The following is a 67,852-nucleotide window of genomic DNA, read 5'->3' on the forward strand; positions in this document are numbered from 1 at the left end:
CTTTCTGTAGAAGCTTCCTTCTACTACAGATCGTGCTTCGCCACTGAGATATTTCTGCAGGTAGAACAATCTGTCTGCTGGGTCTATGCATCGACGTTCTATCAGTGCCTTGAAACTTGTTCTCCACTCTAAGAACTTCAGTGGGTCTCCACAGAAGACTGAGGGCTCAGGTGTAGGCAGTCTTGTAAGAACCATTGTGTCATGCAGAGCTTGTACTAATGATGCTTCTTTATTTGTACTGGTTGCTTGATCATTGTTATTCTCACACGTTTGTTCTTTTTTAATTTCTCTACGTGGTGCTGGAGGACTACATGATATTGGAGGACAACTGGCCTCATCACATGCTGCTTGGCCTTGGCTGTCACCCCCATTTGAGTCAGCATCAGAGTATGCCTTAAGTTTAGCCGCTATCACATCAAGATCTCTCTGATTTTCTAGTTTCTTAAGTTCTTGCTTTTGTGCAGCAATTGCTTCTTCCATCTTCATTTCAGCTCTTTTTGCAGCCAGCTGCGCAGCACACTCTGCTCTCTTGACTGTTAAGCTTTGACTTTCTGCTGAATGTGAAGAATGATTTGAGTGGTGGCTACGAACAGTAGATTTAGTTCTTGAAGACCCAAATACTGATTGGGCATAATCTCTGTCCAGCATCACATGAAGCCTTGCACTTTCTGCTTTGGCATCAAAGTCCTCTTGCCCTACTTCACTCATGCGTACCTTCATAAGTCCCATCAAATCTCCTGTTACTGCTGTGCAGGAATCCATCTTCCTTCTAATCTCAGTAGAAGGTGCTGATTGAGATCGTACATTTTCATATACATCTTTCACTTGTTTCTCTAGTCCTTCAACAGCATCCATCATGTCACTCAAATCTCCATCAGAGCACTCTTGTTTAAGATTGGTGCGTGCAGCTTTTACCTGCTCTTTCCATTTTTCATACATTGTGAAGAATTTACTCTCCTTCTGAGAGATCTCTTGTTGCTTCAACTCCAGCATTTTTGGGGTTAACTTTCTCTCGCGTGAAGATTTCCTGGGGTTGTCTGTCTGGAAGGTTGTGGAGGTAGGCTCAACCATTGTTAATTTCACTATCTCTATTTCAGCAAAGACATCACCTATAAGTGATTCTAATCTCTCTTTTTCAGCTTCCTCAGTTTGAGATTTTAACTGTATTCTCAAACTACTTAAGTCTTCTTGAAGAGACTCAATTTTTTCACTTAATTTGGCACTTGGTGATTTTTCCTCACTAACAGACATTTCACAGGTTTTTGAAAAGGCACTGCATACCTCAATTTGCATGTGCAGATATAACCCTTTAGAACTATGTAGTTATCAGTACAATCAACTGCTATTTCTATTTACCCAATCTCGTTAAACTCAGTATTTAAACTCTCAGATAAACCATTAACAAAACAAACGTTAGACTATTAAAACCTTCATAACAATTACACTGATAAATCAGGAACCGCAATTAGTCTATAAAGAAATGAAATTACTCTCTCAATAATTAACCTAGTGTTTTTAACAAGTTTCTTGTAACGGTTTTTGTTTGTTTTATATAAGGAAATATGAGTTACTCTCTCTTTAAGAACCAGCAGTTTTGTCCGGTCCTTCTTTTCAAGGTATCCAAAGTTCCATAAGAACTTCAGGGTAGCACAGTCAAACCTGGCGCCGTCTGTAGAGCATGCCCTCTTTGTGTTGACAGTGTGGGACGAGAAACACACACATTGCACGCTGCACCCGGTAGGGGATATTTGCGGAGCTGTAGTCCGCACAATTGTTGCCCTCTGTTGGCGAAATCGCGGCACTCTCCACCCGGTGTCAGGATCGACTCTCCCACCGTCTTCCTTGGATTAGCACGCCTCTTCCTTAGCCTCTTGTCCGGTCATACACTGCCCCGGCGATGCTTCTCTCTCTCTTCTTCACGGACACGCGCGCTGCTCTTTACAGTAGACTCTTGGCCACACGGCGTACGTTTTCACTATAAATGCACTGGTCCAATGAATAAGGCCACGTCTCATACTGATGTCTCCAGTTGTTTTTATTCGTATCTCTTATCCTCTCAAGACACCGTGAAAACTATAAAAATAACACAAAACACAACAAGTCAAAAAATATCTCTCTCTATCCTCCACAGTCTCAAGTTTCTCTCATTACACAGGCCCAAGCATGGCAATAAAAGGCACACTAAATGTTTTTATAAAGAATTCCCACAAATGCCCCACAAATATGACAGCCGAAACCACAAAACAAGGCAAAACAGTTACCGTGTGCGCCTCTTGAACCATGCAAATTACTTTCTGGCTGTATGTCTTCTTTGTAGCCACGTTGTCGTTCTCCGTTTACATCTCTTCTCACCCATAATGCAGCACACCTCCCCAAACACTGACCTATGACCTTAACTTTCAAAATAAAAGATGAAATCTGTCTCCGAGACAGTTACAAGTTTTATATGAAGTTGATTTTGCTAATAAAACAAACTCATTTTTTTATTTGTGGTGTTTCTGAAATCTTTCAACTTCTTCTAAATTGCAGTTTTTACCACGACACTGTCTCTGTGCAAAGTTTCAAATAAAACAACATCCCATGTTTGTTATCATCAATCAGAACACAAACCATAATGACACAGAAATAGAAACCACTGAGACAAACAAGTCATTTTATACACTGAATGACTTTTGTATTTATGTCTGCTGTATAAATCTAAATACATTTAGTTTCATTATAAATGTTTTAAATGTAAATGCACCAAACTATTTAGTCTGGATAAAACTACAAGAGCTAATCAGTATTTTAGTGATTTTTTGATATATTTCTTCATTGTACATTCAGAAGTGACTCTATATTGGAAATGAACGAGAGCATCATAAGACTGAAATGAAGTTATATAATCAGTAACTGATGAGACTTTATATTGTAAATATAAGAATATCATAATTATGAATGAAAAAGAGAACATTTAATGTTGCAGAATACATTAAACACAAAACAATAAACATAATAAAGGTTTGTAAAGAACTAAATACTAAGTTATATTTTCTGTATTTGCTTTTATTTTCTGTACACATGTCAAAGTTTAAAGCAGGAATCAAACAATCTGAGCTGAAGAAGTAACTGTTAAGGTAAATATAAATGTGTATATATGTATTTATATATTTAGCACAACTGTATCTAACTTGTGCACGAAGAGAGAGAACGTAAAAACAAACACAACACAACGTCATAAGTGACATTTGTGAAGACTGATTAAAGTGATGAATGAGATGAATTGATGAGATGTGATGGTGAGAAAAGGTGAGCAGGAAACAGTCAGTCAGCATGTGTGCAGTTGGTGGACGGTCCCTTGTTTCTGAGGATCATCAGCAGAGAGAGTCCACAGCAGTACACCAGACTCTTCACTATCAGCACTGTGTACCGCACACAGAGCAGCAGCACCTGGTACTGAGACGGGACAAAAGCTGCTGGAGGTGTTGGAGCTGATGTAGCTGTCGGAGTTGGTTTAGCTGTCGGAGCTGGTGTTGGTGGAAAAAGAGAAACCTCTGAAACAGAAAAGGAGACACATGTCAGCGCTCTGCTCCTCTGCTCTCTCTGACAGCGTCTCCAGATGAAGCTGAATCACTGCTGAACACAGTCACCAAGCCTTCATTACCTTGTTCTGTTTGGGCCTTCACTGTGCCCCCCTCATGCTTGACGTAGCAGCTGTATTTATATGTGCTGTCCTCTTGCTGATGGAGCAGCAGGATGGAGGCGCTGCGTCCCGGCTCTCCGAGCTCCAGCTGCTCTCCCTCAGCAGAGGTCAGCTCCTCCAGCAGGCCGTTCTTCTTCTGTCTTTTCCAGGAGAACTGGACCAGAGGAGGAGACATGGCTGAGGCCAGACACAGCAGGGAGCTCTTCCCCTCGAGGTGGGCTCTGGATGCTGCTGGGTACACGCTCACCACGGGCTTCACTACCTGCTCATCTGAAGTTTGACAGCAGCAACAAGCAGCACAGACACACATTCACACAGTCAACAGCAGCTTACAGCACTGTACTGCATTCAGTCTGATCCTGGAAACTACATGATCACTGAACTACTCATCAATACACCACAAACATCATCTACTGGACACTGGATCAATAATCATATCAGACTAAAGCATCATGGAAGCTCATCATATGTCATGTAGAAAGATTCAAACACAATGTACCACTCTTTATCGAATTTACCACTACATTAATTACTAATATAATAACATTTGTAAAAGTGAACATATATTATAACATAACAGCCTCATAAATACATTTGGTCATGATTATAGCGCTTTATATAAAATACATTTACAACCATACAACCGACTCACTCAAAAGAGTCGGTGTTTCCATCACTAACATGACTCAATAGATTAAAGTTCATGAATATTTTACAAACTGCTCTGAGACTGGAGTGTGTTGACCGACTACTGAGGGATAAAAAGTGTGTGATGTGCTTAGAAAGCAAAGACACCACGAGTAGAGAAAAGTGGGAATCAGTGGAAACAGGTGAGGTCTAAATCAAAGCAGGAAGCAGAAAGGTAAAGACTAAGAGGGATGTACTGTAGAAGAGGAGAGAGGACAGACACACACAGAGAGATCAGGAGAGGTGACTGAGAAAGGAGGAGTAACAGGCAGGAATCTGTAGTCACTCATCAATTTAGTGTGAATGATGAAATCAGTTAAAACATGCTCTCAAACATCTGCTGCTTATCTTGGCAGGTAAGACATGACGGTGTACCTGCAGACGTCCGGAGAAGAGATTCTGGACCACCATCCAGCATCTCAGGAGGGGGAAGCAGTGCGCCATCAACACTGTGTACGGTGGGGACGGTGCGCTGCTGACCTCGACTCAGGACGTTGTGGATCGGTGGAGGGAATACTTCGAAGACATCAATCCCACCGACACGCCTTCCGGTAAGGAAGCAGGGCCTGGGGGCTCGGGTGTGGGCTCTCCTATCTCTGGGGTGGAGGTCGCAGAGGTGGTCAAAAAGCTCCTCAGTGGGAGGGCCCCGGGGGTGGAGGAGATCCGCCCCGAGTTCCTCAAAGCCCTGGATGTTGTGGGGCTGTCATGGTTGACACAACTCTGCAGCATCGCGTGGACATCGGGGGCAGTGCCTCTGGATTGGCAGACTGGGGTGGTGGTCCCTCTTTTTAAGAAGGGGGACCGGAGGGTGTGTTCCAACTACAGGTGAATCACACTCCTTGGCCTCCCTGGTAAGGTCTATTCGGAGGTGCTGGAGAGGAGGGTCCGTCGGATAGTCAAACCTCGGATTCAGGAGAAGCAGTGTGGTTGTCGTCCAGGCCGTGGAACTGTGGACCAGCTCTATACCCTCTGCAGGATCTTTGAGGGTGCATGGGAGTTTGCCCAACCAGTCCACGTGTTTTGTGGACTTGGAGAAGGCATTCGACCGTGTCCCTCGGGGAGTCCTGTGGGGGGTTCTCCGGGAATACGGGGTAATGGACCCCCTGATAAGGGTCGTCCGTTCCCTGTATGACCGGTGTCAGAGCTTGGTCCGCATTGCCGGTAATAAGTCGGACTTGTTTCCCGCGAGGGTTGGACTTCGCCAGGGCTGCCTTTTGTCACCGATCCTGTTCATAATTTTTATGGACAGGATTTCTAGGCGCAGCCAGGGCGTTGAGGGGGTCAACTCCCTGGCCTCCCCTCAGGATTGGGTCACTGCTTTTTGCGGATGATGTGGTCCTGTGGGCTTCATCAGACCGTGACCTCCAACTCTCGCTGGATCGGTTCGCAGCCGAGTGTGAAGCGGCCGGGATGAGAATCAGCACCTCCAAATCCAAGTCCATGGTCCTCAACCGGAAAAGGGTGGAGTGCACTCTCCGGGTCGGGGACGAGATCCTGCCCCAAGTGGAGGAGTTCAAGTACCTCGGGGTCTTGTTCACGAGTGAGGGAAGGACGGAGCTTGAGATCGACAGGCGGATCGGTGCGGCGTCTGCAGTAATGTGGACTCTGCACAGATCGATCCTCGTTCACCTATGGTCATGAGCTTTGGGTAGTGACCGAAAGAACAAGATCGTGGGTACAAGCGGCCGAAATTAGCTTTCTCCGTAGAGTGGCTGGGCTCTCCCTTAGAGATAAGGTGAGAAGCTCAGTTATCCAGAGGGAGCTTGGAGTGGACCCGCTGCTCCTCGGCGTCGAGACGGGCCAGATGAGGTGGCTCGGGCATCTAATTAGGATGCCTCCTGGACGCCTCCCTGTGAGGTGTTCAAGGCACATCCCACAGGTAGGAGACCCCAGGGAAGACCCAGGACACGGTGGAGAGACTATGTCTCTCGGCTGGCCTAGGAACGCCTCGGGATCCCCCGGGAAGAGCTGGATGAAGTGGCTGGGGGAGGGAAGTCGGGGCTTCCCTGCTGAGGCTGCTGCTCCCATGACCCGACCCCGAATAAGCGAAAGAGGACGGTACGGTAAGTGGATATCGCCTTCAAAGATGGTACCCCATTCATTCCTATACTGTCAGCCACATAATATTTAGAGTACACAAGAGAGAAATAAACATGAGGGCTTAACAACAGCCGTTATTGAATCAAGACTATTTTTACAAAACATTTTTCACCTGGAAATCTACAACTTTAAATGAAAGGTCACTATTTCTTTCAATGTGTTCTCCAACTTGATGACGTTTATATATAAAATCTCACAAATACATTGCTTTTCTTAGGAAAAACAAAAATCACACCATCAATATTTTCAACTGTTGTCAATGTAACATTTCAGCTTTTCTACAAACGGGTGGCATGTTAATACTGTCAAAGGTTAAACTTGGTAACCATAACCGCTGATTTGGGATACAACATGAAAACGCAAACACACGTTGCATCATAAATTATCACAAATCATTCTCTCCAGTGTGAATGCGTTGGTGTGTTTTTAGGGAGCTGTTGTGAGTGAAAGTTTTCCCACATTGCTCACACCAGTAAGGCTTCTCTCCAGTGTGAATGCGTTGGTGTGTTTTTAGGGAGCTGTTGTGAGTGAAAGTTTTCCCACATTGCTCACACCAGTAAGGCTTCTCTCCAGTGTGAATGCGTTGGTGTGTTTTTAGATGACTGTTACAAGTGAACATTTTCCCACATTGCTCACAGCTATACGGCTTCTCTCCAGTGTGAACGCGTTGGTGAATTTTTAGATTACTGTCTTGAGTGAAAGTTTTCCCACATTGCTCACAGCTATACGGCTTCTCTCCAGTGTGAATGCGTTGGTGTTTTTTTAGATTACTGTCATGAGTGAAAGTTTTCCAACATTGCTCACAGCTGTACGGCTTCTCTCCAGTGTGAATGCGTTGGTGTGTTTTTAGGGAGTTGTTGTGAGTGAAAGTTTTCCCACATTGCTCACACCAGTAAAAGTTCTCTCCAGTGTGAATGCGTTGGTGTTTTTTTAGGGAGCTGTTGTCAGTGAAAGTTTGCCCACATTGCTCACAGCTGTAAGGCTTCTCTCCAGTGTGAATGCGTTGGTGTGTTTTTAGATTACTGTTACAAGTGAACATTTTCCCACATTGCTCACAGCTGTACGGCCTCTCTCCAGTGTGAATGCGTTGATGTCTTTTTAGGGAGTTGTTGTGAGTGAAACTTTTCCCACATTGCTCACACCAGTAAGGCTTCTCTCCAGTGTGAATGCGTTGGTGTGTTTTTAGGGTGCTGTTGTCAGTGAAAGATTTCCCACATTGCTCACACCAGTAAGGCTTCTCTCCAGTGTGAATGCGTTGGTGTGTTTTTAGGGAGCTGTTGTCTTTGAAACTTTTCCCACATTGCTCACAGCTGTACAGCTTCTCTCCAGTGTGAATGCGTTGGTGTGTTTTTAGACTATGGTTACAAGTGAAAGTTTTACCACACTGCTCACAGCTGTAAGGCTTCTCTCTAGTGTGAATTTTCTGAGGAATTGGTAAATATCTTGATGTGGTGATGGCTTCGTCAGAGGGCTGACAGCAGTGATATTTCATTTCCTTTCTTCCTGTGTGTTTCTATGACAACAGACAAATACACAGAGAAAGAGAGAGAAAGAGTAAGTTAGATGACAAGTCATTAAAAAAAACAGAGTTGCACTTTGAGAAATCAAGGATCAAGTATTTTTTAAACTTGACCCTGACTACATCAGGACATCTAGTCCTCTCCTGACCTTTGTGAAGCCATTAATAGAGCACTGACAAAAAAAGAAAATGAAAAAACAAGCAATACAATAAGAAAAACGCAAAGAGATCGATATGGACTGTTAGTCGGGAAAAACAAGACATGAAGATGATTAAGGTCTTACTCAGAGATGTGCCACTATAATATCATGGTAATCAGTACTATCATGATAATCGATAAATTCCCTGAAACTCTTCTTTTAGTGTAAAAATATAGTTTAATGATTTTCCAGTTTAACCACAATCACCTCATCCCCTGAGCAATATTTTGTTGCAGCTTGGTTAGACTCTGCAAAAATCAAATCCACAGTTTCAACTCTAAACGACAGCAGGTTGTTCAGTTTAACACTGGAAAATATCTGGAAATCACTTTAAATTAAGCAAAAGGGCCCTGAGAAGATGGTATCCTCACATTTCAACACCCTCCTAATCCTGGTCAACTTGCACAGGTGGGGAATGGGGAGGACCCCATGTGTCAGTTGTGTGGAGTGAAAGGAACACATCCTATCAGGGCATAAAACCTTTTACCCAGAGGAGATATATACGTGGTGCCATGACAAGGTGTTAACATTGCTCACTGACATCTTGGAGAAGGAAAGAAGAAACAAAGGCTGAACAAGGTACCGGTGGTGATACAGTCTACAACCCTAAGACCAGAAATCATCATGTGGTCTCAGGAGGGAAATATGTGGAGCATAAGAACTGAACGCTGCTTCTCCATGTTTAGTTTTGACTCTGGGACAGAAAGCAGACCTGTCCCAGATGACCTGAGAGGTCTCTGGATGTTTCATAACACAGAAGCAGAGCTCCCCTGCTAATCCGAGTCAAACCTCAGTTTTATGCAAGTTGATTGTCTAAACAGTATGCAAGTTATGTAATAGCATTTGTCATGTAAATACAAGACAAATGGTACATGTATGATAAGCCTGTGTAATCATCAGTTAAGAAGATATTTAGTTCCAAATATTGTCACAATTTCTACTTCTTGTAACACTACTGCCCTCTAGTGATAAAATCAACTGTGTGATTATGTTTTAAAATTCATAATGTGTTTAACTTTTGCTCCGTTAACCCTGTAGACGTATTTTAATAATAAATAAAATAAGTAGTTGTATTGCAAAAAATAAACTTTTCTATAAAGATATTTTTCCCATTGAATGGTCTTTTATTTTTAGTAAATATGTATTTAAAATAAATGATAATAAAAAATAACTGAATTATTTCTAAATAAAATAAAAAAAGCGCAGTCCTTCAACTGAGGCTAAACCTGCAGCTCAAGTCACAACATAAATGAATTATTTTTTGTGAGAAAAAAAACAAAATGCAAATAAATGCAATCACTTAACCTGTGGCTCAAGATATCAGAACATAAATAATTGAAAAAAGTAAAAACACTTCTAAGATAAATATAAATAAATAAATGCAGCAGGAGCTTAAAACTGAATCAACAATTTTTGGAGACTTGCTCACTATAGGATGTATTTCCTCCTCGCGCTGCTACTGTCCGTTACCTTCTTCCTCCAAGACGCGGCCGTCTGTCTTTTTACGGTAGCCGTAGTATAAATACAGCCGACTTGGTCCTTTTAGACGGGGGGAAAGTTCGGGGCGCTCGCCTCCTTCAGCCATCATACAGCCTGCAGAGCTACCTGCTTGTAACAGCAACCAGAGTATGGGAGGGGTTGTACTTCACGCTGCAGCTGCACACGACCAGGGACCTCCACTCTCTCTCTGACCAGACGTCACATTAAAAAAAAAAACCTGATCATACCGCAGGAACGGTATGACGGAAATTTTTAGTGGTTTTGAAACCGTGACTTTTTCATACCGTGGTATACCTTGAAACCGGTAACCGGCCCATGCCTACGTGTGATCGTATTGGCGATGAGTGTTCAGTATACAGATATCTTAAAGTGGCATTGACAATAAGGGATTGGTTAATTAAAATAGGCCTGGGGCCTGTTTCAGGAAGCAAGTTTAACAAGCCGAGTTAAAACCTTAACTCTAGGTTGACTAACTCTGAGCTGTCAAACTCAGAGTTTTCAGTTTCAGAACAGCTGATAACAGTTAGTTCAATCAACTCTGAGTGAAGTTTGTGCATGAGGAGATAATAAGCCTTCATCACTGAAACAGATAATATGATTCACCATGACAACAGGAGAAACAAAGAGCTCAGTCCTCCTACTTCTCCATATCCGTGTGTGTGCGCGGTACATTTAATATTCATGCAGACCCCAACAGGTACAAAACATAGACCTACTTGGCAGCAACTGAAGATGAAATATGAAAATATAGCTCAAACAAATAAGGTATAATTTACAAGCAGCTGTGTTGTTGTTTAGCCTGCCCTACCTTCTTCCACGCAAAAAAAGTCAATTTTTCAGCCATCCCAACACTGCCAGTATTTAATATTGTCGGTTGCCTTGGAAACATGCTCAGCGTCATATGTTATATATAAAACCCAAAGTGCAACACAAAGAATTTGTTCTGAACTAAGAGCAAGTCCATGATCACGTGTCATACAGACAATACGAAGGCTGAATATTTTGTTCAGATAATCATCAGAGAATGATAAAACATCCCAGCGGGGTCAATTCACCCTCTGATGGAGATTTCTGCTTAGTATTTGAGCTTCAATATTAACTGAATCTTTAAGAAAAGGACACACCATGTCTGACCTCTCCTTCAGTCTGCAGGCGTAAGTTAAAAAAGAAGAGAAACTCATGTTTAGTTGAAGAAAACCTGCCAATGAGCAGGTTAGTGTCACTGAGTATGTTGCCAGGGTAACTGACTCAGAGTTAATCTGAACTGGCTTTGTGTTTCCTTCAACTCTGAGTCAACTAACTAAACCTGCTTTCTGAAACAGGACCCTGGTAATAGGAGTCACACTGTTGATGTTAATTTTGGTCACATATTGTGTGCTCCCACTGGTTCAGATGATAGTAAAACAAAAAAGATGCTGCCACAGTTATTAGACAATTTCCTGCAACCACCTGATATTGAAGCAAATCCACATATTGAGATAGAAAATGTTGATGAAATGGCAAATCATAGCTTAAAGACAATAAAATGTAAACAAAGACTGTATGACTTGATAATATAATAAGAAAACGTTTTTAAAAAACTTTGAAGAAAAGGACATTTGTAAAAAGCCATGTTGACAAGACAGCAAACAATATTTTGATAGCTTACAATATAATTTTAATATGAATTAAAGTTAATAAAGGCCTTCAGCCACATTTTATTTTAGTATAAATTGGAATAAAAAAATGATGACTCAAAATAAACAATAGTCACTGGATCATAGCCAATAGCCTATACTGTGACTTTAGTAATGGTCATTAAAGAAAAGGTTTGGAGCCAATGGCATAAAAACATCTGGACTTACAGAGGACCGCTTGGAAATAACTGTAAAATCCCCAAACATGTGAAAGCGAAGGATATGAAGAAAACTGAGCTCTACCCCTGATAAAGCTCATACAGATGAACTATAAGAATGAGTTTTACCAACAGACATTCAGTGTGTCTGTTCCATGAACAGCTCTCGGTTTGCTTGTATCACATTTTTGATGCACAGTCCACTGAACTCTGCATGACTCAGTGTCTTATGTTACTGTATGGATGTGTTTTTATGTGAATGTTTCACATTAAGTGGAATAAAGCTATTATAACATAATCTTTTTTTATGTTCTTTTTTAATCAATTGAAAATACATGTCATGGAGAACCATAAATTTCAAGTGGTGTAGTTAAAGGTTTTTTTCTGCAACACCGCCACCTAGTGGCACTAACAAATCCAAACTAAAATGGAGGTGATGCTCTATAATAACTTTGTTGTCGACTTTCTGACTCTCCTCCACTTCTGTTTAAATATATTTACTTAAAGCAGTCTTATTATCGTCGGTTTTACTGCAGAATAATGAATAATGAAAGAATAATAAATAAAGAGGGAGATGGTTTTTAGTTGTTTCCTGTGTTTGGTGTCACTAGCAGACATCCCAACTCTGCCGTCTGCGTGTGTGTTTGTGTTATTATAAATGCAGCGCGTGTGAGAGCAAAGCGTCCTTATAGCTCTGTGTTGCTGCTTATTAGACCGACATCGATCACATCCCTCCCCCGGACCGACACCAAGTGTAACAACCCCCACAACCCCGGAACGAACCTCCCTGAAATGACTTTTTGCAGGTTGGGACTAGTTCCACTACAGAGCCAAACTTGTAAGAAACAGAGGGAAACACTGAACACTTTCTGTAGTTTTTACAGCTGAGAAACTGACCTGTTTATCGGTGGTAGCAGACAGTGAGTCCGGGTTCTGGTTCTCCTCCATGCTGCTCTTGTAGTAGTTGTAATTTGTGAAAGCAGCGGCGGCGGTGGCGACTGCTGCTGCTGCTGGTGCTGCTGTTTCTGCTTCTGCTACTTCTTCTTCTTCTTCTTCTTCTTCTTCTTCTTCTTCTTCTTCCTCGTTCTTGTTTATCGTGGTTGGTCATCCAGCTTTTGGTGCATTACCGCCACCATCTGTTCTGGAGTGTGAAACAGAAACTCTTCTTACAATCTACATTATTCTGGGAAGAGATATAGGCTTCCCCTGTGCAGGCACAATCAATACAAACATTCCTTTGTTCATGTGTCAATCAAGCTCCTTAACAGCCAGAAATAAATGAATGTGATGGTTTTGTATTTGTATTGTGACTGCTCCAGGTTTTATTTCCTTTTCTTGGGGTTTCATGATTCTGGGTTCGGCTCTATCAGTGTGGCTGCTGCTCTTTTATAGTCAGCGAGCTGGTTTAACTTTGTACACATTTATACTCTTTATGCACATTTGGGGCCATGAAAACAAAACTATGAAGAGACTAGTAGTAGTAGAAGCAATGTGTTGTTGCAGCCACCAGATGGCAGCAGTGTGAAGGTTTTATCACGGCTGTCTATAGAGAGAGTATGGACAACTCCACCACAGTGCCATGTTGTCACCATGGACATGGGGTGAATCATATACACTGTGTCCTATTCACCAGTAAAATGCAGAGAGAGGTTGGATCTCAATATGATCATAGGCGGAGGTGAGAAGTAATGAAGTATTTGTACTTGGTTACTGTACTTAAGTAGATATTTCAGGTATCTGTACTTTACCTGAGTATTTTTTTCCTATGACTTTTGACTTTCCCTCCCTACATTTGAACACAGATATCTGTACTTTCTACTCCTTACATTGTTAAACAGGCTCGTTACTTGTTTATAAAAAAAAGACATGACGTGTAAATAAATGATAGAAAACATGATAGTTTTCTTTTGGTGTGTTTGCACCGTGTCCCCCGGTAAGATGCCCCCCTGGGTGACTGCTCATATCTTAAATGTGCTATTGGAAGAAAAGTCCAACAATGTACTACAGCAGCACACAGCAGATAGAGGTAATGTAATATTAAGTGGAGAATGAGATGTAAACTATAGGTTTAAAGTGTCATTAAACGCCTGAACATCATTAACAATATATCATATAATGTGTAAAATATATTATAAAATGTATTGCTGCAGGTTGTTACTGATAGCATTTTCTCTTATTGTTGCAATATTAAAATTATAGTTGAATAATATTATTAAAATAATTAACACCAGACTATTTTTTCACTCAGCGGAAAACCACACAGCAGCAGCAGCAGCCTTATGTGTCCGCTGCAGGGGCTGATGGGAGGTTTGAGGACCTGTTAGAAACCACATGGCCCTCGTCTGATCTCACAGCTCGTCCTTGTTTGGCCTCAGCTGCATCAGAGCGCCACTTCTCCCCAGGTTCACCAGAGGAAACACCACTTCACAAAATGCTTTTCCTCCCAGCTGCTGCTCTGTGCTGTCTGTGTTCAGGTGAGTGTTTCCAGCCAATCAGGAGCCCACAAACTCAACCTTTAACAAACACTGTCACACTGACCTTCATCTGTGTGTCTGTTTCTCTACAGCGCTGGTTGCCATGGCAGCACAGCTGATTCAGGATGATTTAACATTGACCAGGAGAGCTGGTGAAACAGTCTCCTTCAGCTGTCGAGGAACGGAGCAGTGTAGGACTGACTGGGTCTTTTGGTACCAAAAAAAAGAAACATTCACAGTGCTTCTTGAGATGAATAGGAAAGAATCAAAAAACTGTCAAATGGATAAACGTTACAATCATCCACAGAAAAATGATTTCACATCCGAAAGAAAAGGAAACGGCTGTGAGTTGGTGATCCAGACAGTTCAACTCTCACATTCAGCCACCTACTACTGTAACTGTGTGAAAGGTTCCCACAGTGAGAAATGATCCCTGCAGCCTGTACAAAAACCTCCAGATGTCAAACAGTGCTTGTGACAGGAAGAGAGCAGTAAACCACAGCCCAGGTCAAATCAATAATTGAATCCTCTGGGGACCGTGAACGTCTGAACAACATTTAAATACAATCCATCCGTCCTTTGATCCAGAATCAGATCCAATCCATCTGCACTTAAGTGGAGGACCGACCAGCTGACTGACATTAGTATCCATATAGTCACACTGCTAATGTGGCTAAAATCAAATAAAAGAAGAGACAGTCATGTTGATGTGAACATTAGACAAACACATCATGGAGATGAAATATGATTCTGCTTAAAAATGTGGATTATTTCACCTCAGCTGACACTCAACAGCAGACAGGTTTTTGTACAACGCTTTTTCACTGTGTAGGCAACGTCCGGAGCTTTCTCTCTGGAACTAAACTGTTTGTAGGTAAGTCTAAACTTTCATTTTCCTTCAGTTGTTTTATTGAACAAGTAGAAAATGTGTTTGTAGTTTTAGTTTCTGCTGCTTCAGGCTTTACATGTTAGTTTTGTCATATTTAGTAGAGAATTCTTCATGCAGCCATTCTTACATCAAACTAATCAATAACTCCTGAAAAGAGCTTCAAATCTCACTGCACACCACAAGTTATTCTTTATTTATGCATCACATCAAAGTTTGTTTCCAGCCAAAAAGTCTGATATCAGTAATGTTACAAATAAACAGGATTTAATCATCTCAGTGATTCAGCAGCAGCTGCTGTTTGTTAAAAAACAAGATGATATATGATGTGAAACATCATTTAATAAATGTTCCTAAATGTCATTTTAGAAGCAAATAAATAAATATATTGTGTGTTAAATATACACTATATATTTGTAAATGATCAAATGTATCTCATGATAATTGTGTTTTTATGATGATAAATATGTTTTTTAGTAGAAAATATATTAATGCATGAAGGTAAAATAGATGAATGTTATTACAATAATAATAATTAAAATTAAAGTATATAATTGTAAATCTTAATACACATTTAATATAAATGTAATTAGTAAATGAAATCAATGTGATGTCAATTATATATTATTAAGAATATTTCAGAAAGTATATAGTAGAAAATCTCTTACATAAGAAAACTTATTGTAATTTAATATATATAAAATGAATGTATAATTTCATAATTTCATTAGAACACTTAGAAATATATTATTCTTATATTTATTTGATAAATCTGAACATGTGTTAATTATATTTTATATAAAAGCAGAAATATTTAAAATATTGATGAATTGTGTGACTGATTAGATTAAAGTATATGATGGTAAATATACTTCATATAAAACATTATAATCATTTACAAATATAATATATATTATATGTGAATATAATATATTTTAAACAAGTAATAAAACTATACTTTCAATTTTACAAAGACAAATGTCATATTATATTATGTTGCATTATATTATATTTGACATATTTCTACATGTTGAGGTGATTGGGTTTTATGAATTAAGTATATGGTTGTAAATATATTTTAAATAAAACACTATAATCATGCAAATGTATTTTCTATGAGGCTGTTATGTCATGATATATGTTCAGTTTTACAAATGTTATTATATTAGTAATTAATGTAGTGGTAAATATTGATAAAGAGTGGTACATTGTGTTTGAATCTTTCTACATGACATATGATGAGCTTCCATGATGCTTTAGTCTGATATGATTATTGATCCAGTGTCCAGTAGATGATGTTTGTGGTGTATTGATGAGTAGTTTAGTGATCATGTAGTTTCCAGGATCAGACTGAATGCAGTGCAGTGCTGTAAGCTGCTGTTGACTGTGTGAATGTGTGTCTGTGCTGCTTGTTGCTGCTGTCAAACTTCAGTTGAGCAGGTAGTGAAGCCCGTGGTGAGCGTGTACCGAGCAGCATCCAGAGCCCACCTGGAGGGGAAGAGCTCCCTGCTGTGTCTGGCCTCAGCCATGTCTCCTCCTCTGGTCCAGTTCTCCTGGAAAAGACAGAAGAAGAACGGCCCGCTGGAGGAGCTGACCTCTGCTGAGGGAGAGCAGCTGGAGCTCAGAGAGCCGGGACGCAGCGCCTCCATCCTGCTGCTCCATCAGCAAGAGGACAGCACATATAAATACAGCTGCTACGTCAAGCATGAGGGGGGCACAGTGGTGGCCCAAACAGAACAAGGTAATGAAGGCTTGGTGACTGTGTTCAGCAATGATTCAGCTTCATCTGGAGACTCTGTCAGAGAGAGCAGAGGAGCAGAGCGCTGACATTTGACTCCTTTTCTGTTTCAGAGGTTCCAGCTCCAGCAGCTTTTGTCCCGTCTCAGTACCAGGTGCTGCTGCTCTGTGTGCTGTACACAGTGCTGATAGTGAAGAGTCTGGTGTACTGCTGTGGACTCTCTCTGCTGATGATCCTCAGAAACAAGGGACCGTCCACCAACCGCACACATGCTGACTGAGTAACTGTCCTCCAGCTTTAACTTCTCACTGACAACTGTTAAATCCTGAAGATAAAGTTGACAACTGATCCATCCTGAGGAATGTGAGGATCTCATTAGCTTTTTCTTTCAAACTAGTGACAATAAGTATTAATTGTGGAGACAAACTGCTGACCAAGAGAAATGTAAGAATAAAAAAGACATATCGTTGCGTTTGGGTGAAGTAAATCATTTTCACGACATTCCGTCAGATGCATATTTGGTAACCTGCATATAACTTCTTGAGCATACACATCTCTGTTATGTAGATAAACTGCATAACATTGCACTAACATTCCCGTCCTTTGATGCTTATTTCTAGAAACAATCTCATCTCCCTTTCTGCCTTCGACATGTAAAAAATTATGTAAACAACACAAGCATAAGCGTCGACAACATATTGTACATCTGAATTTATCTTCCACCATTTTAATAGGGGTTTATCAAAACTTCATTAACTAGCCTTAGTCTATATAGACACAACCTACTAACCAAAATAAACAAAACATTTAAAAATAAAAGACATATTGTTGGATTTGGGTGAATTAAATTGTCATCAGGAACACTCCTTCAGATGCATATTTGTTAACGTATAAACAGCTTCTTGAGCATATACATCTCTGTTATGTAGATAAACTCTGCCTAAACTTCTCAAACCCTCTTCTGCACTAACATTCCTGTCCTGTAATGCTTTTCTTTGGACATTATTTAGCAACAATCCCATCTCCCTTTCTGCCTTCGACATGTAAAAGATTATATAAACAACACAGGCATAAGCGTCGACAACATATTGTACATCTGGATTTACCTTCCAACATTTTAATAGGGGTTTATCAAAACTTCATTAACTTGCTTTTTTAAATATTATGTGTGTTTTTACAGCTATATATTTATATGCAGCCTCAAAAGTAACTTGACCAATCCCTGCACATCAAAACAAACTTTCAACAATATCATAGCTGCTGTTCTCATCTGACTGTCATCATGAACCAAACAGTTTATATTATTTTCCTTTTTTTCCTGCAGTGTGATCAGCATTTTTAGATATTTTGTTAAGATTTCTTGTTGTATAGAAATAAATAAAATTGGTGAAAATAAACACTGTCATGTCTTACAAGAGTATTTTGTCATTTTCTTGTTTTTGTTTCTGTCACTTTTCCTTCATTCCAGTTTTCAGTCTGATCTATATGTTATGTTTGTTAGCTCAGCTGCTCTCAGTTTGCTTAAAAGTAATAAACAGGATGATTGACAAACTGTTGCTGAGAGTGTCCATTTGTTTTTTCACCATGATTTACTGTAAAATATATATCACAAAGCAATAGGTGCTGCTTCTGAGTCCTGTCTTGGATCCTCCTTTTGTCAGCAGCTATAAGTGGACAGTACATAATGACACACTAATGCAACCTGGCTCCAAACAACACAAACAGTCAGACGACACAATGAAGTTTCAACTTCTACCCAAAGTGTAGAATCAAGCTAACACCAAAGCAGAAGATGCTGTTATTTTTTCTCCTAGACAGATCTTTATTTGTCATTGTACAAAGATACAATGAAAATCTGTTTAGTAGCTCTTCAGTATATAAAAAAGCTGCAATCAATAAATACACAAGATGAAAGACACATTAAAACACATAAAATGACAGTTTAAAAAGGGACAGACAGCAGAAAGTGAGCAATGCATATGTGGTAATACATTTCAGACTCTTGCAGTTAATACTTCTTTACAGGTTATTGTTTTATATATAAATTACAGAAATATTAGTTGCAAAATGTACTTCAAGTATCTAACGTAAAGTACTTATGATGTAAATTGGCTCCACACAGTGTTTCATAGATCATATACATACATACAGTGGGTCTTGAAATGTTTCATGTTTTATTGTTTGACATTATGAAGTCAAAGGGGATTTAATGTGGCTGAAAAGACTCTTATATGTCAAAGTGAAAATAGATCTCTACAAAGTGATCTTTATCAGTAAAATCTACATCTGAAAAGTAAGTAGTACCTATAGCTGTGTAATGAATGCAGTGAAGTAGAGAGTAAAATATTTCCCTCTGAAATGTAGTAAAGAAGCATAAAATGTAAATATTCATGTAAAGTACCTCACAATTGTACTTTATTATATTCCACCCCTGCTGTTAAGAGAACATTTGGTGACTAAAAACTGGTGGGAGCGCTCAGTGGAAAAAAGGTTTACAGACAACAAGACAAAAGAGCGACATAAATGAGATGGAGGGAAGTTCATGAGTGTACAGCAGCAGATATGAATCTGTTCTCGGTGGTTATTAGGACTCATAAAAAAAAAAACAGTTGACAGCGAATCAACACTTCCTTTCCTGCAGCAGATGAGCCGTGTGGGTTTCTGCTCAGCAGCCTCCACACTGTTCACTGTGGTTTTTCACTTTAACAACACAATGACGGTTACAACCATCCACTCTGGTTAAACTATCGTTCCAGGAACTTCAGTGTGAACTCATCGCTTGTTGTCTCAGGTTTTTATATTTGTGTTAATAATCTGTGAGAGAAGCAGCTCAAATCCTAAACTCAGAGCTGAGAAACTGACATGATTAAATAAAGGGAGACGTTCAAACTCCTGAAGTCTGCTCAGCTCCCACAGTCTGTACTGTGACTCATGGAAAAGAAAGTAGAAACATTATAAAGAAAGCACAAATCCATTTTCATATTAATAACCCAATTTAAATCTCATGTTTTAATACCAAACACAATGATATACACATGAAACAACATAAACATCAAATGTATGTTAAAAAAAACTTCTGCTCATTTTTAATGAACAGAGCAAATAAATGTTTTTCATCTAAAATACATAAGAAACACACACACACACACACACACACACACACACACACACACACACACACACACACACACACTCAGTTATAGTTGTACAGCGATCTGGAACTTTATTTTGAAGGCTACATAACGGTTTATACTTGCAGTAACGTAGCAACCAGCAGTAAGAAAGACGGCTGGTCATTCTGAATCTTCTTTTCTCATACTCACGAAAGCAATGGCTGTAAGTTTGTTCATTTGATGTAATACATAATATAATATGTAATGTTAAGTTTAGTATTGTAATGTGTGATGTTTATTGACTGGGAAGTCATACAAGAAGTGTTAAATGTAATTTGAGAGTTTATTTAAAGTGAGCGTTGCTTAGCAACGATGTGTATCAACTGTTAAGGTAAACGGCTCATTTGTGCCGTGTAGTTTTTTAGCTATTGTTTAAATATTATTCCTGTTTATTAGTTTTCTTTACAGCGTGTCGCTAAGGTTTTGTATTGTCTTTTATTTGCAGGTCACTCGTGGTATTTCAACAGAAAAGAAGGAAATAAAAGGAGCAAGACGCTCTGATCCTGGCTCAAGTGTTATACCTGAGTTTGGATGACTGTTAAACTGTGATAACGTACACGAAGCACATAACACGCAGGGAGACCAGTACAATGGATTTGTATCATTAATAGTTGTATTACTTTCTTGTTGCTGTTTGTTTTATCATCAGTTTTATATGAAGTTGATTTTGCTAATAAAACAAACTCATTTTTTTATTTGTGGTGTTTCTGAAATCTTTCAACTTCTTCTAAATTGCAGTTTTTACCACAACACTGTCTCTGTGCAAAGTTTCAAATAAAACAACATCCCATGTTTGTTATCATCAATCAGAACAGCAGAACACAAACCATAATGACACAGAAATAGAAACCACTGAGACAAACAAGTCATTTTATACACTGAATGACTTTTGTATTTATGTCTGCTGTATAAATCTAAATACATTTAGTTTCATTATAAATGTTTTAAATGTAAATGCACCAAACTATTTTGTCTGGATAAAACTACAAGAGCCAATCAGTATTTTAGTGATTTATTTGATATATTTCTTCATTGTACATTCAGAAGTGACTCTATATTGGAAATGAACGAGAGCATCATAAGACTGAAATGAAGTTATATAATCAGTAACTGTTGAGACTTTATATTGTAAATATAAGAATATCATAATTATGAATGAAAAAGAGAAAATGTAACTTTGCAGAATACATTAAACACAAAACAATAAACATAATAAAGGTTTGTAAAGAACTAAAAACTAAGTTATATTTCCTGTATTTGCTTTTATTTTCTGTACACATGTCAAAGTTTAAAGCAGGAATCAAACAATCTAAGCTGAAGAAGTAACTGTTAAGGTAAATATAAATGTGTATATATGTATTTATATATTTAGCACAACTGTATCTAACTTGTGCACGAAGAAAGAGGACGTAAAAACAAGCACAACACAACGTCATAAGTGACATTTGTGAAGACTGATCAAAGTGATGAATGAGATGAATTGATGAGATGTGATGGTGAGAAAAGGCGAGCAGGAAACAGTCAGTCAGCATGTGTGCAGTTGGTGGACGGTCCCTTGTTTCTGAGGATCATCAGCAGAGAGAGTCCACAGCAGTACACCAGACTCTTCACTATCAGCACTGTGTACAGCACACAGAGCAGCAGCACCCTGCACTGAGACTGGAAGAGCACTGACACACACACACACACACACACACACACACACACACACACACACACACACACACACACACACAGGTCTGTTCAACTGTGGACATTTCATCACATTTTCTTCACTATAACTTGGACTTTTCCACACGGGACGAGCAGCTTTACATGAAGACAGGGGTTTGACTGACAGCTCAAAGGCCCTTATTAAACACAACAAGTCAGGGCCGGACCCAGCTTTTTAGGGGCCCTCAACAGGATTTTACTTCCTGTTTTTGAGTTCAAATAACTTTTTAATCCACAACTAATGAACTACAATTGATAACAATTCAAATCACTCAAGTATAAAACACACAGGTTACCATAGATGTGAAGTTTTTCCCACTTATATAATAACTCCACAACAAGCTAACAAACTCATCTCTGACATATTATGGTGTGTGTGCTGTTTGCTGCTGGGCAGGTAGTGTACAGTGGCTTTATCAGGAAACAGCTGCTGCTGCTGGAAACACTGAGACTGAACCAGACAGGAAATGTGCTGCAAAACCACAACTAGCAGCTAAAAGAGGCTCAAAAGCTCATTTAGTCATTAGATTCTTTCTCTATATAAAACTATTGATTAGTGCAGCTTTAAGATAGACTCCCTAAACTTGTTGTATCACCCTCAAAGCCTAAAATGTAGTATAGCTCCTCTAAAAGGTGTTATTAGTCAGCCTGTGCAGTGAAAGCTCTCTCAGTGGGACTTGTTGTGCTGTGGGACACTCTAACAGAATCAGGGAGTGTATGTTTAAATCCTTCAATGATGAGCAGAAAGTGAACAGACTGATATGCAGCCCTAACTACAGCAGGACATTGGAGCTGTCAGAGCATGCAGAGAGGCAGCAGGTGATCTTACAGTCAGCTTGCTGCAGAGTTGACAGGTCTGCTGGCTCTCTCTCTGGAGGACAGGAGGCTGCTGGAGCTGGAACCTCTGAAACAGAAAAGGAGTCAAATGTTTGGAGTTGCAGTGAGAAATGTCAGCGGCTGTGTAACTGCAGAGGTGTAGGTCGGCTTTGCAGATGCTTCAAGGCCCTAAAAGACTGTTGCAATTCAGTCTCAGTTGGGTTCATCACAACCCTGAACAGGACTGAAAATATGGACTAGGACTGGGAAGATTTTTACACTAACTGGTTGTTTTATACCTTTTTTTCTAGTTTTAACTTGCCATTTGTTTACATAGAAATTTGTCAAATATGGTTTACCATGGCCTAATTGTTTGAAGGGTAAAAGAAAAAAATCAATTCCTTCAACTCATTTGCTGTGTCTGTTGATGTTGTGTTGACCCGTGATCCCTGTCTAAATATATAGTTGTTTCAAACTGTGACACTGACAAAGACACTCTACTGACTGCACACACACACACACACACACACACACACACACACACACACACACACACACACACACACACACACACACACACACACACACACACACACACAGAGAGAGAGAGAGACACACACACACACACATATGTAAATGCTGTCAAAATGAGTCCTGATTTTGCAAAAAGGGCCCCAATTCTCTCTCTATTTGTTTTTTACATTATTAAATCACAGTTTCTCCGTGTGAATAACTAAAACAAGTCCATGCAGCCAGTTTCTGAAGCACGGAGGAATGTCTTCCTATCTTTGATAATACATTTTTTGGGAGAGTTAAAGAGTCCTCTGAGCATCCAAAGAGAGCAAAGTCCCTCAGAGGACAGTCTCAAACTAAATGCGTTAATGTGACATCACTTGATTCACATTTATGACAGACTGGAGACACAGAGGGCTAAAATTAATTTAACATTGATTTCCCTTTTCCAGGTCTTCTTCATACAGTCGACAGATACAGAATCCTTCCAGAAGAGATTAACAAATGTAGTGATCCTTCATAATGCACATACAATGTCCTGTACCTGCAAACTGCTCTTTGGTTTCAGGGAAAGATGGGACTGATGTTGGAAAAGGTTGGGGGGTCCAGTTTGGGTTTTCAGTGGCTGAAGCTGTGAACAATGAAAACACAGTGAAACAATCAGATACTGAATCAATAATGCAGAGGAATGAGATGCTGCTCTAGAAAGAGAGATCATACTGAAACATCGACCACATACACAAGAAAAATACAGCATTAAATATGTTAATGAAGTAAATGACTAAGAACATTTGAAGGGGGTTTGGAGTAATCCCCAAACAGCTCTTGCTGGACTCTAACCAGGGACTTTGTTTTAACATTTGATTATATTTCTCTTTGTCTTTGTAAGGCTGTAGAAATAAACTGACTTGACTGTTCATACTGACCATTAGATGATCCCTTCATAATGTTTACAATGGAAGTGACGGAGGACTAAATCCACAGTCCTCCTTCTGTGAAAACATGGATTTAGAAGTCGATCTGAAGCTAATATGAAGCTTCAGCGTCCAAATGAGTCAAATCTTCATCTTCTATGTTTCAACGTTACAGTGTTTTTAGTATCAAAGTCTTTTTGTTACTATACTTCCACCACAGAGAAACAGGAAACACTAAGAGGAGATATGATGCTATAAAGACTGTAAATGTGTCAGATATCACTTGATATGAATAACTCACACTGATGAAGCTCAATGGAAGATGATCAGCTACTTTTAAATGACTGTGTGGAAACACTGTGTATTTAGTTCTCCATCACTGAACACTGAAAGCACATTTGAAGGAGATCTTGTAATAGTCAGTATGAACAGGAGGAATGATTACTGCTCATATTAGAGTTGCCAACTCCCTGAAAAATAAATAAGGGACACCTAGTTGGCCGGCTGACCCGATTACATTCACCCCTCCGGGCTTAAATTTTTTTGCCTTTTTTGTGTGTGTGAAACGATTTTTAAATGACTTGACTCGAACCTGAATTTAATTCGATGCATGTTTTTGAGTGATATGAATACATGGAAAACACATTATTATTCAACAATTTATTTTTTAGTACAAAATATCTTTTTAACAGAACTCAATCCTGCTTAACTTAACAATAAAATAACAACAATAGAAAGAAAGACAAACAATAGAAAGCAGAACATTCCTGTAATAGTGCACATTTACCAGAAAGTCTGAGGAAAAGTTGTAAACATAAACACTTTGTGCCTCAAAGGCCATGACTGCACAGTTGTAGTAAATAAGAAAAAAAAAGATTGAACTCATGAACTCAAAAGCTCAATGCTACATCATGTGGAGACAGCCAACCCATTTTTTCCATTTGCATTTCTTTTGAGCTTTTGCTGCAGTGAGGAGTTGTTTGTCTTTCAGTGCTACAGAGTAAAACTCTGAGCAAGACATTTCTTGCAAGCAACAGTACCTCGAGCAATGAGAAGAGCCGGATTCTGCATTGTCATTCTCGTGTGTGGGTGTGCTGTCAGCTCATTTTACAGACTATTTTGATTTTCACGGAAATACGGGACAAAGTGCGAACCTTTTCAGCTCAATACGAGATGCGTCATTTTGTTTCTAAATACGGGACGATTCCGTTTTTCAAGGGACGGTTGGCATCCCTAGCTCATATGGACACCTGACTGCTGCTGAACACACATTGGGAACTGTCCTTTAAAAGATAACTGAATCATGACTTACCTTTGTAACAAATAAACTCTCTGTTGTAATCACAGGTCCAGTCCTCCCAACCTCCTCCATAGTGGAAGTTCATTACCACACAAGCCTCATTCTCGTTGTTGTTAGGTTCCCCTAGGCCCCAGTACCTAAAGAAGGAGTTACTTCCATCTGACCACTTCCAGGAGTCTCTGAAGAGGCCGATCCAGACCTTTTCTCCATCAGCTGTATCCTTCACCTCCTGGTTCTCTGCTTCATTTCTCACAGTGGCCAGGTCTGTGTAGCGTGCTCTGCAGTAGCTCTGGGCCTCAGTCCAACTCATGGTATGATTGATGAGGGTAAATGTTACATCTGACCCTGAAAATAGACCATAGTGAAAATCTGTGTTTCCTGTCTGTCACTTTATATGAGTGAAAAAAGATGAATGCCACAGTTTCTGTAACATTTTTGTGACATTATGAATCCACTTAGAACTGCTCCAATAAAGGACTGTGTCAGTAAAAATAATAATTAAAGACACTGACTATGTTAGAGTTTGTTTTGTTTAACAGGCTCTTCATACGTCTACACTTCTCTCTTCAGACGTTCTGTATCCAGTGGTGGAGCATACACATGAACATGGAGGCACACATTCATCCATAAAAGCACATCAGAGCCACTAAGCCTCCTTTTCTTACCCCTTTGACTGTGACAGCGACCTGTGTTAATGTTGGAGCTCAATGAGTCAACAGGTTTTATAGAAACTGGCTTCATGACTCTGCTTTACACCTTGAAATGAATGCAGGGATCACACTCATGGAACTGACTATTTCGGCCCAAATCTGGAGGAAACTGAACAGTAACTGGAAAAGAACGGACCGTTAGTGATAACTCTCACCTTTCACATCAGAGCAGACGGCCCGAAGGGGTTCGTTACAAGGAAAATCATTCCATTTTCCATCAAGATACATCCCTGTGCAGTGTTCACTACTCTTATAGTTGTTTGGTTCGCCTTGGAACCAATTTGTGAACTCAACCTCTGCATCTCTGTGTGACCACCTCCAGCTGTTCACGTCATCGTACAGTCCTATCCAGGCCATCTGAAAGCAAGATTTGATTGTGTCATACAACATTTGTCTTTTCTCAGCTTAAAGATACTTTGCATAAAATTTCCATTCACAAACATTATAAGAGTAGATTTGATCTAAAGTAACTCATGCAGTATTACTTGATGGTAGTATTTCAGTAATTTAATGGTACACACATAAAACTGTTAAATTATTACATGATAGTAAACTTTCAATTAAACTATTATTCTTTCTTGTTTAAATTATTTGCTGTCTTATGTTTTAAATTGTCAAGAAATCTGAGCTGTATTTTGTACATGAAAGGAGCTATATGAAAAAGCCTTATGATTCTTATTCATATTCATAAAAATAAATTAAACACATCTTTGCAGATATTGTATTTTTGTTGTCCATTTTCATATTTTCACATATATTTAACATTTTTCTTTCTATTTTTGCTCCCATATGAAGTCCCACTTAAAAACAAACTCATTGGGTCATATTTACCAAGAAAGTGGAACATTTGTACTAAAATGTTCATCATAGTCTGAAGAAAATGTACTAAAGCAGCAGCTCAGTGTGTGTGATACCTCTCACTTACATATTGCCATCGTCAAAAATGCAAATTTAAGAGATATAGAGTGAACAGTAGTGAAAAGTGAATTCACCGCAAATTTGATTTTGGTTGAATCCATCATGTTTGTCAGGGTCTTCACATCCTCCATGTTGTCTATCGTGGCCAGGTCTGTGTATTTGTCTCTGCAGTAACTCTGCGCTTCAGTCATATTCTTCATCTCATAAACAAAGTGGTACTGATGCCGCGCTGTGATGACAGACATGCACACTGATTACATTCACTGTTAACAATCAGCAGTAAATTCTTTTACAGTAAATTCTCAAAATAAACTACTGATAGCATATTTTTGCAAAGCATGGTGGGTAATCACTCAGTAGGCTGCAGTGAATTTGAATTCACAAGTAATTACTGAGATAAGGGTTCAGCACCATAAATTATTGATTGATTAGCCCATATACTTATTTAAAACATGCAGGCTGGTGACAGGCATCTCTCCCCTACTCTCCTCACCTCGTGCCTCAATGCTGAACACAGTCACCAAGCAGGGGCGGTGCCAGACATTGTAGACATCCGGGGCTTAAGCCCAGTCTTACTAGGGGGGTCAAGGGGTATGTTCCCCCGGGAGAAGATTTAAAAAAAACAACCCCATGATAGCAAAATTTAGACTTAAAATATAATACATTCAAGTAACTGTATAATCAATTAAGGGCTTATACCTAATTAAGGTCAATAGGCCTAGTAGGTGGCTCATTGGAATTGAAAGCACTCATTTCTATTTCAGGTACCTTTTTCATGCTGTTGCATTGGCTGTGTTGTCTCCAGTCTGTCAAGTTCCTCCTCTTCCCTGATCTCCCCGGATTCATCTGTATGTCAAAGTAAATGAAATGCATTATTTATAATATAATGTAATAACATTAATAACACTTATCTAATATCTAATATAGTATATAATATCTCAGCTTCAATGGATAGGTGAAAAACGTTCTAGCCTCAACCTGTAATTGTACACATAAAATATGGTAAATAATAATATGTTGAAAGATCAATCAATCAATCAATCAATCTTTATTTGTATAGCGCCAAATCACAACAAAGTAATCTCAAGGCACTTTACACATAGAGCAGGTTCTAAACCAAACTCTTCAGGTTTTAACTTTAAAGAGACCCAACATTCACACATGAGCAAGAAAAAACTCCCTTTTAACAGGAAGAAACCTCAGAACCAGACTCAGAGTGGGAGAATATCTGCCTCGACCGGTTGGGGTTGAGAGGAGAGAAAGGAGGGATAGGAAAGAGAAGCACAATGAAGCTAGAAGGGTTAGGGTATAATAACATTAATAACACTTATGTAATATCTAATATCTCAGACAACTCCAGGGAAGAAGTTTAGCTTATTGAATGCATTAATAGAACATGAATGTTAATGGATATAGATGGATGGATAGAGAGAGAGAGGGAGGAAGAGAGAGGAGCCCAGTGCATCATGGGAGTCCCCCTGCCGTCTAAGCCTATAGCAGCATAAGCTAAGAGCTCTAAGAGCCCTAACTATAAGCTTTATCAAAAAGGAAAGTTTTAAGCCTACTCTTAAATGTAAATCTGGAAGATGGTTCCACAGGAGAGGAGCCTGATAACTGAAATACTAGGAACCACAAGTAAGCCTGCATGGTGGGAGCGAAGTGTTCTAGTAGGTACAAGAAAGAAATATTATGTTGAATGTTGAAAGAAGCCTATTAAATCAACACAAAGCAAACATATTTCTAACCAATGCATTGTTAATACCGGTACTTTGTTTGCATCTTCATGTTGGATGTGGTTGAGTGAGAGAAAGAAAGGAGTCAAAGGTCAATCAGCTGTGGAACGATGGGTTTACAGAGCGAGACGCAAGCCATTGCTATGTCGCTAACCTTCAGACGGTAAAGGATGGGAGCATTTGCTACGTAAGCTCTCTATTCTACTTTAAAACACTCTGAGTCTGAGTGAACACAGCATGTCAAACGGATATTTTATTTCATTAAGTTACTCTTGGATTTTCTTGTCTTTGGTGGACATATCAGGTAACGCCAATGCTTTTATGGACTACATCAATAACCTATTTGCAACATCAATTTATTCAAATGGCAATGCATTTTGCTAATTGGCAATTCAATCTTCAATTTTGCAATGCAATTTTAAAATGCATTTGGTAATTCACAATGAATCACTGCTTAACACAGTCACCAAGCCGTCATTACCTTGTTCTGTTAGGGCCCTCACTGTTATAGGTAAAATCGGGCCTAAAAAATCCAGCCCGACCCGACCCAGGCCCGCGGGTATTAAAGCCCGACCCGGCCCGAGCCCGATCAATTAACTTGATTTGCAGGCCCGAGCTCGAAAAAAACCCCAAATCCCATTTGTGACGATGCCTGTGCATAATGATAACTAATTAAAGCCTGTCTTTTGTAACGAATTCTCCCAATTAAACAAGATGCATATTCTCTGACAAGGAGAGGAACAGCAGCAGGAGCAGGTCTCTGGGCTTCATTGTAGATCACAAGGAAGGGCATCTGAGATACACGGGGTAAAGCCTCCAGAGCGCAGCAGGTTCACTATAGTCTTCGTTACTAAAGGTGGAAACAAACAGACTTTAAAAATCCTCCGCTGGAGACTGCGCGCACGGATGAATCCATTCATACATGTTTCTGGACCAGCTGCTGTTTGAGAAGTCAGACCTGCTGAGGTAGGTGGTCCAGGGCGGTCATCTCGGTGTAAAGTGCGTATTGTGCGGGAGTTCAGTCTCGGGTCTTGTCGTGTTTTAGTATACATAATACATAAATAAATATTTATTAAAAAAAAGTTAGCGAGAGAGAAGCCCGGCCCGACCCGACCCGAACGTAATAATTGACAATTCGGGCCGGGTTGGGCTCGGACTCGGGCTCGGGCTCGGGCTTAAGATCTTACCTCTACTCACTGTGCCCCCCTCGTGCTTGACGTGGCAGCTGTATTTATATGTGCTGTCCTCTTGCTGATGGAGCAGCAGGATGGAGGCGCTGCGTCCCGGCTCTCTGAGCTCCAGCTGCTCAAACTCAGCAGAGGTCAGCTCCTCCAGCGGGCCGTTCTTCTTCTGTCTTTGCCAGGAGAACTGGACCAGAGGAGGAGACATGGCTGAGGCCAGACACAGCAGGGAGCTCTTCCCCTCCAGGTGGGCTCTGGATGCTGCTCGGTACACGCTCACCATGGGCTTCACTACCTGCTCATCTGAAGTTTGACAGCAGCAACAAGCAGCACAGACACACATTCACACAGTCAACAGCAGCTTACAGCACTGCACTGCATTCAGTCTGATCCTGGAAACTACATGATCACTAAACTACTCATCAATACACCACAAACATCATCTACTGGACACTGGATCAATAATCATATCAGACTAAAGCATCATGGAAGCTCATCATATGTCATGTAGAAAGATTCAAACACAATGTACCACTCTTTATCAAATTTACCACTACATTAATTATTAATATAATAACATTTGTAAAACTGAACATATATCATGACATAACAGCCTCATATATACATTTGGTCATGATTATAGCGCTTTATATAAAATACATTTACAACCATATAGTTTAATAAATTCAAAGCAAATTTAATTTATCAATAATTTAATTTATTTTCAAGACTTTTATCTTTTATTTAAAATACAATTGCTACATCATGTTTAATGTGTAAAAAACATTTTTCTCTTTAAAATTGATTTTTTTTCATTTGTTAAAATAAATGATTGGAAATTACATATAAAATAAGTTTTATAATAATTATAGTGTTTTATATAAAATATAATTACCACTATATGCTTTATTCAATTAAAACAGAATCAATATATTAACAGTTATATTTTTCATCATGAAACATTTTTAAGTTTTATATAAAACACAATCACCTCAACATGTAGAAATATGTCAAATATAATGCAACATAATATAATATGATGACATTTGTCTTTGTAAAATTGAAAGTATAGTTTTATTACTTGTTTAAAATATATTATATTCATATTACATTTGTAAATGATTATAATGTTTTATATGAAGTATATTTACCATCATATACTTTAATCTAATCAGTCACACAATTCATCAATATTTTAAATATTTCAGCTTTTATATAAAATATAATTAACACATGTTCAGATTTATCAAATAAATATAAGAATAATATATTTCTATTTTTATTATATTTTCTACATACTTTCTTAAATATTCTTAACATTATATCTGTGATATCAATTAAACACTTACAAATTATATTTGTTGTAATAACATTAATCTATTTTACCTTCATGCATTATTATATTTTCTACTAAAAACATATTTATCATCATAAAAACACAATTATCATGAGATACATTTGATCATTTACAAATATATAGTGTATATTTAACACACAATATATTTCTATTTGCTTCTAAAATGACATTTAGGAACATTTATTAAATGATGTTTCACATCATATATCATCTTGTTTTTAACAAACAGCAGCTGCTGCTGAATCACTGAGATGATTAAATCCTGTTTATTTGTAACATTACTGATATCAGACTTTTTGGCTGGAAACAAACTTTGATGTGATGCATAAATAAAGAATAACTTGTGGTGTGCAGTGAGATTTGAAGCTCTTTTCAGGAGTTATTGATTAGTTTGATGTAAGAATGGCTGCATGAAGAATTCTCTACTAAATATGACAAAACTAACATGTAAAGCCTGAAGCAGCAGAAACTACAACTACAAACACATTTTCAACTGGTTCAATAAAACAACTGAAGGAAAATGAAAGTTTAGACTTACCTACAAACAGTTTAGTTCCAGAGAGAAAGATGAGGTAGCGTCCTCCTCCTGACACACAGTGAAAAAGCGTCGTACAAAAACCTGTCTGCTGTTGAGTGTCAGCTGAGGTGAAATAATCCACATTTTTAAGCAGAATCATATTTCATCTCCATGATGTGTTTGTCTAATGTTCACATCAACATGACTGTCTCTTCTTTTATTTGATTTTAGCCACATTAGCAGTGTGACTATATGGATACTAATGTCAGTCAGCTGGTCGGTCCTCCACTTAAGTGCAGATGGATTGGATCTGATTCTGGATCAAAGGACGGATGGATTGTAATTAAATGTTGTTCAGACGTTCACGGTCCCCAGAGGATTCAATTATTGATTTGACCTGGGCTGTGGTTTACTGCTCTCTTCCTGTCACAAGCACTGTTTGACATCTGGAGGTTTTTGTACAGGCTGCAGGGATCATTTCTCACTGTGGGACTCAAGTTTCAAACAGGAGCAGTAGTAGGTGGCTGAATGTGAGAGTTGAACTGTCTGGATCTGCAACTCATAGTTGTTCTCTTTCTTTGCAGCTGAGAAATCATCTTTCTGAGGATGATTGAAATAATCTTTATTTACTCCACCATTACTCACGATGTGCAGAATCCTTGTGAATGTTTCTGTGTCTTTCTTCTGGTACCAGACTACATAATAACGAGTGTCACACTGCTCAGTTCCTCGACAGATGAAGGAGACTGTTTCACCAGCTCTCCTGGTCAGTGTTAAATCATCCTGAATCAGCTGTGCTGCCATGGCAACCAGCGCTGTAGAGAAACAGACACACAGATGAAGGTCAGTGTGACAATGTTTGTTAAAGGTTGAGTTTGTGGGCTCCTGATTGGCTGGAAACACTCACCTGAACACAGACAGCACAGAGCAGCAGCTGGGAGGAAAAGCATTTTGTGAAGTGGTGTTTCCTCTGGTGAACCTGGGGAGAAGTGGCGCTCTGATGCAGCTGAGGCCAAACAAGGACGAGCTGTGAGATCAGACGAGGGCCACGTGGTTTCTAACAGGTCCTCAAACCTCCCATCAGCCCCTGCAGCGGACACATAAGGCTGCTGCTGCTGCTGTGTGGTTTTCCGCTGAGTGAAAAAATAGTCTAGTGTTAATTATTTTAATAATATTATTCAACTATAATTTTAATATTGCAACAATAAGAGAAAATGCTATCAATAACAACCTGCAGCTGTTTCAAAAAGTAACTCTGCCTCTTTTTTATTATATAATACATTTTATAATATATTTTACACATTATATGATATATTATTAATGATGTTCATAATATATCATATCATATATCATAACTCAACTAATAATATTCATTCAAACATGTTAATTTTTAAAAATTGTGTTAATCTCTCCTCGCTGACTCACTCACTGTCACAGATGTTATAATGGAGCTGTGTAAACTGTGCACAGCATGTGTTCATATGATAGGAGTCTTTCTGCTGCTGTCATATTCCTGCACTGTCTGCACATTATTGGACTTTCCTTCCAGTAGCACATTTAGATATGAGCAGTCACCCAGGGGGGCATCTTACCGGGGGACACGGAGCAAACACACCAAAAGAAAACTATCATGTTTTCTATCATTTATTTAAACGTCATATCTTCTTTTTATAAACAAGTAACGAGCCTGTTTAATAATGTAAGGAGTAGAAAGTACAGATATCTGTCGTCAAATGTAGGGAGGGAAATGTATAATATTATTCAACTATAATTTTAATATTGCAACAATAAGAGAAAATGCTGCCTGTTTTTGAATAACTAAATATTTATGCATGTTTATTGAATCAAAGAACAAAGAACACCTGCAGCAGTCTACATGTTCATCTGTTTCCAAAAGTAACTCTGCCTCTTTTTATTATATAATATTTATAATATTACATATATTTACACATTATATGATACATTATTATTGTTGTTTACATGTTTTATGACACTTTAAACCTATAGTTTAAATCTCATTCTACACTTTATATTACATTACCTCTATCTGCTGTGTGCTGCTGCTGTCAGTAATAAAACCTTTACACTGCTGCCATCTGGTGGCTGCAACAACACATTGCTTCTACTACTATTAGTATTAGTCTCATAGTTTTGTTTTCATGGCCCCAAATGTGTATAAAGAGTATATATGTGTATGTATGTATCATGTGTACAGTAAAACTGAGAGTTGAGCCATAGAGTTGATGTGTGATTCTTTTTAGTTGCAGAGTTTTCAGATGTTTTGTAAGGTCATCGTTGGACTCTGGGTGAAATGTCTCCCTATTATAATAAGCTCCTCTAGGCTGAGACACTTACTTAATGTCAGTCTACCCTAAAGACTGTTTCACCATTAAAACAGTTTGATTTTCTTTGATATATTCTCCATTTGAGTGTGATTTGTTTGGAATGGCATTTATTTCGGATAATTACAACATTTATATATAAATAAATTGTTAAATACACTTGTAATCATGTTTGGTGTTTTATATTAATGCTTTTTATACTAAACATAATGTAAAATAATGCTAATCTGGAAATGATGAGGTCAAGCATAATTACACTGAATAACTTATGTGATATACGTGCACACATACCAATCATAAGTGAATTATAAAAGTCAGAAGTTGTAATAAATGAAAAGCTGTTTGGGAGCTGAAAGAGCCAAATGATGTGAGTCACTAACACGACTCAATAGATTAAAGTTCATGAATATTTTACAAACTGCTCTGAGACTGGAGTGTGTTCACCTACTACTGAGGGATAAAGTGTGTGATGTGCTTAGAAAGCAAAGACACCACGAGTTTGTGTTTTTTTGTTTAAAAAATAATAATTAAATCATTCCTGTTAGGGATGTAAAAAAAAAAAAAAAACGAACGGCGGTACAAAAACTCTACGGTATTTTACCGTAGCCATTTTCTTGTAAATCGGGGTTGTTGTGTGTGTTGAACCCATAGACTGTATATAACCCAGGTGGGGAGTTCCTGTCCTCTGAAAAGAAGCCAACGTGGAAGTAACTTAGAGCTGCATTCTATCAAAAGGCCACCAGGGGGCGACCGTCTCTATACAAGTCAATGGAGAGTTCACCAACTTCTCACTTGATTTCTAACCTCAGTAAACATTTTCAAAATGTGTTTATGGTCTCAATCGCTAGTTTAAAGCCTTCTTCAATGCAGTATGCAGAGAGGCAGAGAGAGGCAGAGAGAGAGAGAGAGAGAGAGAGAGAGAGAGAGAGAGAGAGAGAGAGAGAGAGAGAGAGAGAGAGAGAGAGAGAGAGAGAGAGAGAGAGAGAGAGAGAGAGAGAGAGAGAGAGAGAGAGAGAGAGAGAGAGAGAGAGAGAGAGAGAGAGAGAGATGCACCATGGATAACTGAGGAGACGTGACAGTGGAGCAACGTGAACCTGTGAGTTATGGTCTAACTAGTCGCTCTCCACTTATTCAACGTGCTTAAATATCGTCATCGTCAAGTCAACACAGAGCAGATCGTGCGGGACAGGAAATCGTGTACAAAATACATAATAAAACACCGGGTTAACTTTCAAAATAAAATGCACCATGTTTACGGCGGATCATATTTCCCTCACTACAGGTCTGAAGTACAGGTCCGAGGTTTAGATATAAAGTTTATTGTGACTTTGATAATGTGAATAAACTCATGTTGACACAAAAGAAAGAGCAAATGCATATCACTTTCACCTACACAGGACACACAGCTAAGTAGTTAGCTTTCTATTAGCACTTTATTTTTTAATTTTACATTCATTTCCAATCATAAAATCAAAAATCATAGTGCGCTGCACGCACACATGCTGCCTTTTTCTGAGTTTGAGCCCCTGCCCCTCTATAATCATGTGCACGTCCCTGACCACAGGTGAGGTCTAAATCAAAGCAGGAAGCAGAAAGGTAAATACTGAGAAAGATGGTGCCCCATCTATTCCTGTGGCTGCAGAAGAGCTGGCTATACTGTCAGCCACATAATATTTAGAGTACACAAGAGAGAAATAAACATGAGGAGGGCTTAACAACAGCCGTTATTCAATCAAGACTATTTTTACAAAACTTTTTTCACCTGGAAAACTACAACTTTACATGAACATTGATTAGGAATTACATCCTTTGTTAAAAACATTTTTATCTTGGGATTACTTTATAAAAAATGACATTTAGATACCTTAAACTACACTCCTTTACGAAGTGCAGGTGATACCATCGAGGTCACTGTTTCTTTCAATGTGTTCTCCACCTTGAAGACGTTTATACATAAAATCTCACAAATACATTACTTTTCTTAGGAAAAACTAAAATCACACCATCACTACTTTCAACTGTTGTCAATGTAACATTTCAGCTTTTCTACAAACGGGTGGCATGTTAATACTGTCAAAGGTTAAACTTGGTAACCATAACCGCTGATTTGGGATATAACATGAAAAGCAATAAAGAAACAGTCGTTGCATCATAAATTATCACATATCATTCTCTCCAGTGTGAATGCGTTGGTGTTTTTTTAGACTATTGTCTTGAGTGAACATTTTCCCACATTGCTCACACCAGTAAGGCTTCTCTCCAGTGTGAATGCGTTGGTGTGTTTTTAAATGACTGTCTTGAGTGAAACTTTTCCCACATTGCTCACAGCTGTACGGTCTCTCTCCAGTGTGAATGCGTTGGTGTTTTATTAGATTACTGTTACGTGTACAACTTTTCCCACATTGCTCACAGCTGTATGGCTTCTCTCCAGTGTGAATGCGTTTGTGTTTTTTGAGAGTACTGTCTTGATTGAAAGTTTGCCCACATTGCTCACAGCTGTACGGCTTCTCTCCAGTGTGAATGCGTTGGTGTTTTATTAGATTGCTGTTATCCGTGAAAGTTTTCCCACATAGCTCACACCAGTAAGGCTTCTCTCCAGTGTGAATGCGTTGATGGGTTTTTAGGGAGCTTTTGTGAGTGAAAGTTTTACCACATTGCTCACAGCTGTACGGCTTCTCTCCAGAGTGAGTTTTCTGAGGAATTGGTAAATATCTTGATCTGGTGACGACTTTCCGACAGCAGTGATATTTGATTTCCTTTCTTCCTGTTTGTTTCTACGACAACAGACAAATACAGAGAAAGAGAGAGAAAGTTAGGTGACAAGTCATTAAAAAAAACAGAGTTGCAGTTTGAGAAATCAAGAATCCAGTATTTTTGAAACTTGACCCTGACCACAGACTACATCAGGACATCTAGTCCTCTCCTGACCTTTGTGAAGCCTTTAATAGAGCACTGACAAAAAAGAAAATGAAAAAACAAGCAATACAATAAGAAAACTGCAAAGAGATCGATATGGACTGTTAGTCGGAAAAAACAAGACATGAAGATGATTAAGGTCTTAATCAGAGATGTGCCACTATAATATCATGGTAAACAGTACTATCATTTTTAGTGTAAAAATATAGTTTAATGATTTTCCAGTTTAACCACAATCACCTCATTCCCTAAGCAATATTTTGTTGCAGCTTGGTTAGACTCTGCAAAAGAAATATCATCAAAAACACAGTTTCAACTCTAAACGACAGCAAGTTGTTCACAGTTCACACAGGAAAATATCTGGAAATCACTTTAAATTAAGCAAAAGGCCCCTGAGAAGATGGTATCATCACATTTCAACACCCTCCTAATCCTGGTCAACTTGTACAGGTGGGGAATGGGGAGGACCCCATGTGTCAGAACTGACACATGTGTGGAGTGAAAGGAACACATCCTATCAGGGCATAAAACCTTTTACCCAGAGGAGATATATAGGTGGTGCCATGACAAGGTGTTAACATTGCTCACTGACATCTTGGAGAAGGAAAGAAGAAACAAAGGCTGAACAAGGTACTGGTAGTGATACAGTCTACAACCCTAAGACCAGAAATCATCATGCGGTCTCAGGAGGGAAATATGTGGAGCATAAGAGCTGAACGCTGCTTCTCCATGTTTAGTTTTGACTCTGGGACAGAAAGCAGACCTGTCCCAGATGACCTGAGAGGTCTCTGGATGTTTCATAACATAGAAGCAGAGCTCCCCTGCTAATCCGAGTCAAACCTCAGTTTTATACAAGTTAATTGTCTAAGCAGTATGCAAGTTATGTAATAGCATTTGTCATGTAAATACAAGACAAATGGTACATGTATGATAAGCCTGTGTAATCATCAGTTAAGAAGGTATTTAGTTCCAAATATTGTCACAATTTCTACTTCTTGTAACACTACTGCCCTCTAGTGACAAAATCAACTGCGTGATTAAGTTTTAAAATTCATAATGTGTTTAACTTTTGATCCGTTAACCCTGTAGACGTATTTTAATAATAAATAAAATGAGTAGTTGTATTGCAAAAAATAAACATTTCTATAAAGATATATTGTTTGGAGGATCTCAGGTTGAACTTGTCTTGTTTTATTAAACAGTTGTATTGAATATTTTTATATCATAAAGAGTTGAGTTTATATTTGAAAATGTTTCATCTAGACATACAATCGCTGCTTTAATTTTATTTCATTCCATCTAAGTATCAAACTTTATTTCACTGTAGATGTTTTGATAAAGCTGAATCAAATAAAAATAGATGCCTAGACATCATGAAGTGCTAAAATGAAGGTCGATCTTGCTGCACTTAATGTTTACATTGTTATATTTTAAAGTTAAAAATACAGGTTTTAATGATATCACTTGAAATTCATATATTATGACATAAAACTTAATGAGTGTTTACACACTGTATCCTATATTACTTGTGGAAAATTATATTATTATTATTATTATTATGTTCTTTTTTAATCAACTGAGAATACATGTCATGGAGAACCATAAATTTCAAGTGGTGTAATTAAAAGTTTTTTCTGCAACAGCTCCACCTAGTGGCAATAACAAATCCAAACTAAAATGGAGGTGGCGCTCTATAATAACTTCGTTGTCGACTTTCTGACTCTCCTCCACTTCTGTTTAAATATATTTATTTAAAGCAGTCTTATTATCGTCGGTTTTACTGCATAATAATAAATAATGAAAGAAAAGTAAATAAAGAGGGTGATGGTTTTCAGTTGTTTCCTTTGTTTGGTGTCACTAGCAGACATCCCAACTCTACCGTCTGCGTGTGTGTTTGTGTGAGCAAAGCGTCCTTATAGCTCTGTGTTGTTGCTTATTAGACCGACACCGATCACATCCCTCCCCCGGACCGACACCAAGTGTAACAACCCCCACAACCCCGGAACGAACCTCTCTGAAATGACTTTTTGCAGGTTGGGACTAGTTTCACTACAGAGCCAAACTTATAAGAAACAGAGGGAAACACTGAACACTTTCTGGAGTTTCTACAGCTGAGAAACTGACCTGTTTATCGGTGGTAGCAGACAGTGAGTCCGGGTTCTGGTTCTCCTCCATGCTGCTCTTGTAGTAGTTGTAATTTGTGAAATCTTCTTCCTCTTCTTCTTCCTTAGACCGAGACCAAGTGTAACAACCCCCACAACCCGGAACTAATCTGCCTGAAATGACCGTTGCAAGTTGGGACTAGTTTCACTACAGAGCATTGGTGCATTACCGCCACCATCTGTTCTGGAGTGTGAAACAGAAACTCCTCTTACAATCTACATTATTCTGGGAAGAGATATAGGCTTCCTCTGTGCAGGCACAATCAATACAAACATTCCTTTGTTCCTGTGTCAATCAAGCTCCTTAACAGTCAGAAATTAATGAATGTGATGGTTTTGTGTTTGGAAATGAATGTATATTTATGAGTCCAGCTAGTGTATGGATGTATGCGAGTGAATGGATCAATGAATGTTAGTGATAGATTGCTGGGATGTGTGACTGAATCTATATTTCTGACAGAATGAATGTTTTGGTAGGTTGACATGATGATGTGGTGAGGGTGATATGATGATATAAACTAAACTGAACAAACTACTGCGGTGGTTGAACACTGACTAAATATTTCATGGTCTTTATTGATTCAATGTGTGTTACTGCTAACCGTCAACACACATTACAACAACGCTAGCGCTGTTAGCACCCACGGTCGCTAACTTTAGCGATTGCTAATGACTGCTAATGCTCACAAAGCGCTAACGTTTTTGTTTAACTCACTGACTCTACCGGTTAATAAAGTTATACTGATATGAAAACAAGTAGGAATTAACAACTCACCAAGACTTTCTTCGGCATAGAGCAGCAGAATTGTGACTGCTCCAGGTTTTATTTCCTTTTCTTGGGGTTTCATGATTCTGGGTTCGGCTCAATTAGTCTGGGTGCTGCTCTTTTGTAGGCAGCGAGCTGGTTTAACTTTTATCGCATCAATACTGTTAAAAATTAAATGTGTATTTTTAAATTGTATCAATTTATTATTTAAATCATGTCCACATAAATTCACCTTTCTCAAATCAAGTAACCTATTTTATATAATTTATCTAATTTCAGTGTTTTGGTAACCAGGGGTTACAATTGCACCCAGAGTCCAACAATGACCTTAAAACATCTGAAAACTCTGCAACTAAAAAGAATCACACATCAACTCTATGGGTCAACTCTCAGTTTTACTGTACACATGATACATACATACACATTTCTACTCTTTATACACATTTGGGGCCATGAAAACAAAACTATGAAGAGACTAATAGTAGAAGACGCAATGTGTTGTTGCAGCCACCAGATGGCAGCAGTGTAAAGGTTTTATTATTGACAGCAGCAGCACACAGCAGATAGGGGTAATGTAATATAAAGTGTAGAATGAGATTTAAACTATAGGTTTAAAGTGTCATAAAACATGTAAACAACAATAACAATAGAGTATAAATGTCTTGATATATGTGTATGTATGTATCATGTGTACAGTAAAACTGAGAGTTGACCCATAGAGTTGATGTGTGATTCTTTTTAGTTGCAGAGTTTTCAGATGTTTTGTAAGGTCATTGTTGGACTCTGGGTGAAATGTCTCCCTAATAAAATAAGTATTGATCCTCTTATTGAACCTTTATCTAATTTTGGTTGAATTGTGATAGGAATGGTATTTGTTTTGTATATTGTTTTTTCATTGTTTTAATTTACAACATACACTATTAAGGGCAGATAATAAGAGGGGGGAACAAACTGGATGAGCTCCTCTAAGCTGAGACACTTACTTAATGTCAGTCTACCCTAAAGACTGTTTCACCATTAAAACAGTTTGATTTTCTTTGATATATTCTCCATTTTGAGTGTGATTTGTTTGGAATGGCATTCATTTTGGATAATTTCTTGAATCAAATTTACAACATTTATATATAAATAAATTGTTAAATACACTTGTAAATAAATCAAAGCAGGAAGCAGAAAGGTAAACACTTAGAGGGATGTATTGTAGAAGAGGAGAGAGCACAGACACACACAGAGGTCTGGAGAGGTGACTGAGAAAGGAGGAGTAACAGGCAGGAAACTGTAATCACTCATCAATTTAGTGTGAATGATGAAATCAGTTAAAACATGCTCTCAAACATCTGCTGCTTATCGTGGCAGGTAAGACATGACGGTGTACCTGCTTCCTTACTTTGTATGGCAATTACAGCCAATCACACAATACACTGTGTTTTTATTTCAAAGGGTCTTAGGCTGTGTTCAGACAGCCCTGTGTGAAAAACTCACCTCCCTCATTCATTTGAAAGGAGAAAGTCCAGTGATGCAGTGGGGGTGCCTAGCATGGATTTATTAAGCAAAAGTGGATACCGCCTTCAAAGATGGTGCCCTATCTATTCCTATGGCTGCAGAAGAGCTGGCTATACTGTCAGCCACATAATATTTAGGGTACACAAGAGACAAATAAACATGAGGAGGGCTTAACAACAGCCGTTATTCAATCAAGACTATTTTTACAAAACATTTTTCACCTGGAAATCTACAACTTTACATGAACATTGATTATGAATTACATCCTTTCTTAAAAACATTTTTATCTTGGGATTACTTTATAAAACATGACATTTAGATACCTTAATCTACACTCCTTTACAAAGTGCAGGTGATGTCATCAAGATCACTGTTTCTTTCAATGTGTTCTCCACCTTGAAGACGTTTATACATAAAATCTCACAAATACATTACTTTTCTTAGGAAAAACAAAAATCACACCATCACTATTTTCAACTGTTGTCAAAGTAACTTTTCAGCTTTTCTACAAACGGGTGGCATGTTAATACTGTCAAAGGTTAAACTTGGTAACCATAATCGCTGATTTGGGATATAACATGGAACGCAATAAAGAAACAGTCGTTGCATCATTGATTATCACAAATCATTCTCTCCAGTGTGAATGCCTTGGTGTGTTTTTAGGGAGTTGCTATGAGTGAAAGTTTTCCCACATTGCTCACAGCTATATGGCTTCTCTCCAGTGTGAATGCGTTGGTGAACTTTTAGATGACTTTTAAGAGCGAAAGTTTTCCCACATTGCTCACAGCTGTACGGCTTCTCTCCAGTGTGAATGTTTTGGTGTCTTTTTAGATGACTGTTACAAGTGAACATTTCCCCACATTGCTCACACCAGTAAGGCTTCTCTCCAGTGTGAATGCGTTGATGTCTTTTTAGGGAGTTGTTGTCAGTGAAAGTTTTCCCACATTGCTCACACGAGTAAGGCTTTTCTCCAGTGTGAATGCGTTGATGTCTTTTTAGGGAGTTGTTGTGAGGGAAAGTTTTCCCACATTGCTCACACCAGTAAGGCTTCTCTCCAGTGTGAATGCGTTGGTGTTTTGTTAGGGAGCTGTTGTGAGTGAAAGTTTTCTCACATTGCTCACAGCTGTATGGCTTCTCTCCAGTGTGAATGCGTTGGTGAATTTTTAGATGACTTTTAAGAGCGAATCTTTTCCCACATTGCCCACAGCTGTATGGCTTCTCTCCAGTGTGAATGCGTTGATGGGTTTTTAGGGAGCTGTTGTCATTGAAACTTTTCCCACATTGCTCACATCTGTACTGCTTCTCTCTAGTGTTAGTTTTCTGAGGAATTGGTAAATATCTTGATGTGATGATGGCTTCGTCAGAGTGCCGACAGCAGTGATATTTGATTTCCTTTCTTCCTGTTTGTTTCTATGACAACAGACAAATACACAGAGAAAGAGAGAGTAAGTTAGGTGACAAGTCATTAAAAAACCATAGAAAGGGAAAGCAAAGTCAGTCAGACTTTGTGAAGTGACATACTCTGTTGTTCGTCAGGGATAGGAAGATCTCGACCCAGAGCTCTGTATGCTTTATTCATTTACTGCTAAATAAAATGACGTATTGAGACCCAATATCTTCTCCTATTGCTTTATTAAACAAACACACGGACTCAGCTCACACATAGTGTAAGATTAACTAGTAAAAAGAGCTCAAGTCCAACAGCAACAACTGAAGATGAAGATGAGTTTTAGCTACATAAAAATGTAGCTAAAGCAAATAAGGTATAATTTCATTACAAGCTGCTGTGTCCCAGTGGGGTCAATTCACCCTCTGATGGAGATTTCTGCTTAGTATTTGAGCTTCAATATTAACTGAATCTTTAAGAAAAGGACACACCATGTCTGACCTCTCCTTCAGTCTGCAGGCTTCAGTTAAAAAGGAAGAGAAACTCATGTTTAGTTGAAGAAAACCTGCCAGTGAGCAGGTTAGTGTCACTGAGTATGTTGCCAGTAGTGTTGTGTCGTTCGCGAACGTGTCGTTCGAACGAATCTTTTGAGTGTACGAAGTGAACTGAATCACTTCATGAACTGATTCGTTCCTTTCTCAGTTCAGTTCAGTTGAGCTCAGCCGTGAGCATGGCTGCCGGTCGGGAGTGGAACTGCCGCAACTCACTCACTCGTTCACTGCGAACGAATCACTCAGTGAACGAGTCCCTTAGTCAGTGAGTGACTGACACAGCGCCACTTTCAGCACAGTACGTGAACGAGATTCATGTCCTCAGCATGTCGTTCAATGATTCGTTTGCGAACGTGATTCGCCGTCATTCAGTTCATGATTCAGCCCACTTTCAGCACAGTACGTGAACGAGATTCACGTCCTCAGCATGTCGTTCAATGAATCGTTCGCGAACGAATCACGTTCGCGAACTGCTGAAAGTGGCGCTGTGTCAGTCACTCACTGACTCAGGGCACTGAGGGCTGAGGAGTTGATTCACGTTCAGTACATGTACTGCTAACATTAGCGCTGTGTTGCTAACATCAGTGTAGCATCATGTTATGTTATTTTACTGTGCACAGAGGACACTTTCACTGTGTAATATTTTTAGTGCATGTATAAGCAGCGCTGCGTCTCCCGCGAATGATTGTATAATATAGTCCTTGAACGCACCGTCCCTCAGTAAGTGAACGTGAACCTCAGGGCTGAATCATGAACTGAATGACGGATTATTTGGCTGTTTATCAGTTCAGGGAGTTGGAGAGCACTGAACGATTCGGTGAACGAATCTTTTGAACGAATCATTTTAATGAACGGATTATAAAGATTCAGTACAGTAAAAAGAACTGCCGTTCCCATCACTAGTTGCCAGGGTAACTGACTCAGAGTTAATCTGAACTGGCTTTGTGTTTCCTTCAACTCTGAGTCAACTAACTGAGTTTTCACTAAACCTGCTTTCTGAAACAGGACTCTGGTAATAGGAGTCACACTGTTGATGTTAATTTTGGTCACATATTGTGTGCTCCCACTGGTTCAGATGATAGTAAAACAAAAAAAATGCTGCCACAGCTATTAGACAATTTCCTGCAATCGCCTGATATTGAAGCAAATCCACATATTGAGATAGAAAATGTTGATGAAATGGCAAATCATAGCTTAAAGACAATAAAATGTATGACTTGATAATATAATAAGAAAAAGTTTTTAAAAAACATTGAAGAAAAGGACATTTGTAAAAAGCCATGTTGACAAGACAAGCAAACAATATTTTGATAGCTTACAATATAAACTTAATATGAATTAAAGTTAATAAAGGCCTTCAGCCACATTTTTATTTTAGTATAAATTGGAATAAAAAATAAGGGTGAATCAAAATAAACAATAGTCACTGAATCATAGCCAATATCCTGTGACTTTAGGAATGGTCATTAAAGAAAAGGTTTGGAGTCAATGGCATAAAAACATCTGGACTTACAGAGGACAGCTTGGAAATAACTGTAAAATCCCCAAACATGTGAAAGACAAGGATATGAAGAAAACTGAGCTCCACCGCTGATAAAGCTCAAACAGATGAACTATAAGAATGAGTTTTACCAAAAGACATTCAGTGCGTTTGTTCCATGAACAGCTCTCGGTTTGCTTGTATCACATTTTTGATGCACAGTCCACTGAACTCTGCATGACTCAGTGTCTAATGTTACTGTATGGATGTGTTTTTATGTGAATGTTTCACATTAAGTGGAATAAACCTATGATAACATATTCTTTTTTTATGTTCTTTTTTAATCAACTGAAAATACATGTCATGGAGAACCATACATTTCAAGTGGTGTAGTTAAAAGTTTTTTCTGCAACAGCTCCACCTAGTGGCACTAACAAATCCAAACTAAAATGGAGGTGATGCTCTATAATAACTTTGTTGTCGACTTTCTGACTCTCCTCCACTTCTGTTTAAATATATTTACTTAAAGCAGTCTTATTATCGTCGATTTTACTGCAGAATAATGAAAGAATAGTAAATAAAGAGGGAGATGGTTTTTAGTTGTTTCCTGTGTTTGGTGTCACTAGCAGACATCCCAACTCTGCCGTCTGCGTGTGTGTTTGTGTGATTATAAATGCAGCGCGTGTGAGAGCAAAGCGTCCTTATAGTTCTGTGTTGCTGCTTATTAGACCGACACCGATCGCACCCCTCCCCCGGACCGACACCAAGTGTAACAACCCCCACAACCCCGGAACGAACCTCCCTGAAATGACTTTTTGCAGGTTGTGACTAGTTTCACTACAGAGCCAAACTTATAAGAAACAGAGGGAAACACTGAACACTTTCTGTAGTTTTTACGGCTGAGAAACTGACCTGTTTATCGGTGGTAGCAGACAGTGAGTCCGGGTTCTGGTTCTCCTCCATGCTGCTCTTGTAGTAGTTCTGATGTCTATGGTTCTGATTCGTGAAATTTTCTTCTTCTTCTTCGTTCTTGTTTTATCGTGGTTGGTCATCCAGCTTTTGGTGCATTACCGCCACCATCTGTTCTGGAGTGTGAAACAGAAACTCCTCTTACAATCTACATTATTCTGGGAAGAGATATAGGCTTCCCCTGTGCAGGCACAATTGGTACAAACATTCCTTTGTTCATGTGTCAATCAAGCTCCTTAACAGCCAGAAATTAATGAATGTAATGGTTTTGTATTTGGAAATGAATGTATATTTATGAGTCCAGCTAGTGTATGGATGTATGCGAGTGAATGGATCAATGAATGTTTGTGATAGAGTGCTGGGATGTGTGACTGAATCTATATTTCTGACAGAATGTGTTACTGCTAACTGTCAACGGCTGCTAACGGTCGCTAACGTTAACGGCTGCTAACGGCTGCTAATGCTCACAAAGCGCTAACGTTTTTGTTTAACTCACTGACTCTACCGGTTAATAAAAGTATATTGATATGAAAACAAGTAGGAATTAACAACTCACCAAGACTTTCTTCGGCACAGAGCAGCAGAATTGTGACTGCTCCAGGTTTTATTTCCTTTTCTTGGAGTTTCATGATTCTGGGTTATTGGGTGCTGCTCTTTTATAGGCAGCGAGCTGGTTTAACTTTTATTATATTAATACTGTTGAAAATTAAATATTTAATTTTAAATTGTATCAATTTATTATTTAAATCATGTCCACATAAATTCACCTTTCTCAAATCAAGTAACCTATTTTATATAATTTATCTAATTTCAGTGGGTTACAATTGCACCCAGAGTCCAACAATGACCTTAAAACATCTGAAAACTCTGCAACTAAAAAGAATCACACATCAACTCTATGGGTCAACTCTCAGTTTTACTGTACACATGATACATACACATTTATACTCTTTATACACATTTGGGGCCATGAAAACAAAACTATGAAGAGACTAATAGTAGAAGAAGCAATGTGTTGTTGCAGCCACCAGATGGCAGCAGTGTAAAGGTTTTATTACTGACATCAGTAGCAAACAGCAGATAGAGGTAATGCAATATAAAGTGTAGAATGAGATGTAAACTATAGGTTTAAAGTGTCATAAAACATGTAAACAACAATAACAATAGAGTATACATGTCTTTATATATGTGTTTTATATGTATGTCTTTTTATAGATGTTTTGTATGATGCCTTGCCTTGCCTTGTAAGGTCATCGTTGGACTCTGGGTGAAATATCTCTCTATTATAATAAGTATTGATCCTCTTATTGAACCTTTATCTAATTTTGGTTACTGAGAGATAACAAGTTTGTGATGGGCTTAGAAAGCAAAGACACCACGAGTAGAGAAAAGTGGGAATCAGTGGAAACAGGTGAGGTCTAAATCAAAGCAGGAAGCAGAAAGGTAAAGACTTAGAGGGATGTACTGTAGAAGAGGAGAGAGGACAGACACACAGAGAGATCAGGACAGGTGACTGAGAAAGGAGGAGTAACAGGCAGGAAACTGTAATCACTCATCAATTTAGTGTGAATGATGAAATCAGTTAAAACATGCTCTCAAACATCTGCTGCTTATCTTGGCGGGTAAGACATGACGGTGTACCTGCTTCCTTATTTTGTATGGCAATTACAGCCAATCACACAATACACTGTGTTTTTATTTCAAAGGGTCTTAGGCTGTGTTCAGACAGCCCTGTGTGAAAAACTCACCTCCCTCATTCATTTGAAAGGAGTAAGTCCAGTGATGCAGTGGGAGTGCCTAGCATGGATTTATTAAGCAAAAGTTGATACCGCCTTCAAAGATGGTGCCCTATCTATTCCTGTGGCTGCAGAAGAGCTGGCTATACTGTCAGCCACATAATATTTAGAGTACACAAGAGACAAATAAACATGAGGAGGGCTTAACAACAGCCGTTATTGAATCAAGACTATTTTTACAAAACATTTTTCACCTGGAAAACTACAACTTTACATGAACATTGATTATGAATTACATCCTTTCTTAAAAACATTTTTATCTTGGGATTACTTTATAAAACATGACATTTAGATACCTTAATCTACACTCCTTTACAAAGTGCAGGTGATGTCATCAAGATCACTGTTTCTTTCAATGTGTTCTCCACCTTGAAGACGTTTATACATAAAATCTCACAAATACATTACTTTTCTTAGGAAAAACTAAAATCACACCATCACTATTTTCAACTGTTGTCAAAGTAACTTTTCAGCTTTTCTACAAACGGTTGGTATGTTAATACTGTCAAAGGTTAAACTTGGTAACCATAACCGCTGATTTGGGATATAACATGAAAAGCAATAAAGAAACAGTCGTTGCATCATAAATTATCACATATCATTCTCTCCAGTGTGAATAAGTTGGTGTTTTTTTAGGGAGTTGCTATGAGTGAAACTTTCACCACATTGCTCACACCAGTAAGGCTTCTCTCCAGTGTGAATGCGTTGGTGTCTTTTTAGATTACTGTTACAAGTGAACATTTCCCCACATTGCTCACACCGGTAAGGCTTCTCTCCAGTGTGAATGCGTTGGTGTGTTTTTAGGGAGCTGTTTTCAGTGAACGTTTTCCCACATTGCTCACAGCTGTAAGGCTTCTCTCCAGTGTGAATGCGTTGGTGTGCTTTTAGGGAGGAGTTGTGAGTGAAAGTTTTCCCACATTGCTCACAGCTGTACGACTTCCCTCCAGTGTGAATGCGTTGGTGTGTTTTTAGATTACTGTCATGAGTGAAAGTTTTCCCACATTGCTCACAGCTGTACGGCTTCTCTCCAGTGTGAATGCGTTGGTGTCTTTTTAGGGAGCTGTTGTCAGTGAAAGTTTTCCCACATTGCTCACACCAGTAAGGCTTCTCTCCAGTGTGAATGCGTTGGTGTCTTTTTAGATGACTGTTACAAGTGAACATTTCCCCACATTGCTCACACCGGTAAGGCTTCTCTCCAGTGTGAATGCGTTGGTGTGTTTTTAGGGAGCTGTTGTCAGTGAAAGTTTTCCCACATTGCTCACAGCTGTATGGCTTCTCTCCAGTGTGAATGCGTTGGTGTGTTTTTAGGGAGTTGTTGTGAGTGAAACTTTTCCCACATTGCTCACACCGGTAAGGCTTCTCTCCAGTGTGAATGCGTTGGTGTGTTTTTAGGGAGCTGTTGTCAGTGAAAGATTTCCCACATTGCTCACAGCTGTACGGCTTCTCTCCAGTGTGAATGCGTTGGTGTGTTTTTAGGGAGCTGCTGTCAGTGAAAGTTTTCTCACATTGCTCACAGCTGTACGGCTTCTCTCCAGTGTGAATGCGTTGGTGTGTTTTTAGGGAGCTGTTGTCAGTGAAAGATTTCCCACATTGCTCACAGCTGTACGGCTTCTCTCCAGTGTGAATGTATTGGTGTGTTTTTAGGGAGCGGTTGTCAGTGAAAGATTTCCCACATTGCTCACAGCTGTACGGCTTCTCTCCAGTGTGAATGCGTTGATGAATATTCAGATGACTGTTACAAGTGAACATTTTCCCACATTGCTCACAGCTGTAAGGCTTCTCTCCAGTGTGAATGCGTTGGTGTGTTTTTAGACTACTGTTACAAGTGAACATTTTCCCACATTGCTCACACCAGTAAGGCTTCTCTCCAGTGTGAATGTATTGGTGTGTTGTTAGGGAGCTGTTGTCAGTGAAAGTTTTCCCACATTGCTCACAGCTGTATGGCTTCTCTCCAGTGTGAATGCGTTGGTGTGTTTTTAGACCACTGTCTCGAGTGAAAGTTTTCCCACATTGCTCACAGCTGTATGGCTTCTCTCCAGTGTGAATGCGTTGGTGTGTTTTTAGACTACTGTCTTGAGTGAAAGTTTTCCCACATTGCTCACAGCTGTACAGCTTCTCTCCAGTGTGAATGCGTTGATGTGTTTTTAGATTACTGTTACGAGTGAAAGTTTTACCACACTGCTCACAGCTGTACGGCTTCTCTCGAGTGTGAGTTTTCTGAGGAATTGGTAAATATCTTGACGTGGTGATGGCATCGTCAGAGGGCCGACAGCAGTGATATTTGATTTCCTTTTTTCCTGTTTGTTTCTATGACAACAGACAAATACACAGAGAAAGAGAGAGAAAGAGTAAGTTAGATGACAAGTCATTAAAAAAAACAGAGTTGCACTTTGAGAAATCAAGGATCCAGTATTTTTTAAACTTGACCCTGACCACAGACTACATCAGGACATCTAGACCTCTCCTGACCTTTGTGAAGCCATTAATAGAGCACTGACAAAAAAGAAAATGAAAAAACAAGCAATACAATAAGAAAACTGTAAAGAGATCGATATGGACCGTTACTCGGAAAAAACAAGACATGAAGATGATTAAGGTCCTACTCAGAGATGTGCCACTATAATATCATGGTAAACAGTACTATCATGATAATCGATAAATTCCCTGAAACTCTTCTTTTAGTGTAAAAATATAGTTTAATGATTTTCGAGTTTCACCACAATCACCTCATTCCCTGAGCAATATTTTGTTGCAGCTTGGTTAGACTCTGCAAAAGAAATATCATCAAAAACACAGTTTCAACTCTAAACGACAGCAGATTGTTCACAGTTCACACAGGAAAATATCTGGAAATCACTTTAAATTAAGCAAAAGGCCCCTGAGAAGATGGTATCATCACATTTCAACACCCTCCTAATCCTGGTCAACTTGCACAGGTGGGGAATGGGGAGGACCCCATGTGTCAGTTGTGTGGAGTGAAAGGAACACATCCTATCAGGGCATAAAACCTTTTACCCAGAGGAGATATATAGGTGGTGCCATGACAAGGCGTTAACATTGCTCACTGACATCTTGGAGAAGGAAAGAAGAAACAAACACCCAGAAATCAAGGCTGAACAAGGTACCAGTGGTGATACTGTCTACAACCCTAAGACCAGACATCATCATGTGGTCTCAGGAGGGAAATATGTGGAGCATAAGAGCTGAACACTGCTTCTCCATGTTTAGTTTTGACTCTGGGACAGAAAGCAGACCTGTCCCAGATGACCTGAGAGGTCTCTGGATGTTTCAGAACATAGCAGCAGAGTTCCCCTGCTAATCCGAGTCAAACCTCAGTTTTATACAAGTTAATTGTCTAAGCAGTATGCAAGTTATGCAATAGCATTTGTCATGTAAATACAAGACAAATGGTACATGTATGATAAGCCTGTGTAATCATCAGTTAAGAAGATATTCAGTTCCAAATATTGTCACAATTTCTACTTCTTGTAAAACTACTGCCCTCAGCCCTAGCAGAAGATCAGGGAGCATGTGATCGTATTGGCAATGAGTGTTCAGTATACAGACTTCTTAAAGTGGCATTGACAATAAGGGATTGGTTAATTAAAATAAAATGTTTCAGGAAGCAAGTTTAACAAACAGAGTTAAAACCTTAACTCTAGGTTGACTAACTCTGAGCTGTCAAACTCAGAGTTTTCAGTTTCAGAACAGCTGATAACAGTTAGTTCAATCAACTGAGTGAAGTTTGTGCATGAGGAGATAATAAGCCTTCATCAATGGAACACATAATATGATTCACCATGACAACAGGAGAAGCAAAGGACTCAGTCCTCCTACTTCGCCACAGTGGAGTTAGAAAAATGAATTAATTAATGCAGATGATGAGTATATATTTAAGAAAAAAGCAACACAGTAGCAGCAGCAAAAGAACACGAGCTGGTGTGGCAGAAAATTACAGACAGTTGATGTGTGAGTATTAATGAAAAAAAGAAACATTTTGTCTCGAGTGGTCCACTTATTCAACATTTATATTCTGTGTATGCGCGGCATATTTAATATTCATACTCAAACAAATAAGGTATAATAATAATAATACAAGCAGCTGTGATGTTGTTTAGCCTGTCCTACCTTCTTCCACGCAAAAAAAAAGTCAATTTTTCAGCCATCCCAACACTGCCGGTATTTAATATTGTCGGTTGCCTTGGAAACATGCTCAGCGTCATATGTTATATATAAAACCCAAAGTGCAACACAAAGAATTTGTTCTGAACTGAGAGCATGTCCATGATCACGTGTCATACAGACAATACGAAGGCTGAATATTTTGTTCAGATAATCATCAGAGAATGATAAAACATCCCAGCGGGGTCAATTCACCCTCTGATGGAGATTTCTGCTTAGTATTTGAGCTTCAATATTGAGTGACTCTTTAAGAAAGGACACACCATGTCTGACCTCTCCTTCAGTCTGCAGGCTTCAGTTAAAAAGGAAAAGAAACTCATGTTTAGTTGAAGAAAACCTGTCAGTGAGCAGGTTAGTGTCACTGAGTATGTTGCCAGGGTAACTGACTCAGAGTTAATCTGAACTGGCTTTGTGTTTCCTTCAACTCTGAGTCAACTAACTAAACCTGCTTTCTGAAACAGGACCCTGGTAATAGGAGTCACACTGTTGATGTTAATTCTGGTCACATATTGTGTGCTCCCACTGGTTCAGATGATAGTAAAACAAAAAAGATGCTGCCACAGCTATTAGACAATTTCCTGCAATCGCCTGATATTGAAGCAAATCCACATATTGAGATAGAAAATGTTGATGAAATGGCAAATCATAGCTTAAAGACAATAAAATGCATGACTTGATAATATAATAAGAAAAAGTTTTAAAAAAACATTGAAGAAAAGGACATTTGTAAGAAGCCATGTTGACAAGACAAGCAAACAATATTTTGATAGCTTACAATATAAACTTAATATGAATTAAAGTTAATAAAGGCCTTCAGCCACATTTTTATTTTAGTATACATTGGAATAAAAAATAAGGGTGAATCAAAATAAACAATAGTCACTGGATCATAGCCAATATCCTGTGACTTTAGGAATGGTCATTTAAGAAAAGGTTTGGAGTCAATGGCATAAAAACATCTGGACTTACAGAGGACAGTTTGGAAATAACTGTAAAATCCCCAAACATGTGAAAGAGAAGGATATGAAGAAAACTGAGCTCCACCCCTGATAAAGCTCATACAGATGAACTATAAGAATGAGTTTTACCAAAAAACATTCAGTGCGTTTGTTCCATGAACAGCTCTCGGTTTGCTTGTATCACATTTTTGATGCACAGTCCACTGAACTCTGCATGACTCAGTGTCTTATGTTACTGTATGGATGTGTTTTTATGTGAATGTTTCACATTAAGTGGAATAAAGCTATTATATTATATTCTTTTTTTATGTTCTTTTTTAATCAACTGAAAATGCATGTCATGGAGAACCATAAATTTCAAGTGGTGTAGTTAAAGGTTTTTTCTGCAACACCGCCACCTAGTGGCACTAACAAATCCAAACTAAAATGGTGGTGGTGCTCTATAATAACTTTGTTGTCGACTTTCTGACTCTCCTCCACTTCTGTTTAAATATATTTACTTAAAGCAGTCTTATTATCGTCGGTTTTACTGCAAAATAATGAATAATGAAAGAATAATAAATAAAGAGGGAGATGGTTTTTAGTTGTTTCCTGTGTTTGGTGTCAATAGCAGACATCCCAACTCTGCCGTCTGCGTGTGTGTTTGTGTGATTATAAATGCAGCGCGTGTGAGAGCAAAGCGTCCTTATAGTTCTGTGTTGCTGCTTATTAGACCGACACCGATCACATCCCTCCCCCGGACCGACACCAAGTGTAACAACCCCCACAACCCCGGAACAAACCTCCCTGAAATGACTTTTTGCAGGTTGGGACTAGTTTCACTACAGAGCCAAACTTATAAGAAACAGAGAGAAACACTGAACACTTTCTGAAGTTTTTACGGCTGAGAAACTGACCTGTTTATCGGTGGTAGCAGACAGTGAGTCCGGGTTCTGGTTCTCCTCCATGCTGCTCTTGTAGTAGTTGTAGTTGTAATTTGTAAAATCTTCTTCCTCTTCTTCTTCCTTAGACCGACACCAAGTGTAACAACCCCCACAACCCCGGAACGAACCTCCCTGAAATGACTTTTTGCAAGTTGGGACTAGTTTTCACTACAGAGCATTGGTGCATTACCGCCACCATCTGTTCTGGAGTGTGAACCAGAAACTCCTCTTAAAATCTACATTATTCTGGGAAGAGATATAGGCTTCCTCTGTGCAGGCACAATCAATACGAACATTCCTTTGTTCCTGTGTCGATCAAGCTCCTTAACAGCCAGAAATAAATGAATGTGATGGTTTTGTATTTGGAAATGAATGTATATGAGTCCAGCTAGTGTATGGATGTATGCGAGTGAATGGATCAATGAATGTTTGTGATAGAGTGCTGGGATGTGTGACTGAATCTATATTTCTGACAGAATGAATGTTTTGGTAGGTTGACATGGTGATGTGGTGAGGGTGATATGATGATATAAACTAAACTGAACAAACTACTGTGGTGGTTGAACACTGACTAAATATTTCATGGTCTTTATTGATTCAATGTGTGTTACTGCTAACTGTCAACACACATTATAATAACGCTAGCGCTGTTAGCACCAACGGCTGCTAACGGTCGCTAACGGCTGCTAATGCTTACAAAGCGCTAACGTTTTTGTTTAACTCACTGACTCTACCGGTTAATAAAAGTATATTGATATGAAAACAAGTAGGAATTAACAACTCACCAACACTTTCTTCAGCACAGAGCAGCAGAATTGTGACTGCTCCAGGTTTTATGTCCTTTTCTTGGGGTTTTATGATTCTGGGTTCAGTATGGGTGCTGCTCTTTTATAGGCAGCAAGTTTTTATTATATTAATAGTGTTAAAAATTAAATATGTATTTTTAAATTGTATTAATTCATTATTTATATCATGTCCACATAAATTCACCTTAATTCACCGTGTTTTGGTAACCAGGGGTATTGCACCCAGAGTCCAACGATGACCTTAAAACATCTGAAAACTGCAACTAAAAAGAATCACACATCAACTCTATGGGTCAACTCTCAGTTTTACTGTACACATGATACATCAATGCAATGTGTTGTTGCAGCCACCAGATGGCAGCAGTGTAAAGGTTTTATTACTGACAGCAGCAGCACACAGCAGATAGAGGTAATGTAATATAAAGTGTAATTTTCACAATGGATGTTTGTCAACCGTTTAAAAAAAAAAAATCAAATGCAGTTGGATGCCTGTGATGTTGACGCATTTGCTGAAGTATCATTTTATCCACAAACTCTACAATCAGTATACAAGAAGCAGAGGACCTCACTAAACCATCCAGAAATGAAGTTTAGCAAAAGTTCAGACAGGAAGACTTTTAATCTTTTTGAATGCTCACATAGTTTTACTTCTCTTCCCTCTGTGATTGTGATGCCTTTCAAAACTCATAATTTCCTTGCTGTCATTTCTGGAGCATCAATTAAGATGTCAGCTGTTTACGTCACCTGGTCACATCGAACCAACAGCACAGTGACGCCTTATTTACCAGGAGTTAAGGAGGACAGTGCTTAATGTGGTGAAACACAATATGTAACTTTAAATAAAGGTCTTCAGTGCATCTTTAAATCTAGATTTTTACAGATGTTCAGTCCAGAAAATAAAATAAAGCACATGCACAACACTTTCTGCTCTCCTGAACAAATATATATGCACATCACAAATAATATTATTGTGTGTTTGAAAGTTATCAGTAAACAAAGTAGTTATACTGAAGTGACATTTTATAACTTTCCTTTGAAAAAGTAAAAAGTTGACCAACTGAGCTGTCACCACCAGATGTCACTATTGGATCACTGAAGTACATCTATGGGCCAAAAGCCTGTTGTTGGGCCTTTAGTAACCCCCATTAAACCTGAAATGATTATATGTTTAATAAACTGGTTGATTCACAGAAAATTATTGGCAACAATTTTGATGATTCAAGTCTTTATTTAAACTGAAATGCCTCAATAAAAAAAGTCAATATTCACCTGATATTAAGCTGTATATTTGGGTTTGTGACTGTTGGACAGTACCTACAGGACTCCTATGATAGAATAACACAACTTAACCCTTAGTTTTCTATGTGCAGCTTGATAAAGAATAACAAATGAGCTCAATATCAACTAAAACTTTGACACAGAGTACCTTTTCAGTACCAGGTCCACAAGATGGAGATGATATTGTTCTTCATGGTGGCAATAAATGAGGTGCGTGAGAAACAGAAATAGAGATACACTTAAAATGTTCTGCAGTCACAGACGGTGGACGTCACTCTTTGTCGTCAAATCAGCAAACTAAATAAAACATTTTTTTTAAAGCTACACTTTGTTTTATTATCTGGACAAAATACAAAAATCTTTCACCTTGTAAACTCTCACTAGTGGCTGACTATCTGTGAGCTGGTGAAGAGAGTTTTTCCCTTATTTCATCACCTGTCTTATCTCAGTTATAACTGATGGGTTTGTTCTGTTGAACTGTGACCACCTGACAGTAGCGTGCTGGTAAAAAAAAAAAAAGAGAGCAAAAAAAGAAAATTGAGCATTTCACACAGCTGCTGCCACTTACATCATAACCTGCTTTCTTCATCCAAAAGATAGGGGCATGAGGCAGATGACTTACTCTGGCCTCATTCTCATTGACGCCTTTGTGATAAACGAGTTTAACAGGTCTGGTTACTCATTTACTTTAAAACACACACACACACACACACACACACACACACACACACACACACACACACACACACACACACACACACACACACACACACGCCCAGCTCTAATCTCAAACTACATTGTCTATACAGAGTGAGAGAGAATGATAAGAATGTGCTGAAATACAACCATCAGTGGTGAAAGTCGATAGAAATTCCTGCAAAAGTAAGGAAATATCATCCCAAGCATGCCATGATTTATATTTCATATCTTCAGCTCATAAGACCAAGAAGAAGCACTACAGTTATAGATACTCAATATACAAATATTTCATAAAGAATTCAACATCTGACTGACATTATGAAACTTCCTCTGAGTCTGACTTTACATGCAAAAGCAAACTAGAGAAGACAACTTTTGAAATAATACAGATGCTACTTCATAAGTTATATTTCAAAGCAAATATTGAGATATAGACTCTTAAACTGTAGACTGAAGTATTCTACTTATACGGTGTTGTGTGGATTAGATGTCACACCTCTCAGTTTGGATCCAGCATGTTTTTGAGTCTATTTTCCAAACAGAGTCCAAAAGAAACCCAAAAATCTGCCAAACACAGACAGATAGACAGACAGACACTCTTTGTCTCCATCAGTTCACTTTATGCTTATCCAAGAAAGGACACACATTGTGTCAGATCACATGATCACAACCATAATATTTAGGTTTCATGTTGTGACTGGTCTTATTAAAAGTACAACATATTTTAGGAGCAGCAAAATAAACTGTAGTCCTGTTGTACATTTCTCTCCATTTCAGCCCACTGTCCCAAGTGAGGTGAGAACATTCACTCCCCTCATTGGCTGTTTGTATCTGGGTCTCGATTTATTCTCCGGCTAGCTGCCCTGGACAGCATCAGACTGTAATCTATTTCAAGAGCAGCTGAGTCTGAGGTGGCTCAGTGCCTGGATGTGTGCTGTATGTTAAAGTGGCTTACATAAGTACCAAAGTGTACCAGTCATACTGTGAGTCTGTATATAAATAGACTGTCGATAATACTGCATTCGTGTCATAGTCCTCATGCTGCATGTATGTGTTGGCAGGACTGACCCAATTTCCCCACAATGCTCGGGTGTGTCTGCAAGGTTAAAGAGGGATACACACCTTAGCATGATGCAGCTGCATGACTGATAGAGAGAGGCATGACTGACACCTCCAAACAGAGCACAGAGCAGACAACCCTCTTCATGTTCAGCAGAGAATAAAAAAAAGGGTTTGTCCCTTACTTTCCATTAATTATCACCTGACCTTTATTTTGGAAACTCAAACACTTCCTGCTACTGATCGTAAGAGTTTGATGGTCCTGATTTTAACACAAGCGGTGCACAGGGATTAAGGCTGAAGTCTTTAATCTCTACACCAAACTTCTGAAGCACAAATGTATTTTTCATTCATAGATACATCAGTCATTAATCCAGAGTGTGTTCTGCAGTTCATGGGGGGGAAAAAATCATTTTTTATTTACAATAATATGGTCTCATGTTACTTAAAACAGGAGCATGCAACATTTAACCCAATATTCTGTTTCCCTCCTGTTGTCCTCGGGTTAATTTTGACCCATGAGGACTAAAAATTGAGGTACCAATACCAATAATACTGTTGTGCTGTAAATAATGTAAATAATGTCACAATTATTATTATTTTTTATTATATATTTCTACTATTGTTATTGTTTTTCATATTTTAATACATAATTTATTGTTCTTTATTCTTTCTTATTGATGCTCTTCTATTTTTACTGTATTGTTTGATTAACAGGACAATCTCGTGACTCGTGATTTCTGGCTGCAATTATTATAATTTAAATCGAATTGAAATGCACAAAAAAAATGCATCTATTTGCAGATTGTAAACAGGCTGTTTACTGTTTTCTGCAGCGTTCGGCCCGTGATTAGAGCCGCATGACAGAAAACTTTGGCGGAGCTTCTCTCTATTTTTACAAGTCATGTTTCTTGAAGCTGGCAGTTAAAGAAGCTGTCATCTCTGTAAACTGTGGAGTCCTACAGACAATAATATGAGTGCTGATAGATCTGACTCCCTCCCGAGTTGCTTGCTTTATTTTTAAAATGGTATGGTATGTTATCATTATACTTGACTTGATCCAGACTTGATTTAAATCAAAACAACAGCTGTGTGTGAGGAGTAAAACTTCACATGATCACTGAACACCTACACAGGTGTGTCCAGTTATTCTGGCTGATTGGGTCTTTTCAACTCTGACACTTGAACGGCATCCCTCTGATGTTTGCGCCTGATTGGATGAGACATCTTACAGCTTAATGACTCTTTTTGACGAGATTGAGTTTGACAGCCACAACAAATTCTCAGCATAGCAGCACTGAGAGTCTCAAACTGATAATGAAGCCTTGTTTTGTTTCTGATCCAGATTCTGTTGTTGACGCCCACAGAGAAAATATTTGTTCTTGCGTCACTGCAGAGCCCCTGTTCTTCATGCGTGGATACCCAGGTTATCCAGATAAAATCATATTTGGGTAAACAATAAGCAGCAAATCTCCTGAACTAATCTACCAAAGCATCACTTCCTTACCTGCACTGCACGGACATGCTTGCACACCATTTACCGCATTGCTGTTAATGTAGGCATAAAGCTTAACGTTAGGGCCGGCCAGGCTTGTGTTGGACCAGCTCCTAGTTTATGCTGCCATAGGCTTAGACTGCCAGGGGGCTTCCTATGATGCACTTAGCTCCTCTCTCCTCCTTCCCCCTCTCTATCTACTTACATTCCTGTATTATTAATGCATTCACTAACTCAAACTTTTTCCCAGGAGTGTGCTTTCTCGTCTCACAGGTAGCCTTTGTGGATGTTCAGAGCTCTGGACTGCTGTCAATACTGCTATTATTTTCAATGTTGATTGATTGTCACTGTGCCTGCGCCTCTCTCTCTCTCTCTCTCAACCCCAACTGGTCAAGGCAGATGGCGGCCCAACTAGCGCCTTGGTTTTGCCTGAGCTTTCTTACCATTAAAGAGGAGATTTTCCTTGCTGTTAATGTGGGAACATTGGGTCTCATAGAATTAGATTAAAGAGTACGGTCTAAACCTGCTCTATGTGAAAAGTGCCTTGGGATAACAGAGATTGAGATTTGTTGTGATTTGGCCTGTCTAAATAAAGATTGATTGATTGATTGATTGATTGATAGTGACTGAACACTGACCCATGCACACACACAATATATATATTTATCCATTTGAAAGGATGATGACCAAGAGAAAAAGAATTTGAAGACAATCAGACCTCAAGTTTATTCTAGATTTGGTTCGTTTAGTCATGCGTGAAGATCAAAACACTGACTAGATAGATAGTTAGGCTTTCTTGTGTACATACTGTGTCTATGAGTGTGTGTCTCAGTGTAAACAGTCCAAGTCCACATCATTTGAGGATCCTTGGCAAGCTCAAAGTAACAATTAGGTGTCAGCAGATTTGCAGTTTTCTTGCAAATATACAATTGAAAGGATAGTGAACAGTAGTAGAAAACATTTACTAGCTAATATCCGTTTTACTTATAAGTATAATTGATTTTTTTATATTTATTCCTCCCATGTAGCTTGGTAGAGCACACTGGTTCTTCTTCTACGTGTATAATACAAATTAAAGCAGTTGTATCTAGATTAAAATGATGATTTGACATGAGTCCAAACCTGCTAAACTGCAGGCTTAACAGTTAACTGGTTCATGACTAAGACGAATATAGATTAAAATGTCTTCCTCATTAGTCCAAACACAGTTTGGGTTTCTCTGAGCAAAAAGACACAATCTCCTTTTAGTTGAGTTTGACGGTTGGAGACCAATGGAGACAGAACATATGACATTTAATTTGACATTTGAAAACATTAAAAACCCCATTAAGTCATTTACTGCACAACTCACTTAGCTGAAACATGTTAAAGTAATTATAGCTGCACTTTGGGATGTTTTAATAAAGGTCACATTTTCAAAGCAGACACATGATTAGCACTGTAAAAGTCCATTGAATGTTCTGTGGGGAGAAATGAACCGGTCATTATAATCATTGCACCGCTGTTTGGGAGATAAAAGGAAAATAAGACTTGACATGAATCTCTTAGCTAAGTTCATGCTGCGAGGGTTCACAACACATACCCACTGACCAGCAGTCACCTGATCAGCTCCCAGCCAGTCATATGAATACTGATTATGGCTTTAAATCTCTATTCATTTTCCCTTTTTTATTCAAGATAACTTCACCCAGGATCAACAAATCAATCCTTAAACTGCCTCCAAACAACCAAATTAACTCATTAAGATCCTCTTAGCCTGATAAAAGCATGTTAGCCTGAATTAGTCAAGCCACATTTTGGGGAACAAGGCCCAAATAGCTCATCCTTTATGCTCTGCTGCTGCAATTTGGAGATTTGACTTTTTTAAATATAAATAATTAAATATTACTTGTGACACTTTTCAGTTGCACCATGACTGAAGACATAAAAAGGCTGCATGCACACTGCAACCACAAGACATTACATGACTTCAGTATCGGTTATATACTTAGCTATTGGATTAATTTGCGTTGTCACTTTAGTGTTAAGGTCCATTTATGCTTACGTCCTGATTGACAGGTTGATTGACCAATGTCCTCGAGATCCAGCCCTCGCAACCATAGCAACCTCCCCGCTCCGTCCATGACTCCGCCTCATGCCCATATAAGTAGAATCCGTGTTTTTATTTTTCCCAGCATGCACCTGAAATTTTCAAGATGGCGCTGCCTAGATTCGAAACTATTGGCTTCTGAGCAGCAGTCCATAAACCAATGAGTAACGTCACGGATTTTACGTCCATTTCTTTTATACAGTCTATGGTCCGTATCCGTTTCCGTATTTAACGTTGAGCATAAATGGGCCTTTAGAGTGTTTATGCATTTTCTCAAGTTTTGTGTATTTGAAGCGTGTTACTGTGCTGTGTATTTGCTCAGACCGGTGAAACTCTTTTTGCCATGTGAAACTGAGCAGATGGACCCAACTGCACGACACGGCAGGCACAAGGGAGTGAAGAATATTAACCAGCCAGACTACACAGAACAAATTATCAAAAAGACTGAACTGAGAGGAGGCGCAGGTGGTTGGAGAGGCTCAGGAGAGGAGAGAGAGGCGATAAAACTGGAGAACGGAGCAGCCGGACAGATGATTGGCAGAGCAGGTCAACGAGGATAACAAGGCTGATACAGAGCAGCTGTGTAGACGGGAAAAGGAGGGAAAGTCAGTGCAGGAACACAGATAAAATTTGACCATTTATAAATCAGAAAGATGCAGAAAGATGGATTCATGCCTTCATTTCAAGCCGACTTGACTCATTCAAAACTCTGCAGAATAATGTGATCACCTGCTGCTGGTTAATTGGAGGTTCACAGCAACAACTGAAAGAAATTTGGGGATGCAGCTTCTATCAATTACACCCCAAAACTATGGACAAACTATGTGTTAGATATCGGGGGGGGGGAGCAGCTCACTAAATACTTTCCTGCTCACTTTAACCTTTAATTAGCATTTCTATCAGTCATCTCCACACATGCACTACTAAACTTCTTTTAAAATGTTGTATTCTACTTGATTTTATTCTTTTTTTTAATTTTCCACCTTATATTACATTATTGAATTTTTTGTTTCTGTTTTTTTAACATTGTTCTATGCTCCTTTTAGGTGTAAAGCACTTAGTGTATGTAATTTATTTGTTTTAAAGTACTTTTAGCTGCATTTTCTTGTATAAAAAGGTGCTATACAAATAAAAAATATACCAAGAGCAAACAAAAACCCAGAAAACACAATATGCACTTCCAAGACAAATGTAACAATCTCATTTAACCTGCATGACTTTTTTATCATATGTTAAGTAATGCAACAAACACAAAAAGTCCAAGTTACAGTCTCTGGGCAAATTGAATAGAAAGCAACTGGACTTGTTCTGTGACTGTGAACATGTTTCGCCTCTTATCCAAGGGGCTTCATCAGGTCATGCATGTCTGACTAGTTTGGGCTAGGCTGGCTAACTGGTGGAGAAACCCAGGTATTTAACTTCTGCAGAGTTGTTCACAAGTAAGGGTCTGTAGTGGTCTTTTAAGGGTCAATGAGAAAAAAAATCCATGTTTTTATGTTGTCATGGCCTCAAAGAGGTAGGAAAAGCAAAGAAATGATTTTTTTTTTCAATAGCACTTTCTTAGTGTGACCTACAAAGGGATATGCACATCTGTTTGTTCAGTTGCAGCACTTTGAGCTTTCTTGGACACACACCAAACAGCACAAGTGATTTTATGTTGAAATCTACAGTCCACAACTACTGGTAATTTTTCATTATTATTATTATTATTATTATTATCATTATCATTCTTAATGCCTTTTGAAAATGTCCAATGGCCCACACATAAGTCACAATCCATACTTTAATCAACACTGATGTTCAGTGAGATGAGACTTCAGTCAGACAGGAGCTGTCCTCTTAAATTAGACTCTCAGATTGAAGTTCAGGTGGGGTGAGAGCTGTTGATGCTTCAGTTGGCTAATCATTGCACCATTGGCCTCAGGGACACAGGGATGAGTGTGTGTGTGTGTGTGTGTGGGTGTGTGTGTGTGTGTGTGTGTGTGTGAATATGGGTGTGTGTGCATGTGTGAGAGCTATGGGGGTATGTCCAGAGTTACATTAGGTTAGCTTGACTCACACCATCAGTAGGCTGCGTGTAGAGCTCTACATATCTGCATGTTTGCTGCAGACACACCTGCAAACACCAAGACAATACTGAGTGGCTGCTAATAGTTACCTTGGTTATGGCTACAACAAATGGCTCATGGCTGTGATCAGATCTGGATGCAATTAGTTATTATTTATTATTTTTTTCTGCTTTTTAATACTGCTTGTAATATATTTCATGATGACTCTGATGAAGACTGCAAACCGAAAAGGAGTTGGTCTATTAATAAAGTGTAACTAGAGCTTTGGTTTTTTGTCCCTTCTTCGTGCACCTTGGAAGTAGGTGAAGTTGTGCCGGAAACCTCCATCCTGTTTCTACAACAACATACAGAGAATGCCGTACAAAAAAAAAGAGAAAAAAAAGGGGGAGTGGGCGTAACACCTGCCAGTCATTCAGGCAGAAATCAGTCGACGAGCAATGTAAACACTGAAATATTGATAATGAGTCAAACATCTCAAAGTCTGAAGGTGAATAATGCTCCACAAAATGTTTGCCAATCTTGCAAAATAGCTTACAACTGCATAATGTTGTGAAAGCCTGGGTTAATTTGTGTGTGTGTGTGTGTGTGTGTGTACGTGTGTGTGTGTGTGTGTTAATGCATATTCAGGACCCGTTTATACATACTCGGTTATTTTTAAAAATGGAGACATTAACCATCGTTTGCACCCTCCGTTTAGACCATAGACTGTATAAAAGAAATGGACGTAACATCCGTGACGTCACCCATTGGTTTGTGGACTGCTGCTCGGAAGCCAATAGTATCGAATCTGGGCAGCGCCATCTTGAAAATTTCAGGTGCATGCCGGGAAAAAAAGAACACGGATTCTACTTATATGGGCATGAGGCGGAGTCATGGACGGACGTATGGGCGGGACCACCGGTGGAGCGGGGAGGCTGCGATTGGTTGCGAGGGCTGGATCTCAAACACATTGGTCAATCAACCTGTCAATCACAACGTAGCCACGTAGCCTGCTTTATCGTCACATATAAAATCAGGGAGGCTAACATTTCACAAATGAACATCATACTGCATTGAAGAAGGCTTTAAACTAGCGATTGAGACCATAAACACATCTTGAAAACGTTTACTGAGGTTAGAAATCAAGTGAGAAGTTGATGAATTCTCCATTGACTTGTATAGAGACGGTCGCCCCCTGGTGGCCTTTTGATAGAATGCAGCTCTAAATGACTTCCGCATTGGCTTCTTTTCAGAGGACAGGAACTCCTCGCCTGGTTTAGACACAAACGGAGAATTCGCCCCTGAAAACGATGCTTTTTAAAAACTCCGGACAGAGTGAAGATTTTGGAAAACTCTGTTTGCATGTTTGCATGTAAACAGAGAAAAGCGGAGATTTGGGGAGCCGGAAACTGCTCCTGGGTTAAATGCGACATTGCTTACAATCCATGGTGATCATGGATGCATGCAGAATAGCAGTCACATTTATGCTGGTGCAATCCCTTTGTATTTGTTTGCATTTGCAAATACAAGTGTTGTATCATGTGGAGGAGCTGAGACGGCTTATATACACGGGTTAGTGTAAACAGAAACTTTTCTGAAAACGGACTGGTGTGCACAACGGAGAGGAAAATATCCGGGCACGTGTAAACATAGTCTCACAGTGGCTACATGGACTTACCTAATGACTGGTTTCCGTCAGGTGGGGAGTTCTGGTCCTCTGAAATGAAGCCAACGAGGAAGTAACTTAGAACTGCATTCTATCAAAAGGCCACCAGGGGGCGACCATCTCTATACAAGTCAATGGAGAATTCACCAACTTCTCACTTGATTTCTAACCTCAGTAAACGTTTTCAAAATGTGTTTATGGTCTCAATCGCTAGTTTAAAGCCTTCTTCAATGCAGTATGATGTTCATTTGGGACATTTTGGCCTCCCTGATTTTATATTTGACGATAAAGCAGGGTATGCATTAGGGCGTGGCTACGTCCTGATTGACAGCCCTGGCAACCTCCCTGCTCCGCCCATGGCCCCGCCTCATGCCCATATAAGTAGAATCTGTGTTTTTATTTTTCCCAGCATGCACTTCAAGTTTTCAAGATGGCGCTGCCCAGATTCAAAACTATTGGCTTCCGAGCAGCAGTCCACAAACCAATGGGTGACGTCACGGATGTTACGTCCATTTCTTTTATACAGTCTGTGGTTAAAATCTGTCCTTTTTCACATTTCCTTCTATAATACGTCCATCATCTAAAGCCAACAATAAACACCTCATCAGATTTTGCGACCCATTAAGTTAAGCGTGTTGCTATCTGACCCTTTTGATCTGCCTTCAGGGCAAGAAATCCCGGCACTGAAATCAGTTTCTATTCCTGTGGCTGTGGTATGTGGCGAGGACTCAACATTGTTTAAGTGGATAAAGGCAGCTCCGCCCTTCTGACCACACTACGAGTGGAAAAAATGTGTTTTGTGCATTTTTCTCATACTGATTGCAGCTCACATGGAAGCACACGTGTATATAAAATAAACCGACCTTTGCTCCTTAGCAGCTCTGAATGGAGGCAAGAGATTTCTGATCTTCAGTACTAAGAACCATATCAAATATCACCTGAACATCCTCCTATTTATATCTGATTGGTGGCGGTTGTGAGGGTTAGCAATGTGCAGTAATAGTAGATTACCAAGAAACAAAGAACATTCACACTGATGTATTCATCCAGATGGAAGGAAGGAAGGAAGGAAGGAATGAAGGAGGAGAAGAAAGAATACAGGAAGGAAAGAAGGAAGAAAAGATGGAAGGAAGAAAGGGAACAAGGACAGATAGAAGGAAGGAATCAAGGAATGAGGAAAGGGAAGACTGGTGGAAGGAAAAGAAGATAGAGAGGAAGAAAGGTAGGAAGGACAGACGGAAGGAAGGAAAAGAGGAAGAAGGAAACTGGGCTGGACTGGACCTCTCGGCGGGCCGGTCCTGGCCCACGGGCCGCATGTTTGACACCCCTGATCTATCTATCTATCTATCTATCTATCTATCTATCTATCTATCTATCTATCTATCTATCTATCTATCTATCTATCTATCTATCTATCTATCTATCTATCTATCTATCTATCTATCTATCTATCTATCTATCTATCTAATCAGTTCAATTATAATCTGTATTGACATTGGGCAAAACCAGATCAAGATTTTATAAGCTCCATATCACTTAGAAACAAAAGCTCATAATCAGTCGATAACAGGAGCGATGATAGAGATGATAGCGGTGCTACTGTGTCCGGTCAGTGAAACAGACTTTAGCCTGCTCTGATTTAATATCACTCCCTTGAACTTTGTCATTTGGATTGTGCAGCTGCTGACACACCTCCCTGACAAATAACCAACAGCAGGCAGCAACAAGACAAACACAGCGACGAGGCATCAATATCCCGACTGTATGAAAGGTGAAGGTAGAAATTATTGCTGACTATTCTGTGTGTTAGAGTAGAAGAATATTGGTTTATAGTTAAAAAGGAAAAGATAGTTCTGTTCTGCTTTCATGTGTCTGAGGATCATTTTCCATTATCAGTGAATGTGCTCTGTCTCAGGTGGGAGGTCAAAGGTCAGGTTTCAGTGTTGGGTTGTGTTTTACAGTAGAGTCGAGTCATTTCTCTCTGGTGGTCCAGACGTTAGTACGAAATACATTAACGCTGCATCGTCCTGCTAAATAGAAAAGCTTATTAGACATCATTAGTATCATTAGTATCATCATTATTATAACTCAAATTTCATCAAAGGTGCATATTAGACATACATTAATACCAAGCAACTAAAAAAGCCTCACCTTCTATCTAAGCACTTTAACCCTCCTGTTGTCCTCGAGTCAAGGAAGGAAAGAGGAAGGAAGGAAGGAAGGGAGGAAGGGAGGGAGGGAGGAAGAAGGAAGGAAAGGAGGGAGGAAGGAAGGAGGGATGAAAGAAAGAGAGAAGGAGGTAAGGAAGGAAAGGAGAGAGGGAGGGGGAGGAAGGAAAGGAGGGAGGGAGGAAGAAGGAAGGAGGGAGAAAAGAAAGAGAGAAGGGGGTAAGGAAGGAAGGAAAGGAGGGGGCAGGAAAGAAAGGGAGAAGGAAGGAGGAAAATCTAATCTAAATCTTCTGTCTGAAAAAGCCAAAATGCACATAAAAGCTTATTAGAGATTATTAGATATAACTCAAATTTCGTCAAAGGTGCATATTAAACATACATTATTACGGGGCAACTAAAAAAGCCTCACCTTTTAAAACAAATGCTCCTCATTCATCTCTCTCTCCTCCATCCAATGTCCACTTGTAACCAAAAATCCATAAAGGTAAATTATCAATCAGTCAATATTAGGGACTAAAAGTTCCTGCTTGACTTTTGGAAACAATGATTTGACGAACTTCTATCTAAGCACTTTAACCCTCCTCTTGTCCTCGAGTCAAGGAAGGAAGGGAGGAAGAAGGAAGGAAAGGAGGGAGGAAGAAGGAAGGAAAGGAGGGAGGGAAGAAGGAAGGAAAGGAGGGAGGAAGGAAAGAGGAAGGAAGGAAAGGAGGGAGGGAGGAAGGAAAGGGGAGAGGGAGGGGGGAAGAAGGAAGGAGGAAAGAAGGAACCGGCCCGCTGAGGGGTCCAATCCGGCCCACTTTCCTTCCTGTCTTCTTTTCCTTTCTTCCTTCTGTCTTTCCTTCCATCTGTCCTTCCATCCATCCTTCCATCTGACACCCCTGCTTTAAAACATCATTTTCTTTCCTGTTTCAGTTTTCAGCCTTTTATGGTGCTTCTGTTTGTCTTCACTGTTAAACAGGAAGTTGAATTATTCTCAGCTGTAACGACCCGAACAATCAAAAATGAAATGAAGTAACACATGAGAGCAATGAGGACTGTTTGAACTCTGGCTCTCACACAGGTATGCCTGACATTACACTCCACTCCAGGGAAACACAGTCATACATAACTTAGAGCTGTCAGCATCCTGAGAGAAACCCAACT

General features: G+C 39.1%; 3 protein-coding genes across 3 annotated transcripts; 1 reads left to right on the forward strand and 2 right to left on the reverse strand.

Annotated features, from left to right (window-relative positions):
• Nucleotides 1-3,303: 3,303 nt before the first annotated feature.
• Nucleotides 3,304-32,428, reverse strand: LOC128372458 (immunoglobulin lambda-1 light chain-like). Its single transcript, XM_053332525.1, has 5 exons — nt 32,373-32,428; nt 31,951-32,280; nt 31,487-31,531; nt 3,644-3,952; nt 3,304-3,533 (listed from the first exon to the last, which is right to left on the reverse strand). Exons 1-5 carry the CDS (start codon nt 32,413-32,415, stop codon nt 3,304-3,306), a joined length of 957 nt encoding a protein of 318 aa, XP_053188500.1. The 5' UTR covers nt 32,416-32,428.
• On the forward strand, nt 13,941-16,951 carry LOC128372460 (immunoglobulin lambda-1 light chain-like). Its single transcript, XM_053332526.1, has 5 exons — nt 13,941-13,996; nt 14,089-14,406; nt 14,829-14,870; nt 16,315-16,645; nt 16,699-16,951. Exons 1-5 carry the CDS (start codon nt 13,954-13,956, stop codon nt 16,898-16,900), a joined length of 936 nt encoding a protein of 311 aa, XP_053188501.1. The 5' UTR covers nt 13,941-13,953; the 3' UTR covers nt 16,901-16,951.
• Nucleotides 32,429-35,687: 3,259 nt separating the features above from the next.
• Nucleotides 35,688-53,425, reverse strand: LOC128373269 (zinc finger protein 850-like). Its single transcript, XM_053333560.1, has 5 exons — nt 53,375-53,425; nt 47,933-49,554; nt 41,793-42,460; nt 36,458-36,490; nt 35,688-35,743 (listed from the first exon to the last, which is right to left on the reverse strand). The coding sequence occupies exons 1-5, from the start codon at nt 53,423-53,425 to the stop codon at nt 35,688-35,690; spliced, it is 2,430 nt and encodes an 809-aa protein (XP_053189535.1).
• Between the last annotated feature and the right edge of the window lie 14,427 nt (nt 53,426-67,852).

This window comes from Scomber japonicus, chromosome 14 (genome assembly GCF_027409825.1).
Source record: "Scomber japonicus isolate fScoJap1 chromosome 14, fScoJap1.pri, whole genome shotgun sequence".
Classification (NCBI taxonomy): Eukaryota; Metazoa; Chordata; class Actinopteri; order Scombriformes; family Scombridae; genus Scomber; species Scomber japonicus.

Excerpts from the sequence above, each read along its gene's own strand:
- LOC128372460 (XM_053332526.1), top strand. The coding sequence starts at position 13,954 with ATGCTTTTCCTCCCAGCTGCTGCTCTGTGCTGTCTGTGTTCAG. Across the intron at positions 14,407-14,828 it reads CTACTGTAACTGTGTGAAAG|GCAACGTCCGGAGCTTTCTC; the intron begins GTTCCCACAGTG and ends TTCACTGTGTAG. Across the intron at positions 14,871-16,314 it reads TGGAACTAAACTGTTTGTAG|TTGAGCAGGTAGTGAAGCCC; the intron begins GTAAGTCTAAAC and ends GTCAAACTTCAG.
- LOC128372458 (XM_053332525.1), bottom strand. The coding sequence starts at position 32,415 with ATGCTTTTCCTCCCAGCTGCTGCTCTGTGCTGTCTGTGTTCAG. Across the intron at positions 32,281-32,372 it reads TCTGTGCTGTCTGTGTTCAG|CGCTGGTTGCCATGGCAGCA; the intron begins GTGAGTGTTTCC and ends GTTTCTCTACAG. Across the intron at positions 3,534-3,643 it reads GAAGGCCCAAACAGAACAAG|AGGTTTCTCTTTTTCCACCA; the intron begins GTAATGAAGGCT and ends TTTCTGTTTCAG.
- LOC128373269 (XM_053333560.1), bottom strand. The coding sequence starts at position 53,425 with ATGGAGGAGAACCAGAACCCGGACTCACTGTCTGCTACCACCGATAAA. Across the intron at positions 49,555-53,374 it reads CTGCTACCACCGATAAACAG|AAAACTCACACTCGAGAGAA; the intron begins GTCAGTTTCTCA and ends CCAATTCCTCAG. Across the intron at positions 36,491-41,792 it reads AACACACCAAGGCATTCACA|CTGGAGAGAAGCCGTACAGC; the intron begins CTGGAGAGAATG and ends AGAAAACTCACT.